The sequence below is a fragment of the Copadichromis virginalis genome, linkage group LG7 (assembly GCF_057382275.1).
Source record: "Copadichromis virginalis isolate Kocher_CV1m ecotype Utaka linkage group LG7, C_Virginalis_male_GT1.1, whole genome shotgun sequence".
In the NCBI taxonomy this organism is placed as follows: domain Eukaryota; kingdom Metazoa; phylum Chordata; class Actinopteri; order Cichliformes; family Cichlidae; genus Copadichromis; species Copadichromis virginalis.
Genome location: NC_140624.1, coordinates 41,669,488 through 41,730,435, shown reverse-complemented (window position 1 = coordinate 41,730,435; position 60,948 = coordinate 41,669,488). Strand labels below are relative to the sequence as shown.

General features: G+C 40.6%; 1 protein-coding gene across 3 annotated transcripts; it reads right to left on the bottom strand.

The window, feature by feature from the left end:
- Positions 1-558: 558 nt before the first annotated feature.
- Positions 559-55,361, bottom strand: sh2d3ca (SH2 domain containing 3Ca). Of its 3 annotated transcripts, XM_085463413.1 has the most exons (16): positions 55,212-55,361; positions 53,179-53,445; positions 52,612-53,062; positions 49,690-49,729; positions 11,911-12,039; positions 9,212-9,361; positions 8,154-8,431; positions 7,924-8,001; positions 7,106-7,233; positions 6,618-6,990; positions 5,289-5,418; positions 4,984-5,099; positions 4,344-4,515; positions 4,140-4,251; positions 3,855-4,061; positions 559-2,727 (listed from the first exon to the last, which is right to left on the bottom strand). In XM_085463413.1, exons 1-16 carry the CDS (start codon positions 55,228-55,230, stop codon positions 2,552-2,554), a joined length of 2,826 nt encoding a protein of 941 aa, XP_085319539.1. In that variant the 5' UTR covers positions 55,231-55,361; the 3' UTR covers positions 559-2,551. The 3 variants fall into 3 exon arrangements, with proteins under 3 accessions (XP_085319539.1, XP_085319541.1, XP_085319542.1); XM_085463415.1 differs by lacking the exon at positions 7,924-8,001 and having other exon boundaries at positions 55,212-55,360; XM_085463416.1 differs by lacking the exons at positions 49,690-49,729; positions 52,612-53,062; positions 53,179-53,445; positions 55,212-55,361 and adding an exon at positions 41,513-42,081.
- Between the last annotated feature and the right edge of the window lie 5,587 nt (positions 55,362-60,948).

Here is a 60,948-nt window from a genome sequence, read left to right as displayed (position 1 = left end):
GGAGTTCTCAAAGTCTACATACTTAGCTGAACAGAAAAAAATCAAACAAATCAGCGCTTTGGTATTAAGTCATTTCAGTGTGGTAGTTCAGGAGAATAACCCTGCACTGCATCTGTGTAGTGTGTGTGAATATTAGATTAAAGTGCTTGTCTGGATGCATGTGTGACTGGGTGAATGAGGTTTGTAGTGTTAAGTCTTTTGAGTGGTCAATGAGAGCAGAAAAGTGCCATATAAGTACCAGTCCAACTGCCATATTTGTACTTGTTTGTAGTTTCCTTGTTCCTTTTTCCTTCCCCTCATCCCCCAGTTGCGGCAGATGGTTGCATCCGTGTGGAGTTTTAATTTTGTGGCTGGTTGTTGTATGCGTTTGCAGTGTATCTGATGATGAAGAAAAATGACGACGGTATCTCTTATCTTTTCATCTGATTTGAGGATTACAGAAACGTCTCAAACAAAAAATTACCTTTAAGGAGGAGTCCGATTGTTAAAATATAAATGTGTTACGTACAGATAAAACTACACATGCCATATTCACAGCAAAAAACAAACAAAACAGAATGCATTGACACAAGCAATTTTATTTGAAAAAAGTGAACTGTACAGGACGTAAAAAAAAGAAAAAAGAAAATAAATGAAATCAGTCCCAATCATTTCTTGACATGCTGACAAAGCAGCTTCCTGTACAGCATTCGACAGAGGACAAATAAAAACATATTACATCACTGTAACCAATGTTACCAGTAATCAAACCTAAACCAGTAGGCATACTCTTGGTCTCGAAACACACACACAATAAAAGTGGCATTTCTTCACGTATAGGTCTTCAATGTTACAATTCATGATTCAGGGTTTGTTTGTTTTTTTTGCTGACTAAACCACGCCCCCTGTTGGACCACAGTGGGACTGTCACATGGCTCCTTCCTTCACGAACTCTAGATCTGTACAGCTTATCCCAAACTAGAAAATGCAAATCGAACATCTATTTAAGAATATCCCAGTAAGGACAATTTTCAGAAGCATTTCTGTTTAACTGAATTCTGATTTGACTTTCATCCATTCAGTTATAAGAATTTTTTTTTTTTTTTTTTTTTTTTTTTAAACATCCACAATGGAAGTCTCTTCCCCAGGGTTCTCAGCATTTGGTTGAAACGATTGCATAGCTCTGAGAGTTAGCGCTAGCCCTCTCAGGCCCTTCAAATGTTAAAGCAAAAACATAACACTGGATAGTCAAGCAAAATGTAACCCCAAAGAAATAAACTTTCTTCAGTCATTTTTAGCTGTATTGCTGAAACACAAATTCAAACATACAAGCAGTAGACGCTTTTTTTCAGGTGTACTACAAATGTGGCACTATTAATTCATCTTTAAAGATTTTCCACAGACACAAAATATCTGCACTGAATGTTACATTTCCTGACTTTGACACATTTTTGTACGGAAGTTATCAAATTGCTACTAAAGCAACATTTTAGTTGGCGTAACATTTTCTGGATCCATGCATCAAACTTTTTTTTTTCAGCAAATTTGCAAAACGGAGCCAGATTCAAACTAAAGCATGTTCCCTAATGTTTACATCTTAACTGAGACATTGATTTCACTAAATTTAAAATGTAAACGCTACATTTCTCTTGTCTTTTGTAATGTTGTTTTAGCTCATTTTGGTGCACAGGACAGAAAATATGAGAAGGCTAAGTCAAACAGGCAACTCGGGGAGCTTGCCTTGACCTCTTAATGTTTTTAACCACTCACAAAACCCTCATATTGAAGTTGCTGCATAACTTGTGTGAATGTTTCATTTCTGGTACATTTATTAATGCATGCCTGATACATTTTTAATGGGATTCAGTGGGACTGCATGATACATATTTCATGAGATTTTATGAGCAGGGTTCCCTCAGAATGAGCACTGACAGATTCTCTTCAGTTTCATGAAGCAATGTACATAATGTTTTGATATCCTTTGATCATAATGAATAAATAAGACAAAAAAAATAAAGCAGACATGAAACTTTAATGACATACAAAAATGAAGAAACGCAAACACACTTGCCAGCAGACAAACACTCACTCATTCGCACAGACTAAACATCTACATGAGCTATGCAAGTTTGGCTACAGTGTGAGACAGCAGTTGAGTATCCGTGTTTTACAGGAGCAAAGCCAAATTCTGCACCTCAGTTTGGCACAGTGTAAATGTTGTACCAGAAAAACTGGTCACCCTTCTGCTCCATCTTCTGTTCCGCTTAGATTATCTTTTCTCCCTTTTCATTTGAATATTTCAGCAGTAAGTGAGGAAGTCCACAAAGGGGAACGGAAGAGACTCTGTACCTCTTTTTAAATCCACAGTGAGTGCAACACATTGCCAGCGAGACCCTTTCCGTGTTCCTCTTGCTCACTGCACATACTCTTTTAGCTGCCTCTTCTTTCACTCTCACCTTTTTCAGTGTCCAAACTGAGCACTCCCACACCATCCTTTGCAATGCAAAACAAGGCCATACCACTATGAGCGGTAAACTAAAGCACCTGCCCTGTAGGTTTGTCTGGGCAGGTGCTATAGCTCGCTGTGACGCACAGGAGGCTCTAGCTTGTGTGATAGGGCGGTGAGGACCTTGTCAAACTTCTCGTAACGCTCCGATTGGCTGCCCTCAGAGCCACGGCTGCCCCACAGCAGACGCATCTGAAACTCCGTCTGGAAGATGTCATGTATTTCAGCTCGTTCCTGAATTCCTGGAGAGGAGAGGAAGTAACTTATAGAAAAAGCATCTAACAAACTTTACTGTTGCAAACTTAAATATGTAACCCAACCACATCAACAATAAACTGTGAATGAAAATATAAACTGCATTTATAAATAAAATCACAAATAAAATAAAATGTGAAAACTTAATTACATAAAACATGGATGGAAAAACTGTACAGAGAAGCACAACTCAATTTTTTAAAAATGGCCTAAGAGAGTTCCACCCAGTCCCCACCGTTTATGACCAGTTAATACCAAATGACAGACTTTGCAAACATGTGAGCCAGTTCTTTTTGCTGGTGAAGACTGTGAGACAAGGCCGAGAGCTCTAAAACTGGCGCTTTGACAACCGATAACTTCCGTTGCCGATGCTGCTGAATTTTCCACGCTTAATGATCATTCCACGCATTGCAGTAAGTCTACAGGGAAATCAACGTAAATGTACCCAGCGCTTAATAAAAGGAAGTACAACTCCCAAACCCTAACCTGTAAAATGGATTAGAGACGGATTTTGGCCATAAAATGTTTAAGCTGAACTAAGTTTTACAGCATGAAATAAGCATCTCCACTCTGGTCTGTAGAACTGTTGATGAAAGGAGCAAGCTGAGGTCACGGTGATCAATAGCAGAATAACGGAAAACAGATGTGAACTGATAGCTATTGACAGATTGTTCGATAATGCAGTAACTGATTCAAACTGAGAATCAGTGGAGGGATATTAAGAGGTCAATACAGTCTGCATGGTAGCAACCACACACGGTTATTACATCACAGTGATGCTGTGACACTGAACACACATTTATAGCAACGCATCGAGATGTAACAACATGTCAAGCTGGCAACAACCAACTGATTACTGACAGGAAACAAGGGCTATGGCATATATTTATTACGCCACTGGGCTATAGCACCATCAAATTTGTCACATAAGTCTTAAAAATCCTACAAAAATCAACTACAGCACAAACACAAAGGAAAGGTCCACTGTGAGTGACTGCAATTAACATAACCCACTAGTCAAAACTTACATCCTGCAGTAAAAGCTACAATGTCATTAGTTTTGCAGAAACCTGAAAATAAATAAAATATTGGACTGGATATAGGTTCCTCTTACCCTGTAATTTCGTCTCTGCATTGGTTCTGTAGAGCTCCCCGTGATGTGCGATGGTGCGAGCTGCCTCTAGGTGGTACATGACTACATCTACTCCCACCTCTGCACTCTCCCAGGGTTCCAGTACATCCCCAAGAGCCATACCACGCTCCAGTAAAGACAGGACGGGAATGATGTGAGGGAAGGTGGTGTTGGACAGAGCACTGGATTCTGAAAGCACGGGATAGTTTTGACTTTAGTGCTGTCAATGAATTTTTGTACAAGACCAACCAGCCACAGAAATCTCACCTTTGCCGTCATTTATATTCTTCATGAAAGGCTTGAGTTTCTTCTCGTATAGAATAGCTCCCTCTGTATGTCTTTGGCGTAAGGTTACCCATGTCTGCTCCAGACGGGATATCTGAGGGAGTGTAAGACACAAAATTAGAATGCGTTTGGCGCTAGCCTTCACGGATTTTCCACGCTAACGACGGTGGCTTCTGACTCTCTTACCTGCGGGAGCTCCAGAGCTCTCATCACAGCAGCAAAACCAAACATGTTGCCCAGGCTGCTTTTCAACTCTGCTGCTAACTGGATGGTCTTATGGAGCAGGGCCGCCCTCTCCTCCGTGCTTCCTGTACAGCCAAGCAGGTCCACAGCCATCATGATAGACATGGTGTAGAACCTGAGAAACAAAGTTTATTTGTTTAACACTTATTTCAGAGGCAAGTCAAGGTCTATTAAAGCCATCCTGAATTCACATCACTCGAGTGAAGTGAGTTGGAATAATCTGAAGGAGCCTTTTAAAAGAAGAAGAAGAAATTTATTATTTAAAGTACTCTAAATAATTTTACAAAAACTTTAGAATGGGACTTATAGTTGAGCAAAAGGGAGCTGTAATGCGTAGGGTGATGCTTCACATTTTGCTTTATAACAAGTTTGACTGCATTCCCATGCTGTTTCATGAAAGAAATATTTATTATGGAAGCAGAGGAACAAGGGGAGCGCAGCAGAAAATCAGAGTAATTGAAGGCGATGATTTACAGAATACGAATAAGAATGGAATCAAAAAGATAATCAATAGCTGGATTAATGAAAGGGTTACTCAGTGATGCATAAAGGAAGATGTTAGAAAAAGAAAAAGCATCTGCACCTCTCCAGTAGGTCAAGTCTCAGTTGGTGTCCATGTGGTAGAGTCAATAACTCAAGCCCTGAGGACACTCCCATCATCCTTTGCATTTCTGGGGTTACACCTAATATTCTAGCAACCTGCCAAATAAAGGAGAAGAAAGTGTGTTCATGGTTTTATGCTTATATTTCTGTTGGGCTACATGCATGTTTATTTTGGTACATAAATCTTTGGCAGTAATATGCATCTCAGTATGCATTTATGTTTAACTTATAAGTTTAAGCTTGCTGTGTTAGCTGCGTGTATTTATTTCTGTATTTTCTTCGTACCGTGCAGTCCACCATGGTAATATGTTTAGCTGCAGCCCTTGCATCCACCTCAGCCAGCAGCTCTTTGACTCTCTTCAATACAGACATCTCCAGAGGCTTATTCTCAGCCGGCATAAGGCAAGACTCATACCTGCACAAGAACGATTACACCACATTAGAAAATACCAAGGCAGCACAGGAAACGGGCACTAGCGAGGATACCAGAAGAGGCCCAACTTGTTTAAAAAAAGATTGAGAGGACATGACTTTAAATTGATTACGGGGCTCACGCCGGTATCTCAGTTTGTAACCTAATAGAATTTAGTGCCTTCAATAGCAAAAATGGTCCCTGAGTGAGCACAAACATAGAGCATGGGGGCTGTGCAATTTCATGCTCATCATCTGCTGACACCAATACATGTACTCATAATATTGACCATCCTCATTAGCAATCTGAGTATACTGTTGTAATATCAGCTGGTACATGGGATGTGATGTGTCCAAAACAACCGCAGCTTTTTCCTGCCATTTTTCCCCAGTATTGCTCACACCAATTTAGCAAATCTCCCCCTGCACCAGAATTTCACAGGGGGACACAAGGATAGCCAGAGGTACTGCCAACTCGGTGCATCCTGCCATTTTCATTTTACAAGCTTCATCTGCTGTGTCCTCTTAAGGCACCGCAAGCCCAATGAAATACAGTATCTGCTGCGTCTATGACCAGAGCAAAAAGCCTGGCCTCGGGCTGTTTCCCCACAGGATTATCAGTTGCTTACTCAAGCCTGTTTTCCACTCCGTTCATTCATGGCTTTACTGCAGAGCCTGTCAAAACTTCCTCACTCACTCATATTTTCGCACTCTATAACTAAATATCAGCAGGTGTATTGCCCTTTGAGCAGAATATTCTTCAACCTTCCTTAACTGTATACTGACCACACGATAGGCTGGCTATTCACCCTGCTTGTTACTTGTAACACATAAGCTGGTTTTGTTTGATATCCTTTCATGTAACAGCTGCCTTCTGGCTAGGTCTAAAACATTGCAGTTGTTGATATATCTGTCAGTCCAAATGTTAAATCTAGCCATATAACACAACATATAACAAACCGAGAAAAAATTTCACATTTTTTGTGCCTACTCTTCGTCCTATGGCCATAATTCATTAAGAATTATGAAAAACTAAAAACCGAATCATAGTCATGACCTTTCCTCTCAAAACAAGCAATAATATAAGACAAATCATAAAACTCACAAATGCATTTTAGTATGGAGTATGTCCTCGTCATATAATATACAATATGGAAACACCATGAAATACAAATCTGGAAGGCTGGCTTTATTGTTTCGTACCTGGATGGCTTAAACGAGGAAGATGTCTCCACTTGTGGGGCGCTGAACACCCCCTCTCCTTCCTCTCTTGCTCCCTCCACTGTCCCCTCCTCCACTCTCAATCGCTCTACGTAGCTTTTAGTTGGTGGTTTGGGGGGCCCAGAGGGACAAGGTCTGAGGTCACAGTAGCTCCCTGCTGTTTCTGAAGAATGTGATTGGTAGTTGGGATGATGGGCCGGTGAGGAGTGTGCTGAGTGAGAGGTACGTGGGGGAAATTCTGGAGGGTTGTCACTGGCTGAGGGGCTGACTTGGGGGTCGCTGGAGCGACGCATCACAGGGGAGGGAGGGACAACAGCCAGGACCCGCCCACCTGAGTGGGCTCTCTGCCTGGTGACTAAAGAGAAACAGAGAGAGAGCAAAAAGGAACCTTAAAAACTCCGCTGAGTGAGTTAGGGAACATGATTATGTTTTATTTATGCGCCTGAGTCTGTGACTGCCTGGTTACTTACTAGCACTATACGCCGGAGACAATGGGGTTTCCCCGACAGGTGACAAGGGGCAACGATACTCCTGAATCTGGTCCATGCTCATTGCACAGTTCCGCATTGCGTCTTTATGGTGGTGGATCGTCGACGGGCTGCAAACACAGCATTTTTAAAGAGATGTTAAAGAGATGTTAAAAATCTAACATCTCTAACATCATGCTAAGGTAATATAGGGGACCTCATAAAGCAGTGCAGCTCAGATTCAGATGACAGGAGTGGTGTGGTTAAGGATGTACGGATTTATTCTTGGTGAGAGAAAAGGGAGACGTTTTAGTCGTCATGATAAATAGATGTGTTATTTTCTGAGCAAAAATCAAGTTTGTGACTTAAGCAGGAGCAAAGACGTGGAGTACAGTTTAATCTCTTCTAAACTGGTGAAAAAAAATAGTTAAATAACGTTTAAGATTCACAATCGCCATTCATATCCAATTAAAACCGTTATCAGCAGTAACGCCCACTTTCAAACCCAGTTATTTTATCCAATGTGCCTTACATCCATTTCATACAAATAAGGTCAACATGTTTTTACACTGTACACAACAACGTATTTGTCTGCTCCTCCTTGGTAGATTCAATTTCAAGTTTCAAACACCCTTTGTCGCTGAAACTTGACTGATCCAGTGCAGGACTGAATAAGACAGTGGGCAGCTTCACTCTGATTATTAGGGAGGTGCTAATGGTGTCAGTGAAGTGAGGGGTGGGGGGCTTCAGGAATGTGAAAGGTAAGTGCACTAACTCTGTGCTCAAAAACAACACCAGTGCCACAAACACACACACACAACCTGCAGTTGGGCACAGGTTCCGGCTCTGGTTCTGGTGTTGCCACTGGTGTCTCAACTGGACTTGGACTGTCTGAGTCACTAATCGTGTATATAACATAAAGCAACAATGACGTTACAAGACTGCAGAACATCATCAGGATTTTATTATCATCTGTCCAGCAGGGGGTGTTTGCGGGTTGAACAGCATCTCCGCTTAAACACCGACCTGACTCCCAGATCACTCGGCTCACCTGTGAGGTATGATCTTTTCAGTTGTCAGCCCATCGGTCATAGTGACACTCCTCCTCTTGATGTACGCTCCCCTCTGACTGGACGGTGAGTAGGCAGAGCCTTGCTTGCTGTTGGAGAGGGCAAAAGTGGCTTCTAGGTAGCGCAGAGGGAGAGTTCTGCTTACTGGACAGTAGATGTGGACGCCGCTGGACTGGGAGACCGGTTTGCGTTGACCGACGTAAAACCGCACAAGCTCTTGTACCGAGTCGAAACTATCAGACTCCAACATGTACTGCACCTGGAGAGGAAGAAATAAGAAATTGTGTCACGCACAAAAGCCAACTATCCCTCTAAAATTCAGTGTATACAACTTTCAAAGTACAGTGCGTAGAAGAAGCTGGTAAGTGCTTCAAAAGAAGAAGAAGACATCAATAAGCGGTGTAGCAATTAAAGCTTGGAAACAAAAACTAACAGAGGCACAGCTGGTCAACAAGGCACACCTGTGCCAAATTAGCCTCCACATGTAATTATCTCAGTCATTAGAGGCAGCAAGAGAAAATAAGCCTTTCTAATGGATGGATTTGGCATGCACATAAACACAAATAAAACTACAAAAAACACCATTCAGATTAATATTGCAGGTACAACACGATTGTTTGCACGCAGGTTTGACGGAGCTCTTAGTTGAGCTGAAAATGGGAGGAAGGCGCCAAACCGGTAAAGACAGAGGACACGTTCGCAGGTCATACAAGGGTGAAACAACACTGAAGATGGATGCACGGATTCCATTCTGATGCCATCACTGGTACTGTGCATGCTGACTCAGTGGGAAAACTCACTGAGGCATCTAAGTGTAACAGAGCCATTGTTAATGTTATTAGTTACGCCTGTGCTTCTGCTGCTACCATCATGAAGGGACTTCATGCAACTTAAAAGACCAGTGGTAGCTTTTTGTGGTTTTCTGATCTTCGAGGACTAAACAAAAAGACATTTAAAGTAGAATCCAACAAAGTAAACAGGGATTAGATGATGTTTCAAGCAGTGCCGATTATTAAGCCCCTAAAAGAAGAACATGTACCTTGGTCTCATTGGATTTCACCAGGACTTTACTAATCTTGAAGTGTAGCACCTCATTATCCCACCGACAGGTCAGAACATAGTCACCCAGGTTGAGCAGAGAATCGCGCACAAGGAAGTCTCCATTGCGCAAAACCAGAGTCTCTGATACCTATAGATGGAGAAAAAAAAAAAATACAGAAAGGATGGTTTTAAGCTTGAAAGCAAGACAGCTCACTGATCTGAGCTACAGCTTGTGCGTGAACGTTTAGTTTCTGACACTCTGGTTGTTGAACAATTGAATTTAGAGGATTGTGATTATTTATAACAATGCCTTAGGACAGTTTGTGTTCCTGAAAATAAAACAACTATCTGTCTAGCTGCCAAACTTGTCTGCCGTGCTGCTAAGGAAAGTTTGATTTCGCCATGAAGGATAAAATAATTGATTTTCTTAAGATGCATTTCAGAGTTCAGCACTATTTGTAAAAAAAAAATAAAAATAAAAAATAAAAAGAAAGTTATTCTTAAATTTTATTGACAAAACAAGCAATCCAGAAGCATTGTTAGTGTTAGTGAAACACCTCTGGGCTGTACATCTTGCTGTTACTAAACACTGCAGATGGTTTCTGTGAGAAGAAATCACAAATATTGATCTAGTAGCCACACAGGAAGGAAAAAAAAATATTTCAAACTCAGCAGTTTTCCCTTTACAGCAGCCTTCAAGGAGGGAGAGAAAGCAGAATGTGCAAAGCTTTAAATTCATTCAATAAAAGAAATCAAGGCACAGAATATGAAAGGCAACACAGTCCAGGGTTAGCAGTGTCAGATACCAGCAGGAGGCAGTATAAACACAGGTCAAAGGCTCAACAGAAGGGCACAATATTCTTTCTCTACCATTTTCAAACATACCAACAGTATAGATTTAAAAGGACATTAACAAATATGTCTAAAAGGAAAGCCATATTGAGCAATAAACTAGAATACAACAAAAGGAAGATGATCAAGAAGGAGGAACGGGATCTATGAAAGCTAATGTACAGTAACCATCCACAGGGTGCCTGAGATCTATCCACTAGGCATTGTTTTGTAAGCAGGGGGCTGGGGTTTCCCCAAGTTTACACTGGGGTAAATCCATGAATAAATGAATATTTTATGTAAATCAAAGAGGAAAGACTCACAGATGGTTGATTTGAATCTGTGTTTCTATGTGTGTGTGTGTGCGCGCGTGAAAAAGAGACAGAGGTTTATCAAGAGACAGAGGTCGTCTATGAAATACTCTCCACATGTGCATGCAGTGCATCAGAGTCTGTGGCTGTGTGTCTCTTTGTATCTATGTCTTAGTCACCAGCTGTGAAATTCAATTGCGTACATCAGCAACACGCGCAGCTGTCTGTTTGGCAGAGATTCCTCCTCCTCAATGCTAAAGCAATTTCTACTGAGCTGTGACAGATGATGGGATTCATTAATCAGTGTCACTCTGTGTGTAAAGCATTTAAACTGGGCTTTCAAAGCCAGAACTTTGGCCAAGTAATCGCTCAACTAACACTACTGGAGGACAACCCACTTCAACCCACAACAAAAAACAAAACAAAAAAAAAAAACACTCCAATCGCTTCACTGAAATTCTGAATGAATTGGTAGTGATGGAGGTGGGGGGGGATACAAACCATGGCAGCATTAGATCATTAACTTAAAAAAAAAAAAGAAGAAAGATTCATACTACGCATCTAAGAGGCTGTGGCATGAAGCCTGAATCAAAACTTTTTCAATCATATCATAGATAACTCCATTCTTAAACAGGGTAGTCAAAACAGCTTTGGTGTGATCAAAGCGAGTCAGTTTACAAGCTGCAGCTAATCTTTGAGGCATCTTTGCTGGAAACTTTGCTTTGATTCTGTCCCTGATAAAAGCACAAAAACAGAAGGTAAGCTAAAGTTAGAACACTAATTTGTAACACAACAGTTAAAGCAGGTTCTGCAGTTGAGAGTGTTAGTTATCACAAACAGTGAGACGGTGTGCAGGTAGTGCATCAGAAGTTGTGGATTAACGTGGATTAAAATTTTTCTTTTTTTTTTTTTTAAACTTTTGATTGGGTGGACAAAACACACAATGGGATTGCCAAATTAAAAGTTCAAATATGCACAAGTGAAATTTGCAAATTGCTCGGTTAGTACAAAACCCCAAAAGCAAAGGGTCTTCAAAGTGCAGCCAGTGATGCTGCAGTGATGGCTCTTGGTAGGATTTTATGCAGCCTGCAAGCCCAATACTGCAAGTTTTATTCATTTGCAGCTTGAGACATACTATGATGCCGTAAACAGAGCAAGACCAGGGGGAAATAAGTTGTTAATATAATGTTCCTAATAAAATATACAGCCCATAACAGCGATCCGTCTAAAGGTTAAAAAAGTAATAAACCAGAATAAAGGAAAACTTGCATAACCTTCCAAAATAAAAACCAACAAAAACCTTCAATAAAGATTTTTGATTTGTGCATTTTCCCCTGTGCGTTCCTCACAGAGGAAAATGCACACCTTTATAAACTGGCAATCAGTTTAGTCAATTTTCAACTGCATGGATTGACGATGAAAAGTAGGCAACCCCTTACATGTATGAGTCATTCTTTTAGTTACATTTATGTACCAGTATATTATCATGCATATATTCGGGACTTTCAGTGTTGCAAGTATAAAGATTCTACATTGTGCTTCATGAAGTTTGTACCTCTCTGGGTATGTGTCCATGGTACCAGCCATGGCTCCTGATGTCAGCAGGGCTCAGTTTCAGCTCCTCCTCTAGTTCTTTGCGGAGTTTCTCAGGAGGAGACTCCAGCAGGTACTTCTCCTTAGAGAACTGTATAAGCAAAAACAAGAGAAGAAAACCAGACATCAGTTAGGGGTGAACTTGTAGCTTGTACAGTGTACTTGCATGGAGAAAAAAAAAGATAAGAGGAAAAGTCTATACATGTCTTATTTGGCAAAACCCCACAGAGATTAAGATTTATTTACAAAGGCGATTTGAGTTCATATACACACACACACACACACACACACACACGTGTATACACACACACACACACACACACACACACACACGTGTATATATATATATATATATATTTTTTTTTTAAATTAAATAGTATGATAATGTAATATGGGTGTACGGTTAAACAAAGCATCTTTTCCATAAATACGCAGAAATGCACAAAAACACACACTTGGTGTTACAGAAGGCAACACTGCAGGGAAGCATCACTGTGTGCTTCCTCCCACACAAACATGCACGCACACACGCACACACAATACAGAGCAGAAACAATCCGATCGACCCTGACCTGATTACTAAGAGGAAGAAATCATCATGAGCGAGCTCTTATTATTCTTATGTATTATAGAGACGTTGCTTTAGTCTGTGCAGCCTGAAGTGCAGCCACTCAGGAAGTAATTTGTGTTTCTGCAATATTACAACAAACCCCACACATTAATACAAATGCGTTACACAAACAAATGGAACATGATTCACATTTCAAAGTCACATATTTCTTTACAGTAAATGACAAGTGTTTGATTACGTTCATTTTTATTTACATAACATAAAAAAATTACTCCTCATTTGAAACTAAATCATGAAAATGCCATGTGCTAAAGTACTCTACTATTTGCTTAGGTGAGGAAGATAAAAACAAGGGAAATCCCACACTGGGATGCGTGGGTAATGTGAAGACACCATAAGAAATGATGATTGTGGAAAGATTGAGGTCAGACAAGCGACCAGAGATGATTAAAACAGAGGATGCACATGCACAAATGTGTGTGCACAACGCTTGCACAAATTTGCACAAAGCAAGAGAAAACCACACAGGAGTAAACACAGTAAAAAGGAAATCATCTTGCCTCTGCCAATATGAAGAGAAATGAGACTAGAGACCAAAATAAACAGTAAACAGCCTTGTCACTAAGGCTAGCCTGTCGTTCCACCTAATATTTTCCCTCAGTCAGCCTCTCTTCCGTTCGGGTTCAGTGTTTTTCATCTACTTTCTCTCAATTACTCTTTTTCCCTCTTGCCCACAGTTCCTCTGTTCATTCCCCACAGTCATAAAGTTTCAGCAAGACTGTTGTCTGACTGTTGTGTGCGACAGGGAAGCAGGCAGAGACAGCAAGTGTGTGCGAGTGAGGAAACTGATGATCTCTGTGTGAAGAGTGGGTTGACTGTGTGTGTGAGATACAAAGAGCCAAAGATTCAATCTTATCGTCTCCAGGTCACTGCAAGATGAAATTATTAACTTCCTCCAGTCCCCACTCCTCTCTCCATTTTTTTTTTGCCTTCCTTCTCCAATCCTCCAGGGAAGATGGAGGAATATCACCATGGAGCCTCACTCTCTCAGATTAGATCCGAGGTGTGTATGTGTTTTTGTGTTTGTGTGTGTGTGTGTGAAGGGGAGAAGAGGCCAATAAAAGAGCAGAGGGGTCAAGTGTGCAGTTATTGCTTTTCCTTGTCTCCGTGGAAACCCATGAGAGGCCTGCCACTGAACTGATGCTCAGCAATGGATGTCGTGTGTGTGTGTGTGTGTGTGTGTGTGTGTGTGTGTGTGTGTGTGTGTGTGTTTATATATATGGGGCTATGAGCGAAATTGAAATGTCAAGAGGACTCTGTTTATGATACAGTTCATGGAAGAGATTCACATTAGAGGGACACATTGACAGAGAGACCAAAGAATGGACAGACAATAAACAGCATTAGATGAGGGACGCAGACACACAAAAACATTGGCTTTACTGTTTTCTAATATACCAAAAACACACGCACTTATCTAAATCATGACATACATGTAGCGCAGTAGAAATTCTCTTTGCCGTGTTTGGACACCTCTTTTGTTCTTAGAGCTTTTCTAGCTTTTTAAAGCCACTTTTTAAGAGTTGTCGCTGCCATCAAATTCATAATGTGCTAATATTTTTCATAAACAGTTTTTTCCATGCACAGTACATCAGTCAAAAATGGTGCCAAAGGGGAAAAAAACAAATAACACAAATACAAATATAAGCAGTGTTCTCTTACTTGAATTTGCTGTTGGTTTAGTAGCTTCACAAAAAGTACATGAACAGATTTCCTTTGAAGGATGTGTACATACTGAGCACGAATTCCTCAACATAACAGTCATATAGGACAAAAAAAACAAACAAAAAAAAACTAAACAAAAACAGACTAGTTGCATTATGAGCCAACAGGCAGACAGACAGGAGGAGAACAGAAGCCACCACACAGCGTAACAGTCAGAAACAGACAGACAAAACAAGTAGCATACATAAAGACAAGACATCAGACATTCAAAAAGGCACAGAGGCAGACAGACAGACAGACAGACAGACAACACAAACTCATTAATGTAGACAGTGAGGCAGACTTGCAGGGAGACAGGTAGCCCATTAGGGGATGAGAGAGTTTGGGCAATTTAGCAGCTGATTCAGGACTTTGCTTCCCCAGGGGGTTAGGAGAGAGAGAAGGATTTGTGTGTGTGTGTGTGTGTGTGTGTGTGTGTGTGTGTGTGTGTCTGTGTGTGAGTGCATGTGCACACACAATTCCAATGTGTGTGATTGTGCATTCACATGGATGAATGCACAATCACACACATGTGTGTATGTGTGCATAGAGTAAATGTGAGTTCTTGGGTGGTGCTTTTAATGGTTGGGGTTCTGTTCTTGAAGGAGGCAGAGTTGATGAGAAAGAAACTCGGGCTTTAAAAAAAAGATAAAAGCCCGGTTAGGATAAGGAGGGTTTCATGGAAATGGTGTATAGCTTGAACGTGACTAGGGGGAGAGTCAGGAAACAGGCAATAGGGGTTAGGGTTTTATGTGTGAAAATGAGGTACAGATAACACAGTGGAATCTATCACCTAATTTACACCAACATGCACTTGCGCCACTGCTCCTCACAGCAGGCCAATTAGACGGTTTCATCTCATGACATCACTGCACTCTCCCAGAGTGAAAATTGACACCGCTATCACTCAGCATCAGTGGGAGAGAAGAAAAAAAAAAGAACCACCCAAAAGGAAAATGAAAGAGATGATAATGGGGAGAAATGCTAAATATATGCACATATTTATACATATATTATGCATGCACACTATTTTTGTTGTTTGTGTGTTTGGTTCTATTCTGCCTGTTAATACAAAACTGGATATTTCCTGCGTTTATTATTTTTGCTTTCTCAGATCATTTTCCAGTTAGTGTCCAGTGTCCAAAATATAAACAACTCTACAAGTGGAAGTGTGGGTGATGGTGATGTCAGGTCGAAAATATAAAGCCACAGGTATTTACAATGCAAAACACAGCGGGGTAGAGCGTTAACTGAGGCACAAACCAGCGTGTTGCTGTTTGTGCTTGAAATCGCTTCTTTGCTAATTTTTGCTGAAGGAGTACAATGCCAAGTACCTCGAGCAATTTGAAGTGATACGTCTACAAACAAGCAACACCAGAAACGAAGCCATCAGTGAGAAATGAAACGGAAAATGTTTGCTGACAACTATTAAAAAAAAAAAAAAAAAAAAAAAAAAAAAACCTCCAGGGAAACAAAAATAAAGTCCCTGGAATTTAGCAGCGTGGATGTAAGGCGGGAAAAAACCCAAACAGAAGGACCAAATTCCAACAGGCACAACCACCGACAAAGGGATGAATGCACTCTAAACAGACTGCAGCACTTGGATCTGAGCTCATGTCAGAATACACCTCTCTTTTTCAGCAAGTGTGCTGGCCTCTCACCCCACCGTCATGGTAACACTCTGAGCTGTGGTGGCACTGGCGGTTTTAGCAGGAGGGGTGGGATCCCACCTCATCTGCACACACCAACTCTGAGGTCAGGGGTCCAATTCCAGAAGAACCTTTTTATTCCTTGATCCGCTTTCTTTTCCTCCTCCTCACTGCTCCCCTTCAGCCACATCTCCTCTCACTGGAGGCGATAGAGACCCAGTTCATCGTATAAGTAGCCGTCAATCCTCCTATCTCCGATTACACACCCCCACCCACTCTGCCATATACACATTGTAGGGGTTTATGTGTGCATACGTGGCCAATATCACCCCACTCCAGCCGGCTGTAATCCCTCTGTGCCCTCCAGCCTGATCTACACTGTTATATTCACGCTGGTTCTCATGGGTGTAGTAGTCTCTAAGTCGCATGTAAAATGATATGAGCATTAGAGGGGAAGGGCAGGTAACACAAGCCTTCTTTATTTTTTCTGAGCAAGGTACGAGCAGCGTTGAATCAAAGCTAATTCAACTGCTTTTGCAATGATGCAATAAAGACGGCTCAAAAGTGGATCTGATAATCTCGTTCGCCAGTTAGAAAGTGAAAAAGAAGCATGGTCTGTGTGATGTGTAGTGGTTTGCTCAAATGTTTTAACCACATTATCTACAATGCACGTTAAACTGCTCTAATCACTCTCTGACAATGCAGTCAGAGAGGATTGTGCGTTAATTAGAGGAATACTCTATCGCCTGGTGACTAATTAAATATCTGCTCAAGTCAAAAAATTTAAAAACAAAAATGCAATGATAAAAAAATATTACCTTTTTTGAGCTGACCTTGATTCAACCAGAGCCCAAACCTCTGTAACATTTAACAGGAATGAACCTTCTTAACATTTTTTGGCAGTGTGCCTGGGATTTTGTCAGACTAACAGCTTTTACAATTCATCTTTCTCTTATAAGCAAGCTCACATGCCATTCTCATGAAAGAGTCAGACACCAACAAAAAGAAAAACAGAAGAAAAAAAAAAAAACAGGTTTGCTTGTAGTTTCCCCATTTCAGTTTAACATAATAAGTTTTCCTATTATGTTAAATAATAAGTGCTGTAGCTTGCTTGGCTGAGCAGGCAACCCCCATACTACAGGAGAGACCTGGGTTCAAGTCTGCCAAAGACCATTTCTATCATGTTATTTGCCCCAAATCTATACCTGCCGTCCTGTCAACTCTGTGAACCATCATGTTGAATAAAAGGCTAAAATCCTAGGATACAGCCTTTTCTTGAACAGTGGCCTGAAACTTGACCTGAAGTTGTCTATATGAGGTCCTTTAGCTAGGCATGGATGATGTTTTACTTCAGGAGAAATGTTGAAAGTTAATCTAAGGGACTTGGAAAGAAAAGTGTCTGGACTTCTTTCAGTTGCTTGAAGACGTTTCACCTCTCATCCGAGAAGCCTCTTCAGTTCTAGGGTCAGATATTGAAGAGTCCCAGATTTAAGTCCTAGTCCCCAAGAGGGTCATGAACCCCCTGTTGATCTTGTACCCAATCACATGAGCCAAGGTGTGAAAACAGGTGTAGGTCACAATTAGGGCTGGGTATCGTCACTGATTTCTAGAATCGATTCAATTCCGATTCACAAGGTCCCGAATCGATTCGATCCACGATTCGATTTAATTCGATTTAATTCGATTTAATTCGATTCGATTCGATTTAAATCTGGGAAATTTTGACAGTCAGAAATATTATAATTCAGATCAGTACATTTACATATTTTTGTATCTATAAAAAGGAAGCTGACACTCGCAAGACTTTATCAAAGGTGTGAGCATCACAGCAGATGCTTTTGTGTCAAAGTAGCTGAAGATAAAACACAGAAAAACATGAAGGTGATTTTCCTGGCCTGGGATTTTATAAAAATATTCTGCAGTACATCAAAAACGAAAGAAAACCATTAATCAACATATGAACATTACCTCTGAAGTTACAGCGGTTTTATTAGAGACACAGCGTTTTGCATTTTGAATAATTTTAAAAAGTTTAAATTTATTCAGTATTGAACAGCAGAAATGAGGTTTTCTTTTCGGAAGAATGTAAAAGGGAAAAAAACAGCGGCCGACAGCGCTGTAAGCAACAGTAGACTTGTGTAACAAGCAAGCGAATAATGAAGAAAGCGAAACTGTTCTTGAAGTACAGAGAGAGAGAGAGAGAGAGGGAGGGAGAGAGAGAGAGGGAGAGAGAGAGCTGTGCATCGCGGTGGAAGCAAAACAGTAAAAGTCAGAGTGAATTCATGACGATGTTTATGTGAAGCGTTTGGATCTTCTTCTGCTGCTGGTTCGGTCAATATTGTTTGGAGAGAGATCAAACTAACAGCTTTAGAATCGGCGCATAAAGGGCGTGAACACAAAGCGCGGACCCGCCGACAGATCAGAATCAGCGAGCTGTCGGCTTTCAGCCCCGACCGTGAGAAAGGCGACATCTAACTGATTCTGATCCGCGGGTCGCGCTGTGTGTTTAAGTCTATGTGCAGAATCCGTGTACCTGCTCTCATTTACTGTCTTAACTGTTTGGTGGTTCTTGAAATTTTGTGAGATGTCACCAGAGATTCTGGCATTTCGGGCAAAATAAATTTATATTAAAAAAATCGATTCAGGATTTTAATGAATCGATTTTAGTTATCCAAGCCAGAATCGATTTTAATCGATGAATCGATTATAAAAACCCACCCCTAGTCACAATCAACCAAGATTTTGGGTGAACTCATTGTGAAACCTAGCCCCACCATATCATGTGATTTCGTGAGGTCAAATGGCGGGGATGTGAGTGGGCATTAAGGTGTCAGGGAAAGGATCTCAAAACTGGATTATAGATGGCAGACAGTTGATGTAGTAAACCAACCCCTCTGTTCAAAGATGGTTGTTCACAGTGGACATAGATGGCTTCTTTCACTCCTCTTTCAAACCATCTGACTTCTCTGAATAAAGTGTGAACATCGGCATCCTCGAAAGAGTGACCTTTATCCTTTAGATGGAGACGGGCAGCCGAATCGTCTCCCATGGAGGTGGCTCTTCCATGTTGTGCCATGCGTTTATGAAGTGGCTGTTTGGTCTCTCCAATGTAGAGGTCTGAGCAATCCTCGCTACACTGTACAGCATACACTACGTTGCTAAGTTTGTGTCTTCTTGATTACAGCAACTGTCAGCATGAATATGTCAGTCAATCTTGAGGTAAAGGTGAAGGGGTACTGAAAGATGTCCATTTAGAATTAGGCAGAATAATGGGAAAACCACTACAGGAGGTTTGGAGGGGGTGATGGGGCAATGGGGCCTTGGTGGACCTGCATGGAAGCCAAGGAGGGTTAGGGTTCTCTCCTTTTCTGGAGTATATCAAATTTTTATGAGATGAGAAAAACTCTAATAACCATGCATAATAATCATTGCAATCATGCAATAATGCATGCAGTGACTGAGGCTTTTTGAGCAGAAGGTGCAGAAGAATTGCTTCAACTGAGTTAAGGTTAAAAAAAAAAAAAAAAAAAACACCTTCCGCAATTAAGCAACAAAATCAATTAATGGAGATATTAAAACTAGAATTGCCCTAAATCAGTTTGGCCCATCCCAGCTTGGCCTGAGAATCAAACTTGGCAGTTTGTGCCCCCCCCCCAAAAAAAGAATTAAAAACCCCACTGAGATAAAAACAGAAATTTTGATACCTCATGTTATCGGACAATATCAGAGAAACAACTAGTCTCTCAGACATAGAGAGTGATGCCTAGTATGCAGCCAGAGAAAGGGAGAGAGAGTATGAGAGTGATAACAGTGACCTTCTATTGTCATTAGGAATGAATGTCTCTTATACGTACGCACTCAAACACACACAAAACACTCTCCTTTGGAAGCGCTGGATGCTGATATACTGTCCCACAGAAATACACACACACACACACACACACGCACGCACACATATAGAGCACTGATTCGAGCTGTCAGTCAGTATTGGTGTCGGCGCAGAGACCCCCTGTATTGAGTGACAGCTGGTGGACAGGATATGACATACAAATACACTCCCACTGAGACTGTAGGAAGCACAGTGCCACTGCGCTGCACGGCTCCACTTTCACAAAACTACGCTTGCCTTATGCTGCAATAGCTCTGATTTTTTTTACTTTCTCGGGACTTCTCGGGTTATTGCCTCCTTTTTTTTCTTATCCCAGTCTATCTATAACTCAATTTCAAGTCCCTTTTTTCCCCAGGCATGAAGTGGTAGTGGCAAAACAAACCTATAGGGAAGAGGTAGTTGGCGCAGTTGCTCCTCAGATTTTATTTATTTATTTTTTAATCCATCTAAGAGAAAGTTCAGTCACTGCTAAATTTCCCAGTTGGGTGGCTCACTGGCCAGGCTGCTGCTGTAGCAGTCCTCAATATTAATTTGCAACTCCTCCCATGAGTTTGCAGTTTCTTGCTTGACAACTACACCATATTGGACTGCAGCTGCCATCAGTAGTACTTTTTCTACTCTGGAGATTCAATTCAATTCAAGTTTATTTAAATAGTGGCAAATCACAACACCAGTCACCTCACGGTGAGCCAGCGGCTTCAACTAGAATCTGCAGTAGGTGGAGAGTTGATTCATGTGGGGCTACATGGGGATGACCCATCCTTCATAGCAGAACAAGAACTACCATCGCCACAAATGAATGCAAGACCAGGGAGCTGGAGACTCACTTAAGAAGCAGCTCACTGCATTACTCAGTTGTTTATTGCCACAAAGAAAATAGCAAATAATATCAGCACTAAGAGAATTTAAATTTGCAAGAAACAGTGAAAAAAAGGAAAATAATGTGCATGGAGTTTGGAGCATAAGTCTGTATATCCTCCACCAAATCAGAGGAAAACACAGTGGTCTCCAAGTATGGCAGAAAGAACCGCAGAGATAAAAGACCCTAATCCACCTCTTAAGTCTGCCATCATTAGCCATTTCTGGGTCTCTTTTTCGGTTCCCAAACTCAAACAAAACACAGAGTTAATAAAACGTTTTCTTCCTCTTACATAAAATGTTCAGTGTGGGTGTTCTCCCAGGTGTTACAATAAAGCTTAATATCCAGACACAGATGAAAAAGAGGATTTATCAAGTTTAATGGAGTGAAAGGAAGGAAGTTAGCAGAAAGTTAGCGGGATAGTTTTCATCTAAAGATGATAAACCATATTCTGACTCCAAGACTTTAAAAATAAAACAAAATGTACAGCTCTGCTATCACTATCACTAATAACTACAACGGCAGGGAATCAAATCCCGCAGTGCCAGACGTATTCCGCTGCTGAAGCCAGTGCATGTCCAGGCCCGTCTGAAGTTTGCCAGAGAGCACATGGATGATACAGCAGAGGATTGGGAGAATGTCATGTGGTCAGATGAAACCAAAGTAGAACTTTTTGGTATAAACTCAACTCGTCGTGTTTGGAGGAAGAAGAATACTGAGTTGCATCCCAAGAACACCATACCTACTGTGAAGCATGGGGGTGGAAACATCATGCTATGGGGCTGTTTTTCTGCCAAGGGGACAGGACGACTGATCCGTGTTAAGGACAGAATGAATGGGGCCATGTATCGTGAGATTTTGAGCCAAAACCTCCTTCCATCAGTGAGAACTTTGAAGATGAAACGAGGCTGGGTCTTCCAACATGACAATGATCCAAAACACACCGCCCGGGCAACAAAGGAGTGGCTCCGTAAGAAGCATTTGAAAGTCCTGGAGTGGCCTAGCCAGTCTCCAGACCTCAACCCCATAGAAAATCTGTGGCGGGAGTTGAAAGTCCGTGTTGCTCGGCGACAGCCCCAAAACATCACTGCTCTCGAGAAGATCTGCATGGAGGAATGGGCCAAAATACCAGCTACTGTGTGTGCAAACCTGGTAAAGACCTATAGTAAACGTTTGACCTCTGTTATTGCCAACAAAGGTTATGTTACAAAGTATTGAGTTGTATTTTTGTTATTGACCAAATACTTATTTTCCACCCTAATTTACGAATAAATTCTTTACAAATCCTACCATGTGGATTCATGGATTTTTTTTCCCACATTCTGTCTCTCACAGTTGAAGTGTACCTCTGGTGCAAATTACTGACCTCTGTCATCATTTTAAGTGGGGGAACTTGCACAATCGGTGGCTGACTAAATACTTTTTTGCCCCACTGTAATTGCCCTTTGTCTGGTTGTGCCATGTGAGCTGCAGCTTCTGCTACATCTCAGCACATTAGGTTAAAGCAGGTTGAACTGAGAAGTGGCTCCACAGAATCATTTTACCTTAAATGCTCCACTCTCTGCTTAAGGTTATCCAGGCAAATTTGAAATCAAGTCTGAACCCTGGTGATGCTTCATCACCTGACCTCCCACTGCATCCTTATAAAATCAGTTAAAACTGGTGAGTAAAGCGACACTAAAATCAGAAAGAATGAAGACAGACAAGTTTAAAAGAGAATATGTTTCCTTTAATATACTACTGTATCTGCCTTCTCTATAGACCAAACAGTCTCAGTGTCCCTGTATGACTCTGCCATTCATATTTTAATCTCCCTTCTTCTGTGATGCACTTACTTTCTGTTTCCTGTTTCTCTCTTTCTCTCTCTCGCTGTCTCTACACCTGGTCAACAGCATCTATCAGCACTTTGATGAGAAGACCATTACAGATAGTAAAATGTGTGTGTGTGTGTGTGTGTGTGTGTGTGTGTGTGTGTGTGTGTGTGTGTGTGTGTGTGTGTGTGTGTGTGTGTGTGTGTGTGCGCGCGCCACAGCCAAAGATATATGACAATCAGCTGCCTAAAGGGCTGAATGTCCTCCATGTGAGAGGGTGGTTTTGTTTATCACAGTTATACTTACAACCACAATACTAGCACTCTGGTGAAGTGAATTTGGGTAAATTTATTTTGTTTTAGTCTGTTTTGTTTTTCTTAAATCTGTTGAATTTGTTGCACATGACAGCACTGTCTCCGGCACTGACAAATGTGCACAAAAAGTAATCAAACATCCCACAAATTCCAAAAAGAAAGAAAGAAAATTATCTAAAAAATATTTTATCCCCACAAACTTTAACAGAGGAACCCTTATACACATACAAATGAAATGCTGACAGACACACACACACACACACACACACACACACACACACACACACACACACACACACACACACACACACACACACACGAGCGAAGAAGATTTTAATGATGTTTGACTGTTAAGCACAAGCACACTTGTCTCGCTCGCCTCCTAACCCACGGTTTCTCTAAACAGGCCTATAGGCTATGCTTGCTCTCTCTCGCTCTCTCTCACACACACCCACAGACACACACATACAACTCTAAGGGAAGTAAACACTCATTTCCCAAAAGAATTTGTAAAGACACCCCCCACCCATACATATCCCCATTTTCACACTAATGAAAATACAAAAATAAACCCAACCAGAAACAGAGAAGTAACATGGACACAAACAAGATCATACCGCAACAAGGACACATGCAGATATACACAAATACCCACAGACACAAGTGCACACCCAGGTCGAGCTGGCGATGACGCCATTCCATTTTGCTACAGATACCGCTGACATGTTTAGTCATTAAAGAAACAGTCACCCAGAGTACAATACAGACTGAAAACACAGATTTAATTAGATGTTTCTCAGGATGAAATAAGACTGCTTAGTTCAACGCAATTCAATTTAGATTACCTTAATAGCTGCTTCTGCTGATGACAAAGCGCTGTATCCACACACACACACACCAAGAATTGCTGTAATTGGATACACCCACAAATTTAACACAATTTACAAACGTGCAAAGTCCAGCTGCAGAGTTGCTCAGTGTGTAGGCAATGGTTGAGTCTCATTTTCTAAGCTCTTCAATCCATCAGCTTCTTACTATGATTGTAGGTAAATGGACTGTGTTCATGTAGCACTTTTCTAGCTATATTGAGCACTCATTGTCCTTTCCATATGCACACTGATACACTGTCTTTATACGATAAATAAGGCACTCTTCCTACCACACACACACACACACACACACACACACACACACACACACACACACACAGTTGTACAAAATGCCCAAAGACGCTTGAACTTGCACACACAGGATTGAAAGACCAACTTTATAATTATTATTCTCCCTCCTGAGCCAACTTAAGTGTATGCAACAATTGGAAAATAGTGATATCTCCGATGTACATCTCAGAAACAATCGTCTATGGTAAGATTTAAATATGAATTCAGTGATTGCTTATTGGATGTCTTGTGACAAGATATTGATAATGCTAAATATTTATTATTTAATGTTACAGAAAACTTTCCAAGGGCCTTAAAAACACGCTGCTTAAATGTCAATGCTTTAAAACCTCTAATAAATCTCTAGAAACACAAACATAAAAAAACATTTCTTTCATTTTTAACGTTTTTAATACAGTCGGATCAACTGTTTAATACAAATGTGAGTGAGACAGACAAGTAAGAGTGATATCCTGATGCACTGGTTAAAACAGAATCACTACATAGAAGAAAACACACAAAAAGGGCTTTACGAACCTCAACCAAACAATATTACTGCATGCATTCACACTACTCTCTTACAGTCGACTCAGCAATGCCACACCTATAGATGCCGTTGTCATGGTAGCGCCATACCCTGCATGCCCCAGCTGGTGTTTCCCTGAGGAAAAATGTCTGGGTGTGTGTAAGTGTGTGTGACAGAGAGAAGGTTAATGCGCCGCATGTGTGCTTTGCTCTGTCATGTGCAGTGACGTGCACCGAAGAGGAAAACATGGCGGGTTGAGAGCAGTTATAATGGTATCCCATTGTATGTACAATTGTGTGTGTGTATGCACACATGTGATCTGTTCCCAAAGTATTAGTCTCTTAACACTTGAGTCATCAGTTTTCCCTACGGACAAGTGGTTAGTTGAGTCCATCACCCCTGACTGAAGATGATTTCCAATTCAGGTCTTATTGAAGATGGACAAAACAGCGGATGAAGATACAAAGCCTCAAAACCCTTTACTGCCAGCACAGTGCTGGTAGTGAAAACACAACAATAGATGAAAACAAAGTCATGAAGCCACTTCAGCAGCCCACTCAGTCACACTATGTGTTGCTCTGTTACCATGACTCATGCTTTAAATTTACACACATTGCAATATGCGGTGACCTGTGTTTCTGCCGGCATGGCTGAGAGGACAAGTACAGCATTTATTAGTCATATTTCCAACTGAGTTCTTTTTACAAGACCATCAGGCACAGGAACTGGTCTGGTCACACTTCTGATACAAGCACCAACCTCCGAGGCTGAAAGGAGTCAATCCTCAATGGCTTCCATGTAAAAATGCCCAATTTACTGAAATTACCTTACCCCATTCCAATTTGGATAGGTTGGAGTAATTTGGGATGAGCCTTTTAATTACATAAGTCAAAGAGATAGCAGTGCCCGGAGTGCTGTAAATTCATTATCTCAATAAAAAAAAACAAGATTTTCGAGAAGAAGATAAAACAGGGAGGGTTAGAGTTACCCTAACCCCATCACGCCACATGTCACAACATGCATGCAAAAAGTCCACTTTTGAAGTATAAAAATCTGGTTAGTTTTTCTTATTTACCCTAATCAACAGACTTTTTTGTTCATGGATGCAGCTTGATAACTAAGCACCCTGACCCCGTTAGATGAAAACTTGGTGATGCGTTCACTTGCAGTTCAATAAAACAAGAATAAAATTGCCACAATCGTAAAAATTGAAGCTGGAAATGGGAGTTTAACAAACCAGTGTAGTTACAGTCAACGTCAAGAAAGACCACACTCAATCACATCTGTGCAAAAAAACCTTTAAACTCATTCTCAAAATATAGCCTGCACATAATATAACTCAAGATGCTCGTTAACCCCAGCTGGCACTGCTAAAACAACCCTATCCATCTTTCCTGCTTGGCCAAAGCTCAGAGTAATCTCAGAGAATTGAGGATTTGCTGGTCAATCACTGCAATTCCACCTGCCTTTCTCTGCTGCTCATAATTCACCTTTCCCTCACTGCGGTGCAATTTATAGACCGCTCAAATGTACACATTTGTCTGACTCATCACATGGCTTTCCTTTACTTCGCTGCTTTAGCCAATTTTCCCCTCTCATCAGGTTTCGCTTCCTCCATCTACCGTGCTATGGGCAAACACTGCAGCCTTTTTTTCTGGGCCTCGTGCTTTTATCTCGATATGTTATGCTCCGTCTTCAAACACTGATCTTTTCCTGAACTCGTCTGTTTGTTTGTTTTTCCCCATACGCCTCCTTCTCTGACACATACCTGTTAAGTAGGGAGAGCTGTGAAGGATGGAGATAAGAAAGTAAGCCTAAAGAGGTCAGCTGTCTTATTTCTTGCTTTTCTAACCTGCATCATGCTTGATCTGTCTTAAAATGAACTTTGGTATCCTTCCCACTTATTCCATTCCACCTTTTGTCTCTCTCCTCCCATTCCTTTATTCCAAAGTTGATCTTCACAGTCATTCTTTCTAGTTTTTCCTCTCACTCCGCCCGTACACCTGCCCTATTCTGCCATCATATCATTCCCGCCTCTGTGCACTTCCCCTCACAGATCCACTCAGCCGGTATGTCAGTGTGTAGTTGCTTGCAAGGAAATGTCTGCGTTGATATCAAACAACAGCCGAGGCATCACCTTGTTGCATCAGTCGAAAGGCAAAGGGAGAGAGAAAAGCGATGTATTAGAAAGCAAGAAAATAAAGAGGTAAGGGAAATCTGTAGTTTAAAGCCTCGTTCTCCTCAAATTATACCAAACACACCTGCCAATTCGATGGTCTCTTTAAGCTGGAAAATTTCCCTTTCATGTCCTCTGACACATCAGCACTGCTGATGCGCTGCATTGCTGCCTGCTGGTTCAACCTGCCCGTTATCTACCTGCATGTTCCAGGGAATATTTACTAATTATTCCCCTTATTTGTATTTTTCTGAAATCATATTTATTTATTTAAAATACCAATATTCTTTAATCTGCAGGATAAATATGATCTTTCTGAAGTTTAACCTCCATTTCACTCCGGTTAAAAATATTATCACCTTGTCTTTAATTGAAACCCAGAGTTGTTAGTGTCTGTGACAGCCAGGACCAGCTGGGACAGCTGAAAGATGCTCTGGGCAGTTTATTCACTCTGCTGGAAATACAAATCTAATCTTTAATTTTGGCAGTGCAGAGAAGAGGCTGCGGCTGGTGGGGCAGAGGGCTGGGAGACTGGTGATTGTCTGCAAACTGTGGTTGTTTCTAAAAATGACCTCATTATGAGAAAACGGCTAATTATAGTATGGTAAATCAGTCGCAATAAGACTCAACTGTGCACCGCTTCAGTCTCCACCACTTACACATGGACACGCACACACATGCAATTTCCCCTAAGGGCTTTGCCACTTGCCGTCCTCTGCACCTCCTTCTCTGGCCTCACCCATTAATGGCTAATTTGCTGGGTTTTGGGGTTAAAGGTCTTTACATTGATTGATAGAAGGTCTCAAGCCTCACAATACTAGCCCACCTCTGTTAACACACACACACACACACACACACACACACACCCCCCCCAATGGAAACACATATTCATCTAGCTGAAGACATGCATGTATGAATTTAAACATACTGCAACCTCCACACAAATGCAGACGCACGTACACACACACACACACACACACACACACACACTCCTTATTTGCCATTTAATCACAAGCCACTACCATTACCATCCATTCTGGGCCAATCTATCTTTACAATGACAGGTGTGGAGGGAAAAAAACCCACAATTCATTTCTCCAGGTCTGGTTATAAGGGACAAAAAGGAAGGAAGCAGCAATTGAAGGACACACGACAGTGAGGCAATAATGGGTGCTGGTTAAGGGCCACTGGCCCAAACATCTGAAAAACCCACCCTTTTCAGGATTAGATGGTTGATGCATGTAACACCAAAATAGGAGAAAGAAAAATACATTCACATTGTTGGAAATGACAGACAATGAAGACATATTACACATCTATTACATCTACTGTTAAGAGTTAATAGAACACATTTGCTTTATTTGTGGGCCATCATAAAGTTTTGACTCCTTTGTGTTCATTTAATTGTCACTCTATTTGTGTTTCATGTCAACAATGTCTCAGATTAAGCTGAAGCCTAAGCTGCAACCTTGTTACCAGGCATTCACACACATATGACACAGCAACTAATTAATTAGTCACAAACTGACAGCACAAGGATTAATCAGCTTTGCAACTTGAAACACAGCCAAGAGACGTGGACGCACATCTGACAAACACATCTACAGCTTTTGATGCATTTTTTATTATTACTCCCAGAGTTGTCAGTCAGTTGACTTATATCTCTTTATGTTGGTCACAGTGTTTCTGATTGAAAATCACCTACAGTATACAAGTATTAAAGGATTAGGCTCAAGTTTGAGCTTTAAACAAAATTGCAATAGGATTAAATCAGGATAGACTTCAAAAGGAGGACTTTTCCCTGTGTTCGCTGTAGGTAAAGAAAAAAAAAGTGCTCAGAGTGATAGTATAAATCCAGTGTGACTGCATTTCCCATCATCAGGCTAATCTTTTTTTGTGTGTTGTGGTATATTTTGCTCAAATATAGACTGGTATTGCAATCATTATACCACACATCAGCTTATAAGTCCAATTCTTTATTAATTCACTTATTTATTCCTGATCTTTTTTGAGCAGGGAAAAAGGTAGGTTTGCATCAGCACCTGTGCTTTGTTATCTGTGAGTCAGAACACAATGTGCAACTAGAATAGAAAAAAGGCGTGCAGTGACTCAAGTGTACAAAAGCTCCAATGGCGTGAGCTGAAGTCATTGTTTTCCTTTATGGATACTTCACTAAATCACACTTGCATTGTTAAGAATGCAACTGATAGGCCTGGAGAACTACAATTATGGCAATCCTGTAGCGATTCTAAGGAAAAGCTCAACACTTGTTGAAATAAATTATTTGCTTTCATGGTAAGAATAAAAAGAAACACTTGACACCACTACTTGTATCTTGCTCTGTTAGCTTTATATTGCCTGACACATACAGTATAGTAGCCCAGCACAAAGGCTCAAAACTGGAGATAATAGGTAATATGATTCCAAAATTCAATATTAGAATATTACACACCCACTTAAGATGGATTTTAATGTCATTCTATCACCATTCCAGTTTTGGATTCAATTTAAATTACTTTTCCTGAATACAAAGATACAAACAGTGTCATGCAAATCCTCACTTTACCCTACATTACAATGCAACCGAGTCCCGCTTATTGGAAGCTTTGTCATTGTGGCATCCTTTTCCCTACTGCATCAGTATGCATGCACATAAATTCTGCCAAGTCACAGTACACACAGAGACCTATTGACTGGCCTTGTAACTTGACACACAAGCACACACAGAAAGAGTTGATGATGATGTAGTTGATGATCAAACTGTGGAAGAGAGACATCAAAAGATGTGCAAGAGGGTAGAAAAAAGAAAAGACAGGGAAGAAGGAAGATAAGTGAAAGGGTAAGAAAAAAAATGTAATATGATGAACAGACAGAAGAATTAGATCAAGAGAAAGAAAGAAAAATGTTTGATCACACAAAGAGGCTGCAGACGCCTGCTAGTCAGTTTTAACTCCCTTTTAAAAACATATACACACTCCTCCTTGTCACCCACAGCCAAGCAGACCAGCAGAAAGAAGCACGCCCTAAAGCTGTGATGCCATTGGCCGGCAATGATGTCATTGCTCCCTGTAGGTTCGGCAGTAAGCTGTGCAATTGGCTGACTGAGGCAGACAGTAGGAGAGCACTGCTGAGGTATCAGTTCCATTCATCCAAAGGCTGAAAAGAAACGTGTGCGTGTGTTTGTGGGTGTGACCACTCCCCACTGAGGCACAGCTATTAGGGCTGTGTCCATCATTCAGAGTCAGACATTACCTGCTGGGATGCTCCCTAATGGAAGCTTTCTCTCACACGCACACACAATGAAATTTCACTACAATGCACACGATCAAATATGCATGTAATCAAGCATGCGCACACTCACAGACACACAAACACACAGCGGATGGGGGTTGGGAGGGTTGAGATGGGTGTTGTCTCCCTGTTGTTACCGGACTGTTGTCATGGTGATGCAGATGGAGCTTTTACTGCTGGCTGGGACTCTCACTTTGCAATAAAAATGCACACACATGGACACGCACTCTAACACCACTTTTCATTGATGCTTGCACATGCACTCCCTTTAAGAGCAGCCTCGCCTCTGTCACAGCTTTCAGGGAAACAAAAAAAATAATAATAATACAGGAAACTGAAAGGGACTTTCTTCAAGTGTGGAAGAGTGCTTGTGTGTGTGTGTGTGTGTGTGTGTGTGTGTGTGTATGAAAGTCTTATGTTTAAACACTCCCGTGAGAAACTCCACAACAGATCCTCCAAGAAATGCTCATGAGACATTAGCCTGTTGTATCCTGTTACAACACGCTGCACATTGTCTCTTCCTCTCTCTCTCTCCCCCCATTACATTTCCATACCACCCACACCTTCCATCCCTCACCCCTGATACCCCTTTTATAGAGAATGATGTCACCCATGGGCTTGTAATTGCCAGCGTAACTGCTGGAATTTCTGCCAAGACTTCACGTGTGAACAAAAGATGCAAGCCAGCCTTAATTTTCATATGCTGTAGATGTAAATGAATGAATCCAGCATGCACATTACCGATACCACACATGCTGAAAGCCACTTAACCAAGCATAATAACACACTTCTAAGATGTCCTGATATAAAAAATAATTGTCTTGCTGGGGGATGTTATTTGCCTGTGCCATGTCCATTATTCTCTTTTATCTGGACACTTGTATTACTTCCTTATTGCATTCAGGAAGCATAATAAGTGCTGTCTACAGCTATATCAACACAGCCTCTTCATCTGTCTCTCTGCTTAAACTAATCACCTTTGCTAAAACCGAATCATTATGGTTATGCCTAAGTTGCAGATGTTCCAGCACGTGATCTGTGTGTCCACACTGCATTAATTCCATTTTACTGGCAGGAGTGTTACTCTGATCTGTCTAATTTGAAATGTAATTATGTTCAAAAAGCTAAAAACTGCTTAAGCCATAAAATCTGTCCCATCTCTAATCAGTATCTGTATCTGATTCACATTAACACCCCAGTCTGCTTCATTAGTAACTAAAAGAAAAATATTATCAGCACCTTAGCGGAATCTTAAATCTCTTATTGTGTATCTGCAGCTTGTTCACTTGTCGACACAAGACACACACACACACACACAAAAAAAAAAAAAAAAAAAAAACCTACCCAAAAACAAGACAGTTGCAGCAATAATGTGTCAATCTAGGCATGCCTGCTTAAGCATGTACTGACTATCTGCTCCTATGTGAGCGCGTGTGCGGATGAAAGCGATAAGGCGCTCGTTCGCCGGCATTCTCAGCTGCTCTCTGCAAATCACCCAGAGACGCTTTAATGGCCTCGGGTCTTTTCATAAAGGAAAATGATGCATTAAAATCTCCGCAGAGGTCCAGGGCCTTCTGTAACTCAAACACACGCTACCCAGTGGGATTTATTAGAAATTAGAGCAAAACGCTACAAAGGCACGGGGAGCTGCAAGACCTTCACCGAAAAAGAGAAAAAAAATTCTCCCAGAGAAAATTCGTTTGCGCTTAACAATAAGCCTAAATCAGTGAATGAATCATTGGAAAATTAAGCTTCAGAATAGGGCTACTTAATATGCTAGAATTACTACTCAAACATTCTTTTACATATTTGACAATATTGCAGAAAACATGTGGAAAACCCAAACGTCCAAGTAGGAGGGACTCCTTCATTCAGTTGGATTTGTCTAATGTGCTCTTTGGATTGGGTGTATATAGACTTAAAGATCAAAAATCCCAGAAAGCACATTCTTTTTAATAAAAATGAAATTTTTGTGATTTGTGATTTTGTGATCTGATTTTGTGGTCAAGTTTACTCATTCACCAAAAGAACACTCTCACCATTATCAGCATGACCTCAACGTCTGCGTAGGTGCCGTCTTCCAGACTGCACTTATTGTATGTCATTTCAAACCAGAAGGCCCTACTTTTTGTATGAAACAATGGAAATTAAAGCATGTGCGCACAACTCGCCCATGCCAGAATGGCTATTTGTTTCATTTGGTAGAACTGAGTCTTTAAAGCTGCAGCAGCCTAAGATCCAAAAGCCTCTGCATTCTCCGAGGTCAGAAGAGGTCAAAGATGAAGAGAGCAAACAATTGGCAACCTCCTGCCTCAAATCCCTTCACTATGCCACACTCCCTCTCAGCTGTGTTTTTCCCAGCATCTGTGAGCTTTGAATGCGTATGCGCGGATCTACAGGCATGTGTGATTTCCTTGGTGAGACGCTGGTGAGGGTTGATTTTCAGCATCCATTTCACTTCGAAAAGTTTGTTTCCAAAAACCAACAGTTTCCATCAATCATCCTAAAACTCAACATTAGAACTTGTAAATGAATGAAGACACGAGGACTTGGAGATGGCGAGAGAACAGTGTATTATTCTCAATCAGTGGTGAACAAAGTGACTGCACATACATAAACTCTAAAGCTAATGGGCAATGCAATCAACCTAGAGTTCAGTCTGTAATTAATCTCTTATGTTCACAGTGAGAAGGTTTTCCCAATAAGATCATTTCTCTTCATTTAGTGGCACGTCCATGCTTTTTTAGCATCCATTCCTCTCTTAATATAATCATCCTTTTTGAAACTTTGTGAGGATGCAGCAACCTCAGTGGCTAGAAAATGAAGCCAGTAAACAAGTGCCAAACCTGCAGTTCTTCAAATGGACACTAGGCTACAGAAGCACAAAGGTGCCCATGTTAAAATGCCCAGAAAACTAAACACTGAACAGTGTTTAATTGACACTTGCAGGTTGAAGCATTTAGAAATGTAAGTAAATGTTCTTTTTCAATGGAAAATTTAAGCAAAACTATAATCTAACTACCTAACATTTTGGTTTAACAATAACTAAAATAATTTAACCTTGCAACTCTTCAGGAGCTCCACAACACCGTCACATAACGAAACTGAAAAATATTTCCTACCTGAGATGTTGTATCTTGAGTCAAGCTTTGAAACAAGCTGCTTAAAGTGCTGCTTTTCCACCATGTAACAGCATGAGTCATTTCCATCTGCTGTTTGCTCTTCCTGTCACACAGATTGGAGCACTCCAGCGACTTTTGGTGGAGCCATTCGTTTACATTTGGATCGCACATCTCCAGCTGCTAGCATCTCCTCCTACGTATCACGGTTGCACTTCATTTTGCTGTGTTTTTGCTTCAAGTGGTGAAACGAGTTTGTCGTTTCCACCTTATGCAAGAACAGTTTTCTCACGTATTTTGAAAAGTACTGTGCTTTTTTGGAAAGTAGCTCGCTTTTTAGATACTAAAACATTGGATACGCCTCATGCTCTCATGCCTGGGCTTATCTTGTTATTCCACGCACTATAATATCACATCTTAACATTTTTATAATCACATAAAAACGTATACAGCTATTATCGCTAACGATATTAGACTGCACAATCCTAACTGGATGTGAATTGTTATTCAACTTCTAGATTCAAATTTTAACACACTACGGACGGACAAGCGCCTGTTTTTATGCGTTGTCGTTAGCAACAACGACGGTAAAACCATCGCGTGTCCGCTTGTTTATTTTCCCACATAAACCTTTCAGAATAAAGCTCAAGATCCTGTTGAGACTTTTCAAAATAAACTAAATCACGTGAAAGAGTATGCAGAGAGTTTACGGATGAGAAGCAAAAAAAGAGTCAGGTGCTAAAAAATAAACCCTAGACTCAAACTTTAGAACGGGCTTTTCCCCGCAGCACGCCGTGTAATAAATACTCACAAAGAAAACAGCGGCCGTTACAACTTATGTCTAAAAATGTATAGTATCATGCATCAGTTAAAACATTCGATCTGGGTACACAACGCCCAGCTGGAAACACTTCACGCAAGTCGAGCTGCTCGAGATTCACAGAAATTGTACAATTTTTTGTGATTTATATCGTTATCGGACAACAGATGTCTTCTATCGGAATATGAGATTTTGGTCATATCGCACAGCCCTACTACCACCCCTAGCTCCTCCCACACATAGATTTTTGCTTCTGCATCCATCTCTTATAGACAATGGTTTCTATTATCTGGTGTGTTTTACCAAGCTCTCCATATGTAGATTCAGACATCTGAAGAAGTAAAACAACCTGTGACTTCAAAGTCTGTAGAGGCAACGGCACTAAATGATGTAAAAACTTGAATGCAAATATTCACGTTATTACTTTAAGTCCTCCACCGTATATGTTTAAAGAGAAGAGAAAAAATATATAATAATGAGCCAAAGGGCACTTTATTTTCACATGCAGCCAGGTATTCTTGAGAATAATCACTTCTCCGTCATCGCCTGTTTAAAAAGCCCAGACTGTAATTGAATGCATCGGAGCATTTACCACAGGTTTATGTTCTTATGTTATTTTATTTTAGAGCTTTCTTCTATCATGTCAGGAAAGAGCAGACGATTACATGCAGCACTGAGCCAGAAAGCTCTATGATCCTGGCCTGCAGCTTCAAGTCACGATATGAAGAGACCATTTCCTTTTTTGCATTTTCACTTGTTTGAACAGTGAGTATGTTATGAGTCTGAGTCTGCATAACCACAGAGTTTCTGAAGATACATTTTTTACTAGACAGTCTGTATTATGCACACAGATATCACTGATCACATTCATGCATATTACAGTACTGCTGAAACGAATGCCTTTACGTGACTGCCTGTAGGTCTAAGACTGATCACATTCAGAGCTGAGCATTTAATTTGTACAATCAACCTTGTAAACAGTTTACCGTTATTAGATAAAATGCTCAGTGAACCAACTGTCAGTACATATGTAAATCCACACTTCATCCCTTTACAAATGGAAGCGCTTGTTCTATCTTTTTGAGTAACCTGCCTGACAGTGACCTGGAGCTGGAAAACCACTTAACTTTCTGTGCTTTATCTGACGTCCTAAGCCAAAATGAAGATTTAAGGGTCGCCCGAGCACAATGTATCAGAGGGACAAATTACTGCTGAAGAAATTAAATACTTGTGGACTCATGCTGTTAAAGCAAACTCAACACTTTCCAAATCAGTTTCACAGTAAGAGGCTTTAAGCACAAATGCATTAAGTCCGCAGTTTGGCTTTGGCTGCTGAAAGTTGAGTAACAGCATAATTAAATGCTGGTTAGGGGCTGCAGGTATTTTGCTTTTTATTTTATGGATTTTTTTTTTTTTTGCCTTTATTGGATTGATGCAGTGGAGGAATAGACAGGAAATGGACAAGGAAATTAAATGCACCAAAGGCCTGACCAGTCGGACAGTCAGATTAGTTGAAAGTCAAAGACTTCCAGACTTCACTGTGCAGAAAAGTGACGTTCTATAGAGGACTAAGAACAAACTTAGTAGAAATTTGGTCATAAAACACTTGAGTTGCATTCAAGGGAACCACTAACAGCACATTTGTATTAATCGACTGATCAACACCGTTCCTCTGCCGCCACCCCCCAGCCCCCTCCTTATGTTATATGTGTACTTGTACTCTTAATGTAGCTGAAACTGAATAATAAAGTATATAAAGTGAGAATTAGCAGTTAGAGTACATCCCTTCTTTAACAGTTCTCCCGCAGAGCAGAGCACTTTCTACTGAATCCAACTGTGCAATCATTTTCTATAGTGCAGCAAGTCCTTGACTTACTGTAAGCATATTTAAATTTATATTTATGCCTTCTTGACAAAAATTTTGAGCAGTCACACTAAAAAAAATAGCTTTCCTTTTAAAGGAGCAAAGATAGAGGAAGGTTTTGTAAAGCCTGTAAGGAGATAAGACGGATAGATAAGGATCCAAAGCACTGACAATGTTATCTTTTCTTGTCTCCTACCAATAGAGGGGGGTCCTTAAAACTGTACTATAGTCTCATCTTTCCCTCCCAAAACTGGCAGCTGTATTTTTTAACACAAATAGTGTTTTTGAGAGACTAATCTGAAGCCCTTTTGGAAAGGAAAAACAATATGCAATGAATATAATGAGTAAATGCTCAAAGGTTTTATTTAGGAAGACAACAGCTATTTCTTTGACTGTATTAGGGGTTTATCATTCATTCCTACTTAATGTGTTAGTTTGAGCCATAAAAACTCAATAAACCAAAAACATTTGCAAGTATTAAACAGTTTTTATAGAGCTAACTGCTCTAAATAATTGCTGATCAATTACGTTGGCTTAAACTATGCTTTCTGTTCAGCTAATGCCCAAACAATATTGTTTCATCATCTCTACTATGAAGCAATAACTAAGCGGACACACACACACACACACACACACACAGAGTCATGCAGACGTGAAACACACGTACGTAGCTGACACACACACACACACACACACACACACACACACGCACGCAGCCTTGCTCCTCATTAGTGCCAAAAACATCACAGCACTCTAATGAGGATATGGGTTCTGAAACAAGGCAATTTAAGCAGACACACACACGCACACAGCTGCCCTTCACACTGCCTGCCTGCAGGGTGTGACAGGCAGGCACGCCAAAAGAGGATTTGTGGTGAAAAGCTTTGGGGAGGAGGGCGAGAGGGAGAGAGAGATAGGAGGAGTGGAGAAGAGGGGATTACATGGTGAATATTTCAATACTAAAACATACCAATTGGTTTGGGCTCCGTTTCTGGCTTGGACAGATACACACACTCAGAGTCGCACACATACACACACATAAAGGCATTAACAGGGCCATATCTTCTACAGCTAGCTTAGCAATGACTAGACAGGGACTGGGGTGATGGGTAAAGCTAATATGAAACAGAGGACCCCCTGGGGATCTGACTCACAAAATGATTACTGGTAAACCTGCTCTGACAGAGCGAGTTGACCAAAACCAACCAAGGGCTTCCTACCAATTTAAGACAACGTCATCTGTCATGCAAGAGGAGATTTTTGTTTCTTTCAAGCTAATAAAGTCAAAGCAGAGACTGTGTAGCGATATGACCATCATATAGAGGACTTAAAAGGGACAGTGCTACTAGGTTCAATCTCGGTTATTAAATTTTGAGCTCCTCCTGGGAATGTAGACAATACATGGACACGACATTACAGAAGGGATTCCAATGCAATAACGCTGGCTAGTTTAATATTTAAGATCTATTTGTAGCAGGATTTCTAGAAAAATCCATCTGCAGTAGGTCATAAATGTACTGTTTCATCAACATTTTCTATTGTTGCTTTGAATTACTTAATTAGTTTGACAAATAAATAAAAAACCCCGGTCAAGTTCTGACAGTCCCTAAACCCTGATGACATTCTCCAAAAAAAGAAAAAGAAATTAGGCCAACTCTTATTGAATCTAATCTAAACTCTCAAAGTTAATTGTGGTCTTTTTGAAGAAAAGAAACAGTAACTTTTGGTATAGACTATGCAAAAAGAATTGTTTTTTAAAAAGTGTAAACAAACTACCAGATTTTCACATATGCATCGCCTTATTCTGGCCTAAATCTCTAGATCAATGAGTATCAGTTTGCTGAAAACTGGTTCTCTCTGCCCATGGGACTGGATGGCAGGGAGGTGGCATGAACCACGGCTGGAGGTTGACAGATACAGTTCCAGATATGGTAAAGCTGCAGGAATGCTAAAGGACAGAGAAAACGGCTGCTGGCTGGCATGATGGCTGCCACATGCTGTCAGGTCAGCAGGGAATGAGGCTACAGAGGCGAGTGAGATACAATTGGTGGACTGGGGGGGTTGGGACGCTAGACAAAAAGGATTAGCTTTAAAAACAATCAAAGTAGAGGAAAAGATCATTCTGTGTATTTACATGTCCGTGCATCTGTTTATGAATTCAAGTTTTTTCCATGTGTGCATTAGTGTGCATGTGTGTGTCTTTTTCTGGAGGTTCAAACCACTGCAAGAGTCCAGCAGGCAGTTATATTGTCCCAGTTACAGAGACGCGCTGGAAGCACTGGGCACATAATGAATACAATGGTTAAGCTGCATGCCTGTGTGTATGAATGTGTGTGTGTTCATACTGCAGTCTAGACCAGGGGATCAAGTGTAATCTCCCTTCACTGATACAGCTGATGAGCTGAGGTCACAGAACACCGTCACTGTGTTAACATCATTTCGGTGTGTCAGCCGCACAACAATGTACTGTTATTAATTAATTCATAAATTACTCTAAGAGATGATTATAGTATATGACCCTTTTGGCTGCAATTATGCTTTTAAAACTTGGCTGAGAAGTATTAACATTAAAACTTTCCAAAGTTTCCCCTGATTCTCCTGAATCCAGTGCATTGGGTAAGCTACATTCAGTGGTTGAAGACAGTTATTGTGACCGTGTGCAACAATTTTGCGATCTTGTTGCATTTAAAATGTTTGCTTCGAAGATGGGGAGCAGGTCTGTAACCACTCACAGTCAGTTACCATCCTCAAAGTGACTTTGTTGTGTCAAGAAGGCGATGGCTTCAGTTTGCAAATGAATGGGGTCAAGCTGGCGATTGCGTGCAGTCTTTTTGTGATAATACAGCGATTAAGTGTGATAAATTTGTGAAAATCTAAACTCGCCATCTACAAACACAGTTATTAACATTAAATAGAAATTAACTACTTATATTCAGAGTCCAGCCTCATAGATTTGAAACGGAAATTCAGAAATTCCTCAACAAAGAGCAACGTACTTGCTGCAGGATGGCGATTAAACTGCACAATAACACAGGCACTCAGCAACCATGCTTTTTACATAGAAATATAACTAGAAGGCAGTCCTCTATTGCAAAGAAGTTCCACTCTTTGGCACAGACTGACTAACACCGATTGCAGTGAGTTTGCATTTTGCAAATCTTCACCAATCTGTCTGACGGTGATTGCCAGTCCGAGTCTGATCACAACCTGCATGGCGTCAGGTTGCGACCTGTGTGGTCACCTTACTATTGAAAGTGGTCACCAACAGGTTATGGTTTTGCACGATCAATTTCCAGCCTACAAGTTGGCTGCTGCAACTCCTTTAAATCGGTCCTTGGCAGTGTATTTGCCGGGTAACCACCAATGTTTCCTAGTCGCAATGAGATTGCTGTCCTAGTTTTACTCAAGTGTAACTGACAAGATATGAAGACTGATTGTGTAGCTGACTTACACTTACTTCGACAAGTGTAAATGTGTTCTGACATCATTCTTCATCTCATCTATGAGCTTTTTGGTTCATTACTGTATATCTGGGTTGTCTCTGGGTTTAAAAGAAAGTACAATACTCTCAGTTTTTGCCATTTTTTTTTTCTTTCTGTTATTTCTTGCTATTAATGAGCACTGGTGAAGCCAAAACCAGTCTGTATTTATTACCGGTAGCGCAAATATACACCATAAATAATTACTCTACAAGCATGTTGAAAATACTGAATAACATACTTATTTGTCATTATGGAAAAAAAGCACAACTGTTGCTAGATTTTAACCATGAATTTTACATAAAAATATATCTGTGTCTTTTCTTGACATGGATTCTATAACAAATCATTTTGCTGAGAAGTAAATAAAAAGTACAGAATAAGTGTTTTAGTATTGCTTGTTACACTGTAATTACCTGGTAAAATTACATATTCAAACCACCAGTTAATTCTCACTCAAAGTACCGTAAATGACATAACAGCAGTGAATGTTATATTCATCAAGCAGAGCGCTTCAGCTTTTAGGGACATAAAGCACCAAGAGAAGAGATATCACAGCATTAGTGGGTCCTCTAATGGCTTCACACACCAGTGAAACAATCACTTTGGTTTTTATTTATTTATTTATTTATTTCATAATGGAAGATCACCAGTTGCAAGTATCTAACACAAAAGGTGTAACAAGTGCAAATAATCTAACAAATGAACCCCTGGAGGGAAAGAAAAAGAAGCAGTGTGGTGTTGAAGTGCACAGGTAATGATTGAAGCCTTGAGCTCTCTGTCGCACACAGTTTGGGTTACGTGACACGCAGTATTGTGCTTGACAGTCTATGTTTAATTGGAATGGATCGGGGAATCAATATCAGTCTATAGACAAAACTCACATTGCTTGTAAACAAAGTTGAGTTGCTGTGAATGTTTCTTTTTTTTTTCTTACATTAGAAAGCGCCCACTTAACGCTAACTGTTCAACGACTGCTAATTAATTTACCCCCCACTCGCACACACTTAGCCCCACCAAAACCACCACTACACAGGAACCTCATGACAGATTTAATTAAAATAACTTCATTACTCTGAGCTCTGAATCACTTCACTCTAAACAAAAGCAGATGCCTCAAAGAAAAAACTAGAAGGAAAAGAGCCAACAATCTCTGCGTGTGTCTTTCTCTAAGACGGACATATGTATTAAATGCAAAAAGACAACCAAAGTAATCCAGGATGAAGACTCTCTCAGCTAGATGTGACACTGACAAAATGTCCTGCTGCCAGAGACAAGGTGGGACAAGTCAACGCTTAACATGGGGATTAGCCTGCTTAAACACAGCGAGTTGTAAACAACTCTGCATCCTTCCTGTTCATTGTAAAGGCATAATTATATCAGCACAGTTGGCTGCAAACACATGTAGCAGGGAGAAGAGAAGAGAAGAGCCACTTCAGTCCAGCTCAGTATTACAACTTCAGGCAATAACATTCTTTTGTACCCCAAAGTCTGTCATTTCTTATTATCTCATCCATTGCTGTTATTTTCTTCTTCTATTACTCCTGTCATGTGAAAGCCTTGTTATTCCCACTCTGAACATCCTTGCCCCAGTAGATCCCAAAAAAGCATCACTACCCACTCCTCCCGAACTGAGCTGTTAGTTTGTTTTCCTTTAAAAAGTTGAAATTTTGAAACAAGCTTTTCGCCAATGATCATTCAATATCAAGCATCACTAATGGAATTACAGACACAAACACAAATATACCGCTGGTGTCATTTTGTCCAGGAATAAGGGCAGATATTGGGTTTCCAGCAGCAAGACTAAATTAGACCAAAGTACAACTGATACCGTAGAATACTGTACCGCACACACTTTCCCTCTCTGCCTCCCATACACAACCATGCAAAGTGCAAACGCATATTCCCATGGTTTCTTTCTCAAAGCCACGCACACAAACCCTTGTCCTCCCTCACCAGCTCCCTCTAACTCACTCCGCACATTGTTTTCACACAGTCTATCTGACACCCAAGTACTGTACAAAGTCTATGATATCATCAGACTGCCAACTACCAGGCAGGCTGACATTACCAGCTGCCGGGACAGAAGAGGAGCCAGCAGTCAGCACACCTCCCACAAATATACAGAAGCGTGAACCTTCACAAACACACACATGCATACACACATGCATACACAAATGCACCAAATACAAGGAAACTTGGACCGTATACTGCACATATGCAGAGTATTAAACAGTAAAAGCACAACACACACACACAAATGCTCACTCACCTGCACCTGCATGAAGGATCCCCGATAGAAGCAGCATGCTGCAGCCGAGAGGGCACTCCACAGACTACACCTCTCCGTCATGGTGGGCACACACCTCTGCTACCTTCTCTCAAACCTCACTCTTTCTTCTTCTTCTTCTTCTTCTTTTTCTACTACTTCACCTCTCCCTTTTCTGTCTCACGCTCTCTTCCCCACCCGGGGTGTCCAATCTAAACACCAGCCCTTGGGTTAAGCCTGTCCCACCCCTGCCTGCCTCTCTGTCTGGCTAACAGCCACTCAACATAGTGCCACCACTACAAAAAAAACAGAAAAGAAAGAAAAACAGGCTACAAGCTAAAACTGCTAACACCAAAGCTGCAGCTTGCATGCAGCTGCCTGTGACAACATCAGCTATTACCTACGAGCGACCTGCTAACAGCTGGTACTGATAACAGCCAGTGATATTACAGCTCCTGACATCTTCGCTGCTTCTGCCTTGCACCGGCTTCTCTCGCTTCTGCTCTCGCTTCTCTCCCTCTCACTGCACTTGCTGCACTTCACGCGGCTGCTAGGGATTACCTCATTGCTTGCTGATGAAAGGAGTGTGGGTGGGGGGAGGGTGGACCAGTGGGAGAGAGGGTGGGAGGGTTGGATGGAAGGAGGGAGGGAGAGAAGAGGGGAGGGGGTTGAACGCTAGGAGGCACAAGCAGAGAGGAGTGCTGTTGTATTGAAGGCAGAAACCCCACCCACCCTCCTGATGACCCCCGCTCCAGGGCTGAGACAATGCTGACAGGGGGGGTGGGAGAGTGGTGGGGGGTGGAGGAGATGACGGAGGGAGTGAAACAGAGAGAAAGTAAGGAAAAGATGGGGAGGAGAAAAAGAAAAGATAATTAAGAGATGAGATGATGAATGAAGAAGATGAGGGTGCAAGGAGGGTGAGAAGAGTACGTGTGCAGCCTCCCAAAGGAATCTAACCTTTCTTTTGCCATGAAAGACACCCGACAAGACCGCACCCCCTCCACAAATGCTTGAATGCACACTCACACCTTTTATTCCACCTACATTTTCACATGCCACTATATGTTACTATAGCAGCCTCCAAAACGCATTGGCTTCCCGTGGTGAAATAACGTTGGCAGAAATCTTCCCGTGCATGTGTGTGTGTGTGTGTGTGTGTGTGTGTGTGTGTGTGTGTGTGTGTATGTGTGTGTGTGTTGCAGGATATAATGATGTGTCTCTACAAAGCCATGCAGACTGCAGCTAGACAGCTCATTACGGGCTGAAACACACAGGCAGGTGTTTCAAGGATAACATGGTGTGATTTTCACCGGCCCATTTCACATGGAGACACACATAAACACACGCGCACATACCGGCAGGGAGATGTCAGGAGGGGTGGGGCTCTGTCTCCAGAGGCCCGAGTGAGTGACATCATTGAGGACGCCTCGCCATGGAAACACTGCCAGAGCCTTGACAGCATCCAAAATTCTGACACTGCATTTAGTCAGGTCCGCACCAATGCAGGAAAGCGAGAGGCGGATACAGGAGAGAGAAAGCGGCTGAGAAGGAGAGCGACATGCTCCTTCTTTTCACTTTGTCATCTGAGGTCATCTTTCGCCCCACTAACACAAACATACACACAGAATCGGATGATACCAGTAATCACCTTTCTAATCTGCCTCCTGAATGCATGTTAGTAGGTCACAGCCAGAGACAAAGAGCCTGAACGATAAGGAGCTACAAGACACAGGACGGATTCATTAACTGCAACGTCTCCTCTTAACGTAATCTCAAACCATACAGTGCTGGATTAGACAGATTACACAGCGGGGACACAAATAATCTCATAAGAGGGGGGCCTTGTGCCTTTCTATTCTCAATCCTCTGTAATACCATGGCAAAACAATCATAACATACATCCTGTTACATCTGCCACACATGTGGGAGAAAAAAAAATCTACAATTTGATGCATGGAGAGAGTTTATCATTAAATGTGTCAGAATTAGGGTGTCTTAGACTAGCCTGAAGCCACTCCACAAACTGATATTTATATTTAAATATGTATCTTTGGTAGTCTGCTTGCTGCTATAATTGTAGCCTGTTTGGCTACCTTTCAATAAGTATTTGGTTCACACAGCTGGTAAAGGAAGCACAGCCTGTTATTGTTTTAAAGCAAATTCTGTAAAACTCAAACTTCATCCTTGGATGAATTAATTTTTGTCAAACAAATATCATCTGCTGCAGTGTGGAGCTGCGGCATTTTTTTTCTTCCTTGCTTCATCCTTACTTTGTTCCTGCTACTGCTTCCCCTTAAATCCATCTATCTTTCTTTATATCTCTGCATTGACGAGAAGTGTTTCTGTCAGAAAACGTCTGTCTCATTCCTACATTTTCTTCAAATTCTTGTCAGTTTCTTCTCTGTTGCTCTCACTGTCATCCATTCATTGAACCTTTCTCTTTTCAGTGCTTCTGCATCAGTCATCTCCTTCTCTCTAGGCTCTGTCAAATCCAGCATTTCTCCAACTGCTCTTGTCACCGTACTCCTCCCCTCATCTCTCCTGCCTTCTTATCCTTGTGATCAATAGCCTAACCTCAGACTTCCAGGCTTTTCTTCCTTCTGATCCTTCCCGGCCTATTCTCTCTCCTGTCCTTCCCCTCTCCTCCACACCATGATCCTTCCACTTTCCCCTCCTTTCAGTCCTCTATCTCTGCATCTCCTCTCTTGGTTGGAGGCGGTCTTCAGTTAAATATTAATTAGTGAGCCCCATCCCGCAGGCTGATAGGGAACACAATGGAGAATCCCTGCATGTGCCTGCAAGCATCACACTAATGAAAGTGTGTGTGAATGTGGAGAGACACACAAAGATATGAAGTGTGTGCATGTGTATGTACTTGCTCAACTATGCTTATGAGGACTGGTGTGATTTTGTTTAAGTAAGGACATTTTTGGCCTCACTTTCATTGAATGTCCTCACAAAGATAGCGATACAAGCACGTGAGTGTGTTTGCTTGTGAGGGAATAGAGGAAAATATTTTTATGAAAACGTGTGTGAAATGAAAAGATCTACTGAGGGACAGATCTGGTTAATCCGTATCGAACCACAGATATGCGTTTCAAAGCCTGCAATAATGATACAAAGAGAGAAAGAGGTCTGTTGGGAATGCTGTGCCTCCATCCACACAAAGGCCTTGAAAAATATTCATTTAAGTGTTAAACAGTGCAATTAAAACTCCACTCGCTTTAATCACATTAAAATGACTACACTTTACACAAATTGGTTGCTGTAGCAACTAGACACATCTTAGTCAAAAATTAAACACTGTGTAATACCATCAAGACAAGTATCTCTGCTTCATGGTGACCTTAAAAAAAGAGTGGATAAAGTTGTGGGAATACTTGAGAATGCACTGGTCATGTAGTAATTTTTTTTCTCTCAGAGGCTGCAGTTTCTGAGGTAGTAAAAAATGAAGTTGTTTACACCAGTGTAGTAAAAGTATAACCAGATGGAAATATAATTACTGTCGTGGTCTGGCCTCCCCAGACTCTAGACTTCAACAATTTTTGAAGCAGTGAGGGATCATCTTCACAGACAACAGAGGCAGCAAAAATCCAAAGAAGCAAACTGAATGTCCTTAAAGGAGACTGGATAACTATTCCTGACGACTACTTAAAGAAATTATAACAACGCTTGACTAAGAAAGTTCAGGTGCTGTTGAAGAATAAAGGTGGTCATACCAAATACTGACTTTCAAGCTTGTTAGAATTGTACAAACTCTGTTTTTCACTTTATCTGCTGTATTTCCATGCATGTTTGCATGTGTCTCAATAAATTGCTGCATGTGCAAATTTTCCCTCCAAAACATTAAAAAAAAAGAGGATTGCCTAAAAGCTTTTGTTCATAACTGTACTACTTCACTACTTTGGTTTATATCCAAATGGCAGCAAAAACACTTTCCATAAATGTCCCCTGTGCACTGTTTAGTGCTAATTAGCAAATGTTAGCATGCTAAACAAAGACACTATATGTATATTATCTATCAACATCATCGATGTGAGGATGTTAGCGTAGCATTTAATATTCAGAAATGTTACAGTTTTATTAAAAATAAAAATTAAATATTGAATTGTTTATTTACTTTAATGAAATGTATTTCCCAAATTATATCATGACTACCTCTACATTGCCTTTCTAGAAGCCATAATAACTGTTCATATCACAACATACTGAAATATACAACTATACTCTGATAGCAATATGATAGACCAATCTTGGGTTATAATATATGCCTACCCATATATCAATCTTGCTTCTGTTTGTAACTGTAAGGACATTTACAAGAATATACTAAATTCTATTTTAGTTTCTAATGCATTTATTTCTATACAGATATGAAAATCCAAAATCTGCTGGAAAGGGACAATGGTGGTAGAAGCTTTGAGATTTCAATTTGTAGTCTGCTTGGTCATAGAACTTGGACTACAATCTTTTGCAGGTTTGGGTTATGTGTAATTAAACAATCCATGTCCTGAAATGCAATCTTGAAACCACTGGCTATGGCAAGAGAGCAGCCATAAAAAGCTTCTTTGACCTCATAAGAAATTTTTAAAAAATGGCCGTTGATTGAGAGGCTAAATCAGTGGATTAGATAATGGTTTTCCAGTTTTGATAAAAAAAAATAATAAGAATTTAGCATTGGAGGACTCTTAAAATGAGTCTATTATGCTCCTTCACAGCTCATGTTTTGTATTCTTGAAATAATATAAATAGCAAAAAAATTTTTAGGTCAGCCTTTACCATTGTAACCGTGTATATACATGACAAATATTGAAAAGCACAATAGTTCCACTTTAAACAGGCTGGCTTACATAATGCATATCTGAACTCTTGCAATCACAAAAGACTCAGAGTTGCTTTTTCATTACAGAAAGTGAAGCTTTCTGCACGAGTGTATTCTGTCTGTTATAAAAAAGGGATAGTAAACGAACACTTTTCAGGGGTGTGTTACCAGCCCTGATGGTTTTCACCCACTCCCATTTGCAGAGGCGCCACATTAATTCAATCTACTGTAATAGTCACACATACACACACACGGGCACACTCGTCCATGCCCCCACAGGGCACTGCCTTAATTTAATCAGACAGCACAAAGACTCACACAGACTTTAGAAATTTAAACCATTCGCATAATCAAACATGTAGTAAGGCGCATACACACAGCTGAGCCCCTTCGCACGTGCACACACAGATTCATTTTAAGAGTCCTGTTGCAAACATATGTTAATAAATCTCATATGAACCAGCTCACCTCCGCCTCTTTTGTCAAAGTACAACCAAACCACAAAACAGGAGAGGAGACAAAGCACAGGCTGGGTCACAGGCAAAAATAAGCACACAATCATAAAGACAGTAACCACACGTTCACTTAATGGGCACAAAAACAAACTCACACTGAAGCTAAACGTTTTTGATTTTTTCTTAATAAAACAGTGTTGTCTGGTCTATTTACTGACCAACTATAAACCATTTGAAGACACTTATTACATCTCTCATTAAAAGTCCAAAACCAAAATCAGTCTATGTACTGCTTGACCAACCATGTGTCGCCATGAAAAATAGATGATATTGGGTATTATGGATATTTTATGATAAAACTGAAAAGATGAAGTGCTTGTCTTGAATGCTTTTGGGGTTTTCTCACTGATTGCTTATTTTCTTTCTCACATCAGATTGGTTTGTATGCCTTTCTCTGCTACAATTTGTCTCATTTTCACTTTATGTGCGATCCTGTGTTTGCATGTGTCTGTGTGCAAATGAATGTAAACGTGTGTGAGCGGGCACATGTGAAAACACCTCCCACACCCCCCTCAGAGATAGTCATTGGCTCCGTCTCTCACATTATAACACGGAACAGTGAGGCCAACTCCTGATTTAAACATCAGCTGTCATAAATGTTTCAGAGAAATGGAAGGAGATGGAGGGATTGCTGGCAGCTTTCAAGGACTGGGTGGGACAGTGGGTGATGGTGGTGGGGAGAAAGAAACAAACCTGGGTTATAAAGCATTGCAAGGGTTTTAAATTGGGAAAACTGGCACGAGTTGATCATATATCAGACTTTTTACAAACTTGGTGTGAATAACACACTCATGAGGCACCCTGTGTTTTATATGACCACATCATAAACAGCAACATTTTCTAGGCGGTAATTGTAGAGTTTATGCAGTGAAGCCATGGCTTATTTCAAGGCACACTTCTCTAGCTGTAATGCACAGTGTTTCATAGTGGATGCAGGACATGTGGCCTGAAATTAAACTGGAGCTCTAACATATAATTTATAAAAATGTGAGGGCTTCATCTAATCTAACCTTCTAGAAAAAGAATGGAGGCTCTATTTCAGAAAGCCAGTGACCATGAAATTATATTTGTGCCCGCCTGTGAAAATATTTTCTTTTCAATTTTGAGTTGATTGGATGTAGTTTGGATTTTGCTTTTAGCAGACCATTGTGGGTCTGTTAAAGCTGTCAGTGGATACTTGTTTAAAGTGTCTGTCACCATCAATACATAACATTCATGGTCATTTTTCGGCACGGTACTGGACAATAACATGAAGAATCACAATGAAAGAATGCAGAATTAAAAGTATAACAAAGTATAAGGTTGAAGAAATGTTTTGTGAGTTGAAAAACTCAGTAACTAAAATAGTTTTGTCACAACAACTAAAAGACAGGCCAGTAGCCATAAATAGAACAATGCTTTGTTTGGGTTTTGAGCCTGGTTCTGCTTCCCGTTAAAAGGGAGTTTTTCCTTCCCAATGTCACAAAAGTGATTTCTAATAGTGGGTTGTTCTTATCTTCAACGCTATGCTCTTCTGTTGTATGTTAGTTGCCCCTTGGGGATAAATGAAGTCTTTCTGATTCTGATTGTTGGGTTTTTCTCTGAATGTATTATTGTAGGATCTACCTTAAAATGTAAGGTGCCTTGAGGTGACTTTTGTTGTGATTTGGAATTCTATAAATACAATTTAAACTGAATTACAAATGAAGTGATCACATTTTTACAATAGTTGTACTGCTAAGCTTAATGTTTTTTTTAATGATCTAAGTTTGTTTTAGTTAAGTTTAAGATACTGACATATGCACATAATTTACACACACACACACACACACATATATATACATATATATATATATATATATATATATATATATATATATACATATATATATATATATATACATATATATATATATATATATACATACATACACATATACATATACACACACACACACACACACACAAATGTTTGGTTTTCAACATTTTACAAAAAAAGGTCATTTCTAACTGTAGGTAATTTGTCAGGCCTGTGAAATCTGAACATATTTGTTTTACAGAAGGAACACGGGTCAAGGTCATAGGAGAATACTTTTACTGCCTGGCTCTGATGTACAATCAATAAAAAAACAGATCCCAAGAGCCCAGCAGCTTATTTTACTCTCTCTTTCTATTTTTCTTCCTTCTACCTCCCTTTTCAACCCTACCTTCTTATTCTCACTTCCACTTTGATCTCAGCTGATCTCATGCTATGTTTTAAAAAGAAAATGCATGAATCTGTACCATGTTCTCCAAGGTCGTGGAAAAAGCTTCTCACGATCTCTGCTCTTTGAGGAGCTCACACCCAAAGTGGATGGCCCCACCTACTGGCTGCAGCACACAGTGCCGGCTCTAAGGCGCAGACTTCCTCACTCCAAATTCAATTAGCTAAATGGCAGGCTGAATTAGGCTAAATGCAGAGTAAGCCTGCTCAAATGAGCATAGCTGTTGAAAACTGAGGGGCTAATAATCTGCCACAATTACATCTGAGCACTCACATGAAAAAAATATCAAATTTAATCATCTTAATAATCATGCAGTTCAGGAGGAAATTCAACTGCACATTCATGGTGAAAACTGCAACTAATATCTGCTCAAGTGTAAGGTTTTAAATGTGTGTTTGTGACAGAAGAGTATATTAAAAAAAAATATAATGATAATGGAAAGGTAAAGAGTGAAAAATTATTGGGGCTTTTTGTCCGTGTGTCAAAGGTAGAGATTTTTGAAATGCTTCCTTAGGGCAATTTTAAAATACGCCCAGACACAGAGCAGAAGAATAAACGGCATAATCATAAAAGAAGATTAAAAAACAGATGCAGACCCACCTGAACATATTCTGATCGGTCCTCTGCTGGCTTCATGTGGCTGAAAAGAGAATAATGAAGAAGGACAAGAGGAGAAAAGAAAGATTAAAGACATAAAATGCTCAGGATTGTAATAACAGGGGGGGAAGCCTATAAACCTTTGATACACACAATCGTGGCTTTGTGTTTGATCTGCTCTTCTAACAGGTGCAGCACATGTTAACACACAAAAGGTCTGCCTGTATTCCCACAACAGCAGCACGCTCTCCAGTGAGTAAAACACTATTGCAGCGCAGCTTCAAGGAAAATAGAGAGATAACAAATCCCACTGAGCATCTAAGGTTGCTAAATATGGAGCTGGCCTCTTAAATCTCAGAGGCACCATAACTCACGCTTTAACACTCATGATGGATCCCTATCATGTGTCAAAACTCACTGTGCTGCAGTCCTGGGAGCCTCAGTGTGGGCACTAGTGTGCAGATACGGTGCAGTGGCAAGCAAAAGGGGCAATTACACTCCCAGACAAGTTTTAAGATCACGCAGCACAGCTCCCACTTGCATGAAGGGTCTCACAGGGCCCAGAGCAAAGCTGTGTTATACATGACTACAGAGAGGTCAGATCAAAGGCCCCTATCATGGTAGTAGGCTTGGGAATGTTAATAGGTCCCACAGTAGAGGAGCGCCACAGTGCCACAGCCACAGTTGCTTCTATGCTTTTAACCCTGATTTTCTTTTTTAATATTGTATAAGTATAGAATATTTTAATGCATAACTATGCATCTGATAACACTAGCGAGAACAAATATTACCCCGGATTTACATAAAATTCAGAAGCAGTAGTCTGTTTTAAATATGTATATGCTCTTTTCCAACACTTTCAAAAAAATCTCACAGCTGTGTATGTGCATGTTTTTCATGTCACGTCTAGTGGAAAAGCCTGAAAAGTTTATAAAGGAGGATGCAACTTAAGGTCCCACTCAGTGCCCTGAAACTGATAATAAAGTGCATAGAAGACTAAAAAGAAAGCTTTCCTGGAATTTTTGAATTCATTAGAGATAATCTGCCTGCAACATTGTACCTCATCTACTGGATAATATACTTCATTAAAACTCAGTTTCACAGTTCTCCTGCTGCTACCTCAAGTTGCCCTCAACTTACTCAAGGATGAGGACAGTGGGTTATGTACTCTATTAAACTGACTTCTCACTTGATAAACACTAGACACGCTGAAAAAAATGTCTTGCTGATGATTTCATTGCGTAGTTCATAAAATCTCAGAAAGTTAAGGAAAAACATCTGCTGTCATGCAACACAATCCAACTGTCTGACCAACAGTCCACGACTAAAGAAAATGACATTGGAAAGCCAGCATCTGTGCTGTTACCAGGATGTATTAGCATACTTGACATGGCTAACTTGCACAGCTGTGATTTGATGAATTGCACTGTTGATGATATAACACATGCTGTCATCTTTTCAGAGACTGTCTTGCTTATTTCAGCTACACAGTGTCAAGGCATATTCCGCATCTATTCAAACAGCATGGCTAAGCAATAAAGTAATCCATGTGCTAAAGTCACCCATCACCCAGTGAAGATGTTTGGCATGTATACCAAACAAAGTGCAGCAAATGTGGCCCCAAACTGCTGAGCAGCTGAAACCTTTTATCAAGTGAGAATAGGAAACAGTTCTCTTTTTAAAGCTGCAGAAATTTGTCTCGTCAGTTCTGAAACATGCTAAACATGATCCGATTTTAAGGCACTGCATTATCATTTCATTTGCAATTTAAACAGTCTCGACTTATTTGGAAATGAGGTTATCCTGTACTTGTTTTAGATGCAGCCATAACAGCATGAGTGACAACATGAGTAGATGCTGAATGTCCATGTTTTGTTGCTTGAGAGACAATGACACAGAGGACCTGTATCTGCCAGCTGCCCAGAAACAAGATGACAACATTTCATTCTTAGCAGAATCCCAAAGTACCACACACTACCAACACTGAGAATCAACTGAAAAAGGTTTTCCAGTAAAGCTGGGAAATACGAGTAAAGAGCTGCACTGTGGACAGGCCGTGGAAGGGAAATGGACGGTCAGGCTGAGCGATGGAAAGACCTGTGATTTAGGGTTGAACTGATACAGGAGGGAGAACTCTTTGATGTGCCTATACTGAAGTTGGAGTACACTATATAGAGCTGCATTTCCCACGGTCCCTCGGCTAGAACTAATGGGTTGATAGTGCACGCTCACACACACACACGAGCCCCCGCGTGCCAGCATAACCACAGCCAACAAGCACGCGCTCACATACACACGCAGTGCAAATCCCACTCTAACACGAGACACGCACTGACATGCCATGGGAAAGTTACGAGAACATGAGATCGGTTGAAGTCTTAGTACATTTCCCCAAACTCTTCTTCAACTTTTGGCTTTGTTGATAAATTATGAAACGCATGCAATAAGCCCACAAAAATCTTATTTCACTTGGGTTCTTGTGCGTAAGAACAAATCAATGCGAGAAAAAAATCATAAAACTAGGAGTTTCCCAGCAGAATTCAATCGATAAAAAAGAATCGATGTTACCCACAAAAGAATTTAATGAATCCTGTTATATTCCCACTTCACGTGCATCGCTTCGGATAAGTCCTGTCTACAGCAAAGTCTGCACAAAGCGAATTTGCAGTTTAACCCGCAGATCTGCGCCCTCTGGCTTACTCAAAGAACACAACCAGACTAGAGGTGCTCGGCCTTAATTAAGGCTCCCTTCCTCCATCATTTGTTCAGTTTTTCTGTGCTGGAACATGACCATACGCAAGGCTGTGGTATGATTAGTTTATAAAACACAGAATAAATTGGGTAGACCTAGTACATGTAGCAGGTGAACAAATAGCTACAAACACTGTGGTTTTAAAAATGAAAGATATAAAAAAAAAAGATCACCTGTAGATGCTGTCAGACTCCTGGTTTTTTGTTTCTGCAACGTCTGTCGCCTCTCTGGACTCCTCTTTTGGCTCTAAACCATGACCTGCATGCGCCTCATCATTCTCTTTGCTAAGGGGAGGTGACGAGTTCTCTTTCTCGGGGTTCGAGTCTGCACCTGCCTCGGTGACGCCTTGCTTGTCGCAAATCTTTGGCTGAAGTTCTGCGCCGCAGCCATCAGATGGCGGCAGATCTACACTTGAAGATGTAGGCCCAGAGGCGACGTTTGAGGTTTCGGGTTTTTTACTTTCACTATCAGGTTCAAGCAGTGCATGGGGCCGAGTATCAGTGTTAATTACATCCTCAGCCTCTTTGGCATCTTTGAGTCTCAGTGAGCTCTGGTCCCCTGCAGGACGCTGGCTTTGACTTCTGTTGATCTTGTCTTTAGCCTTCTTACTGCTGCTCGGGCATCCTGGGTACATGAGTGTGAGAGAGAAAGCATGTTATTTAGCATGTTAAATATTTCCCCATATAAGCCCAAAAGTTCAGCCAGCCTGGAGAGATGATGGTAACTTCTGCTGCATTTACCTTTGGCGCTCTTGTCCTTCTTCCTCGTCAGAAGACGTGGTAGCGTGCCCACGTGTGTATAGCTCTCACTGGAGCGGACATAGCTGGCAGTGCGGGGACGCATGGCCCCCAGGTCATCCACAGTCGCCTCAGCAACCGGAGTTAGGACTGTGCAACCATCAGTGTCATCTGCTCCTGCTCCAGACTTTGATTTAGAGGACTTGGAAGGTGATTTCTCAGTGGAGCGGCGAAAACTGAGGTTGGTTAGGCTGCCAAACCATTTGAAACCTTGAGAGAAAGACAATTAAAGAAGAGCGAGTGTTCAGGTTGTGATCTTGGTCGCTTCTTTTTTCATCTAGTCTCCTTTTTTTCTACTCTTACTTTAAATACACCGTGGAAAAATGCTTGTACCTCAGTCTATGTTAACAAGCATTTATGGTGAGATGCAACTGTTTAAAACAATGAAAGCTCTTTATAGTTGCAAAAGAGATATAAAGATCATTACTGAGGACAAGGCGGGTGTGAGAATTTCAGAATTATAGGACAGTAATGAGACTGGCAGTGGTGATGTCAAGCAGGAATCTCCGTGGACTACGATGTTTGTGGTACTGTGATCTGTGGTGACAGTTGGGAGGAGGTGGAAGAGACCCTGGACAGGTGGAGGTATGCGCTGAAGAGAAGAGAAATGAAAGTCAGGCAGGTGGAAAAGTGAAGCTGCAAGGAGGTGGCAACCATCCAAAGCAAATGACAGTGCACAAGAGAGGTCAAAAGAAGAGAGCGCAGGCTGGGTGGAGTGGGTGGAAACAAGTCTCAGAGGAGATTTGTGAGAGAAGAGTGACATCAAGAGGGAAAAGAAAGGTTTACAAGATGGTAGTGAGATCTGCTATCATGTATTGTTTGGAGACGACGGTACTAATCAAACAAATACAGGCGCAGCTGGAAGTGGATACTTGGCGTGGCCAGGTGGGACAGGATTATAAAAGAGTAAAATCAGAGGGACAGCTCAGGTTGGGCAGTTTGGAGATAAAGTTAGAGAAGCGAGGTTGGACATGTGCTGAGGAGGGATTGCGAATGTATTGGACAAAGGATGTGGGATATGGAGTTGCCAGGTAGGACGAAAAGAGGAAGACCACTGAGCAGGTTTATGGATGCAGTGAAGGAGGACATGCAGAGGGTTGGTGTGACAGAAGAAGATGCTAGGGACAGAGTGAAACAAGTATGCTGGGGTGACCTTTCACAGTAGCACCCACAAGAATAGGAAGAAAGACAGTAAGCAGATTTAGATTGCAGTGCATCTAAAACCTTTGATTCATATTTATTCTTTTCGCTCATTTAAGTAAGTTGTTTTTGTAGTGTTAAGTAGTTTAATTAGACAACACCGCTATAAAAAATCTGACCCTCAAATTGCTGAAGCTTCTTAAAATGGAAAAGAAGAAAAGAAGAGTAGCCTTTGTAAATCTTGTCAAAACATACAAATTACTACCCAAAGGTACAATTCTAGTGACATATCTAGTCACAGCAATATTGTAAGTTGATAAAAATATATTGTATTCTTTTCCCGCTTGTTCTGCTTTCTTTGCATTTATCTGCAGCTTTGAACTGAATGCTATTTATATAGCTGTGCTTTTGTTTCTGCTTGGCTGAATATGTGCCAATTTCAACAGGCACTGAGGGGACTTTTACCCTCTTCTTTGCATTTTGCTGCCACAAATTTGCCTTTGTGCAGAAATGTCCACACGCTTTTTTTTTTATCTTTCCGAGAAGCAGAGATATAAAAGGACTGCGTTTAAAATGACATTTTAATATAAGAACATGTATGCATACAGTATTAAAATAAAGTAAATAAGGTATTTATCTTACCTGACTGCTTTAACAAAAGCAGACAAAAAATATTTGAAGTAGACTTTATTTGTTGTGGTGCTGATTTTTTTTACATGTCACTATTGTCACATTATCACCAGAACAATGTTTGATCTTCAGATCTGAACTGAACTGCTTACTATACAGTTTAACCGCCCTCCAAATAGATTCAAACAAACACACATGCTACTCACTTAGTTTCCGTAGGCTCATGTTGTAGCTCAGTTTCAATCTGCTCACAAATGGATCATCTGAGAAAGGTTTCTGTAAAAAGCTGAGGAGAACCAGGCAGGGAGGATAACTTCTTGTCGAAGAGAAGAACCTCGATATGAACCGCAGTTCCTCTCTGCGGGTGATACTGCAAACACTTTGTTTATGTGACAAGCAGCCAGAGACTGAGAAGAGTGACAGGGCAGGGCAGACCTGACACTTCCTGTGTAAGGCTGAGAGCACCGGTGGTTAAAGGAAATGAAAAGCCAAGATGAGATGGCAAGCCTTAACGGGGTAAGATAAAGAGATGAATATGCGAAACGTGCGAGGGTGGCTTTTGGCCGGAATGAAAAGGTGTTGACAGATTAGAAAGCGTGCCAGTGGAAACTAGGAGGGGTGCAAAGTGTTCAACGCAGATGTGCTGATTGGTGGCATTTTGCCTCATTCAAATAAAAAGCTGGTTGTAAACTCATTCAGAGGTAATAATCGCTATCACTTTTCAATATCTCTGATTATCAGAATAAGAGTCCTTTGATCTTCCTGCTGCAGCTGTAAACGTTTGATGAGTCATTTCAAATCTCTTATGGTGACACTTCTGCATGAGGAAGATCTTTTAAAGGTTTGACTTTTAAGGAAAGAATAAAATTAAGATTTGTATTAAACGCTTTGTCTCGTGTCGTCGTGTGAGCCCTAGCAGTTATGACAAGAGCAGAGTTGGAACAGAAGTGGCATTGCTGGAGCCACAAAGTCGACTCAAAAAGTAGGGCAGGGTCAGCGCAGGTGTATGGTTGTATGGTTTGTACCATGCTAGGAATAGATGTTGGTTTTACTTAACCACGACCAGGCCTTGTTTTAATTACCTAACACGGACGTGCTTTTACTGGAAGTGATAAATGTTCAAAAAAATAAATACAGTCCCTTTATTTTTTTTTAAAGCTAATTTTTTTCTGTTTTTCTATATAGTAGTTTATATGTTTTATTATTATTATTTAATCAAATAATAAAGAAAACAAATCCCTAAAATGTGAAATTTACAATTTGATTTCACGTATTATTTATATTTCTTTATGTGTACGAACTTATAAAAAATAAGATAACATCTTTATTAGTAATGTGATTTATTGTGTCAAATTTCAATAAAGATGCTTCTTTATTAACATAAATGAATCATGGAGACTATAGCGTGAAGTGTGCTACTCTAAATGGAATTTAGAATGAGAGACAAGCTTTTGTGCTCTTTCAGTTCCTGTTGAGTCGTTGTGTGCAGCTTCTAAAAAAGATGCGTTTCATCTTCCTGTCAGCATTAAACCACACCAGTATTAGAAACCGTGAACAGTGAAGGCACAGAGCAGAATGAAACCGCACTGCATGCGAAACACCCAAACAGTCCTTTTATTAAAGATAACATTAGTGGCCTGAACCAGATATAATGCTAACACCTTTTTAATGTGTTTATCATTCTGAGATAAAGGAGAAGCAAAGGTTTGTGGTCTATTTTTTTCTTCTGTTTTTCACCCAAAGTTCCACTGAAGATATTTCACACTTAAGAAAATAAATGGATGTTTTAACTGTTCAGGGTTGTGATAGGGGAGTCTGTCTCAGACAAAATATTTTGTCAAAGAAGTCGACCCCTGGAGCAATTTTGAACTCATCAGCAAAGGAAATTCTGATGCTAAATTATACAGAAGTACTTAGACAGAGCTCCTCCCCTATCCTTAATTGTCACCCGAATGGCAACACAAGCCAACTGTAAAACGCACTTTGCTTGTATCTTATAAATTCCTCATCACAAATTCCTAGGAGTCATTAAGACAACCGATGACTCAGAGTGGCTCATAAAAAACACGGGATTGTTGTGCAATTACCAGCTTAATGGTTTGTTGCATCCCATCAGACGTACACTTCATATCTCATATAATCCTTCTTGTAACTTAAAACGTGTGTTTCAAGCATGTACAGCGCTTCCTTCAGCAGCCTACAAACTGCAGCAAATGACTGCTGATCACTGCTCTGCAACCCAGTGTGGAGGTAGATGAAGTAAAGTGAGAAATGTGACATAGTGCGGTAAACGCGCACACGCGCACCCTGAAGTAATCGCGAGTTTCATTTTGAACTTTGTGTTCTAGGCTGGTTTTCAGCAGAAGTAATTTGCCGAAGTGATTGACTGTGCGGTTGTGTTTGACTGTGTGCATGTGTGTGTTGAACCCTCTGCGTGTGTAGCTTTAATTTCAACTTGATGAAAAACAAGCCTTCAATAATTCAGCTCTCTGCTTCCTCATACAGTGACAAATATCAGTCACTTTGAGGCAAGGCCGCACTGTCACACACACAGAAGCATATACGCGCGCACACACACACACACACACACACACACACACACACACACACACACACACACACACACACACAGGCTGCAGTGAGACAGAAAGTCTGAACAGCTGAAAATAGAAGAACAGTCATCTAGGCTGAAGTCCTTTCCTTTTTGTTAGATGTTATTTAGATATGTGGTGTAATAAGTACTGTATTTTCAGTCCTTTATTAGGATCACGTTAAACCACATAATACTCATTTTTAGAATTGTAGATACCAATAACAGCTGAAACTGATTTCATTTTGGTAAAAATTAGGTCAAAATCACACTCAATCAATCAGTCAATCAATCAATAAAAACTTTATATTACACACAATTTCTTATGGATTGTTTTCAAACTTCAGAAAAAGAAGAAAAAGAAGTGAAATCTGTCAGTATGACTCTTTGGATTTAAACTGTAAGAAATAAATTTGTGAAACTGCAGAGAAAGTTCTGTCAAAACCGAAAGTTTTTGGGTAATTCAGAGAGCCACTGTGAGCCTACTGTCAAAAACATTAGCTTCTATAGAAGGTAGTGAAAAAAACCAAAACCAGGTTTATTCTATTTGCTTTATTAATTTGGTGTAGCATGGATGGTCATGGGGGAAGGTAGGTGCAAAATGTGGGGAAATATAGTTAAAAATCCATCCAGTGGGCTGGATTGGAGCCATTGCTGGGCCAATTCTGCCCCCTGGCACAATGTTTGACACCCCTACTCTAGTTGATCTTGCTATCCGATTTCGTGTGGATGTTTATTGCTAAGTATTCTGTGTCCAGAGCTTTTACTGAATACAGGTAGCTTCACAACAGTGTCATTATAAATAGAAGTCCATAAATCTGTAGAAATGCATCAGTAAAATGTATCTGTAGTCTGACTTTGTGGCACCACACAGGGCACTATGTCATGTCTCACATTGTCACATCACATTTGGAGAAACTCTTCTGTCAGTAAATTGAAGCGAATTATGGAATAGCTTACCATGAAAATGCTATAGATTTTCTACTTTTAAAGCACTGCAACCGCTTGTTATGTTGCCCTTTTTTTTCATTATGCTTGTTCTACATTTCCAAACATCGTGTATTTGTTGTCCTTGTGTTGTCTCCAGAGGCTGGAAAGGCAAGATGTAGCATACCAATAGCAGTATATCTTATGCTAAATTTAAGCTCTCTCTTTATGTTCTGTGGGCGTGAAACCTTGTCTCATGCTTCCTTCCTCCTTTGTGTGATGGACTCCACTTTCATTGTCAAACACCCAGCCTGTCACTTATCACTGTATACTATCTAATAAAAACAGAAATGCTGCAGAATACAATAATCATAAAATAAAGTGAGGGTGGCCAAGAAAAGGGTCAAGACGTCAGTGTTTTAGATTGGGCTGTCATCAGGTTTGGCACTTTGCTGTATTGATGTGGCCTCTATTTGTCACAACATAAGGGAGGCCGAGAGCTGAATTATTGAAGTCTTGTTTGTCATCAGGGTGAAATTAAAGCCAAACACTGCACAGTTGCACACCTTCATCCTGCCGCACATGGATCCATCCTTTGCTGCATTTGTGAGGACCCATACCAGAGATCACTTTTTTAAGGACCCCTTTTTTTAATTGTAAAGAAACTGAATAATTTGTGTAACATTTGTTGTGGGATTTTCTATGAAAGCCATTTTTGTTCACTGATTACATTAATGATCCTTCTACAGGATGAATAAGAAACAATAGCTGAGAATTCATGAATGGAGAGTCAAATAAATGGATAGAAATGTGAAGTGACTTTAACACCTGAATTTGAATAAATCAGTATGCACCACCTAAAAGGTGGCATTCATTGAAAAAGAATTCGGTACATTTGAATTCTAATGTGTTTTATTATTTTTTTGTCATTGTTAAAATGATGTCACTATATGTCCACTTGAAGATGAATAAAAGTAGTAGCTTCACGCCAAACCTAAGCAAACATAACCTGTGTCCAGACAAATTTTTTATTCTTTCATCGCCTTTTATTTACCACTTTATTTTTAGAGTATTGACCTGTTTTTATATTTCCACAGTATGTGCTCAGAGATGGTTGGGCTCCAGGATACCTTTAAGCAGCAAAAGCTGTCTGTTCAGATCTACGTCGGTACATATGAAACAATTTACTTTGAAGAGCCAAGACAGACTTGGACAGATGCTACATCAATATAAAAATGTCACAGTTAAATCATCAGTGAAGACCGCTGCAGCATAAGTTCACCAGCATTTATGATTCAAGTCAGTAGACTCTGAGCTTAATAAACCCTTAGAAGCAACTACTCTGGGAGTCGTGACGCCATGACCTTATAGTCAGGTCTTTGTTTTGTCTCAGCTGTGACAAACTGTCATGTGAAAGTTTGTGTATTCTTCCATCCATCCATCTGTTTTCTTCATTACTTGTGCGATTCAGGGCAAAGTGGATTCACATAATACTAAAGTCTGTCACTGTGTGTTATAGACTGTAGGGGGCGCCAAAGACAGTTTCATTAGAATTGGAATTTCACATGAAAAGAAAACCACCTCTAAGGGACCCACAACTCTATTGCAAAACGTACAGCCAAACATTTACTTTAATGCATATCTGTTGTCATGGTTATATTTGTGTACTTCTCGAAAATTAAAGCTGTATTTGTTTACCTAATTTAAATCTGCTGTCTTGAAGGACTATGAAACGAGGCACACTTTTATTAGACCAGAATAAAAAGTTAATGAGCGCACGAGATGTGTTAGTGGTTGCAGTGACATTTAAACGGAATGAAATTAAATTGATTTCTCTGTGTTACTGTTGCACCAACTCCACAGATACAGGGCTGGGAAAAATGATACATTTGAGGCAAATTTAATTTGAATGTAAGTAAATTAAATGTAACAGGAATGTAAAAAGTGTTGTTTAGTGGCCTTATCAGCAAAATGGCAAGAGTCAATAAACAGACATGATAGGACAGATGTAATGATGATGCTTACCTACCCGACACCTGGTGTTGGTCCAGTTTCTGTGTCATTCCCTTTGTGGTTTGGCAGACAAGTCAAGAGGCCTGTGTGTGTGTGTGTGTGTGTGTGTGTGTGTGTGTGTGTGTGTGTGTGTGTGTGTACACAACTCTTTAATGATTCCAGCCAGCTGAAGGTGACTCATCTGCAGCAGGTGCAGCTTCCATAGTAACACCCTGGTGAGGCTGAATGACAAGATGTAGACACTCGCTCCTGAGTGTAAGCTGCAATTTATTTGATATACTATACCTCTGATCTTTTACTCTTTTTATATTTTGCTGTATATTTATGGTAGTAGTACTGCCTATTCGTTTATTACCAAAGATGAAGTTAATTGGTATCAAAAACAGCTTCCCTTAAGTTTTCAGACTCTACGG

Coding starts and splice junctions, on each gene's coding strand:
- sh2d3ca (XM_085463413.1), bottom strand. Junction 8,432..9,211: donor TGAAATCCAATGAGACCAAG/GTACATGTTCTT, acceptor CTTCCTCTCCAG/GTGCAGTACATGTTGGAGTC. Junction 4,062..4,139: donor GAATATAAATGACGGCAAAG/GTGAGATTTCTG, acceptor CCGTGCTTTCAG/AATCCAGTGCTCTGTCCAAC.